Consider the following 72,089-nt stretch of genomic DNA (forward strand, 5'->3'; position numbering starts at 1 on the left):
ATGTAGTTAGAAGACTAGGAATATAAAGCTGAACCTGCCGGCATGTCCATGGAAGTTAAGATAAACCTTGAATTATTTGCCACATTTTACTTGATAAATTTCATTACTTCAATGGAAGCTACCAATTTAATTGCAGTTTATTGGTAGCACGGTGGTGTAGTGGTTAGCACGGTCGCCTCACAGCAAGAAGGTCCGGGTTCGAGCCCCGTGGCCGGCGAGGGCCTTTCTGTGTGGAGTTTGCATGTTCTCCCCATGTCTGCGTGGGTTTCCTCCGGGTGCTCCGGTTTCCCCCACAGTCCAAAGACATGCAGTTAGGTTGACATGGGGCGGCCTTGGTCTGGAGTGCCCTTGAGCAAGGTACCGAACCCCTGACTGCTCCCCGGGTGCTCTGGTGTAGCTGCCCACTGCTCTGGGTGTGTGTGCGTGTGTTCACTGTTTCAGATGGGTTAAATGCAGAGGATGAATTTCACTGTGCTTGAAGTGTGCATGTGACAAATAAAGGTTTCTTCTTCTAACTAGAGGCATTTCTGACTTAAACATGTTCTGCAAATGAAGAGAGGGCATTACTTTTGTAACACATATAAAAGGAACAGAACTGTTACTTTGAAATTAGACTATGACTGGCAAAAACAACTAATTGATTCCAGTTATCGTGTAACACAAAGGCAGAAGAACATTATGTCCTCAGAACACCCTGGCAGCTAACCTCCACGGCTGCTACATTTCTTTCTAGTGCTGACGAATATCACACGTCAATTAAGGTATACAAAGGATTCCTAAACCGTCTAAAGTTGCCATACCATGTGTTGATGGAAATAAAGTGGCATGATGACCTACTGTACCACCAGCAATAGCCCACCCATTGTTTAAGATGTACAAATGGTTGTGTTGGCAGCCTTGCACATTGTGTGTGGGGGTGGGAGTGGGGGGGTGGGTGCTGACTACTTGAGGGGCCTGCACAGCTGAGAATGGACCTCTTAATGTGGTACTACTGTGTTCAAAATGGAATGTTCCAGGAAGTCAGGAGCTGCGGTAAATAGTTTGAAGGTGTTAGTCCTCAGCATCTTCAAGAAGTCACAGGTCCTTACAATAATACGTGAACACCTTCTAGGGGATCTCAATATGTATATGATATCTTAGCAGCTTTCTTGACCTCTGACTTTGAGAAGCATGACTTGATTTACAAATATACCGGCACACTATTTTCTGCTTCACAGTGAGCCAAGTTTTTCTCTGTACTAAGTGTTTAATTGCAGCTGGGTTTGTTTGTTTAATCCATTATCAAAAATAACTAAGTTTATGCAAATTAAAAGATACATACTTGATCTAAGAATACAGCTGTTTAAAATGATAATCAGACATTACCAATAATACACCTTTTACCTCCCTTACAGAAAAAAAAAAACACATGAACTTCACATATGTGATTCCTCACATGTGAAATATGTGGAAAATGTGCTTTGCAAGGACTCCCTAAAGTGAATGACGCATGAAATGGAATGACAGGTAGTAAATTTGAACAATAAATGGTCCCTTGTCATTCAGATTCTTACAAATGGAATAATGATTGAAATCTTTAGTTTTAGACCTCCCTAGGATAAGATAAGTGGGTGCTTGGTGGGATATCAGCTTTTACAAATGGAATGACAGGGTTTCTATATGTATTGACTTACTTTGAGCTAATGTTGTCAGTGATATCACCTTTTACAAATGGAATGATAAGGTTTCTAGGTGGAATGACATACTTTGAGGCAATGTTATCAGTGATATCAAATTAACAAATGGAATGACATTGTTTCTAGGGTTAGGGTTAGGTTATAGGTGATATCACTGATAACATTGCCTCAAAGTATGTCATTCCACCTAAAAACACTGTCATTCCATTTGTAAAAGGGGATATCACTGATAACATTAGCTTAAAGTATGTCATTCCACCTGGAAACGCTGTCATTCCATTTGTAAAAGGGGATATCACTGATAACATAACCTAAAAGTATGTCATTCCACTTAGAAACAATGTCATTCCATTTCATGAGCTGAAAGCATGTCATTCCACCTACATTTCAATCGTTATTCCATTTATAAGAATCTGAATGGTGGCGGCACGGTGGTGTAGTGGTTAGCGCTGTCGCCTCACAGCAAGAAGGTCCTGGGTTCGAGCCCTGGGGCCGGCGAGGGCCTTTCTGTGCGGAGTTTGCATGTTCTCCCCGTGTCCACGTGGGTTTCCTCCGGGTGCTCCGGTTTCCCCCAAAGACATGCAGGTTAGGTTAACTGGTGACTCTAAATTGAGCGTAGGTGTGAATGTGAGTGTGAATGGTTGTCTGTGTCTATGTGTCAGCCCTGTGATGACCTGGCGACTTGTCCAGGGTGTACCCCGCCTTTCGCCCGTAGTCAGCTGGGATAGGCTCCAGCTTGCCTGCGACCCTGTAGAAGGATAAAGCGGCTAGAGAGAGATAATGAGATGAGAATCTGAATGACAAGGGACCATTTATTGTTCAAATCACTAGCTGTCATTCGTCATTCCATTTCATGCATCATTCACTTTAGGGAGTCCCGTTTTGCACATGGGAAACGTGGGAATGTTTTACACATGTGGTAACATGTTTTCCACATGTGATCTACATGGTAACACATATTACAAAATCTGATACCATGTATTCCACATGTTACCACATGTGGTAACATGTGATCACATGTGAAGTACATGGGAAATTCATGTGTTTTTTCTGTAAGAGCTGTAACATGTTTCCCTTATTGATATATCTGACTTACAGAAAGAGCAGGATGAGTGAAGCCCGTATGCTAATCTTTCTTAAAAGCTTGTGACCATGATTGTGACCCATGATTTGTATGCCTGGAGGTAAAAAATAATAATAAACCCAATGTACAATTGAATTCTCTATTATTGAGTCCATTACACATTGGACTCATTATTCCAAATTGGGGGGGCATCAACTCACAAGCACATTGTTACATGATTATGGCCTGAAATGAAATGAAATATAAATTCTAATAGCTTAATTCAGATAAAGCCACTGAATAGAAAAAAAAAATTCAGTTCGGGTATTTTTTTTTTCATCTGACACACTATTCATATAATAATTCACTTGTTTGTCACACACATTAAATCATACAGGAAAAAAATAATAAATAGGAGTTTATTCCAAAACATAAGGTTGTGTCTAAAGCGTAACTAAAAGGCAACCCATCCTTAATGGGCATCTTTTACTTTCAACCCAACTACACCCTGTGCTCCAAGAAGTAACAGCTCACAATGAATGTGTTATAGGTACTATAGTGTGAATACCCTGATACAGCTTATTTCACACCTAAATCAAATGCCTGCAACATAATTGTCACTTCTAAGCAGAATCACCCTGAACAATAACTTAATGATTCAGTTCACGAACAGGCCTAGAAAACAATATTACAAAGTTACTGATAATAGTTATATCTAATCATGATGATTAAAAGTGCAAAGTGATGTACTTGGTAACAAGATCACACAGGCCTAAGGTCACACAGGCTGCTGTCTTCTACTATAGAATTAACATTTATACCATGATGTCCACTGTCATTTTAATGTGTAAGATCTAAAATAAAATACTAACATAACTATGCACGTACACATTATGGATAAGTTTAAACATTACTAAACTAATTAATAACAGAGAAAAATAAGCATTTTGACAGTTAACTTTTACAGTTTTACCATGGTTCTATTCTGAGAAACTTACAAAGAAACATGTCAGGGTTATTCCACCAAATATTGATTTCTGAACTCATCCCAAGTTCAAACATAGTACTGTGTTGGCTAAAACTAAATATGATCTTAATTTCTGTGCATTATTCAAGGTCTGAGAACACTTCATCTTTTTTTGTTATTTTGACCAGTTGTCACTGTCTGCAATTAAATGCTCCAAGTGACAATATTTTTTATATGGAATTTGGGGGAAATGTTGTCAGTAGTTTATGGAATAAAACAAAAATGTTTATGGGGTCAGACCATGACTCGTGGCCCAACTGGGCACTTTGGTGTTGGGAAAATGAACGGAAACGGTTAAAGGCTTTTAGAACTCTGTTCATACCATGATCTTTGTATAAGCAACACATTCTTCTCTCTTAAGCCATGCCACAAGGCGTCTTGGAAACAACCCAGATCTGGACCTCATTGTAATGAGAAATGCCTGACTGAGCTAATTCTGATCGCTCCCTTGTGAGTAGTAAAGTTCAGATCCAGCCAGTGTGTGCATCATTCAAGAAAGAAAGGGCAGCCATGTATCAATACTTACCAGAACATCAGCCCCTGATTTGTGCATCTGTTTTGGAGAACTTATCAACCAAGCCCTCCGGCACTGCCCGAACGAAAATGCTGAAATAAGATGGAACCACATTTGGAATGTTATCTACAAGTCTGCCATGGCCACCTTTGGGAAGAGACAGAAGCATAACCCTGACTGGTTTGAGGCTGGACTTCCAGAACTGGAATATGTCATTGAGGCCAAGAGAGTGGTCCTTCTAAATCACCAGAAAGACCCATCAGAGAAGACCCTTGAAGCACTGAAAAACACAAGGGACAATGCCCGAAGAACTGGCAGGCGCTGTGCCAATGAGTACTGGCTGAAGCTTTGCATGAACATCCAAGCAGCAGCTGATTCTAGCAACATCCATGCTATGTATGATGGATTAAAAAAGGCCCTTGGTCTTACCATTGTTAAGACTGCACCTTTCAAGTCATCCAGCAGATAGGTCATCACAGACTGAAGCAAACAGATGGAACGATGGGTTGAGTTCTATGAATAACTCTACTCTCACAAGAACATTGTCACTAACACTGCCTTGGAGAGCATGGGGAGTTTGACAGTCATGGAAGAACTAGATGTTTTGCCTTCAGTGGATGAACTCACCAAAACGATCAACTCCCTTTCCAATCATAAAGCACTATGGAAAGATGGCATACCAAGTGAGATCATCAAAGTTGGAAAGAAAACAGTTCTCCTCCACCATCTCTGTCAACTCCTATGTCAGTGCTGGAAGGAAGGAACCATACCTCAAGACGTGGGATGCCAACATCATCACCCTATATAAGAATAAGGGTGACTGCAGTGACTGCAATAATTACCAAGGTATCTCCCTCCTAAGCACTGTCGGGAAGGTTTTTGCCCGGGTGGGCCTTAACAGATTGCAGGCCCTTGCTGCTTGCATTTATCCTGAGCCACACTGTGGTTTCACGTCTGGCAGGTCTACAATCAATATGATTTTCTCTTTGCGCCAACTACAAGAGAAATGATGAGAACAGAGATAGCCGTTGTACATCGCCTTCATTGATCTTATGAAGGCCTTTGACTCGGTGAGCAGAAGTGGACTCTTTGCACTACTTCAAAAGATTGGCTGGCCACCAAAGCTCCTCAAAATTATCATATCCTTTCACAAGGATATGAAAGGCACTATTCAGTTTGATGGAACATTGTCTGAGTCTTTTACCATAAAATGTGGAGTTAAGCAAGGATGTGTACTGGCACCTATTGTATTTGGCATCTTATTTTCTATGCTCCTTACCCATGCCTTTAACTCTGAAGAGCATGGCATATTCCTCTATTCACACAGCGATGGTAGGCTCTTCAATGCTGCTTGCCTATGATTGAAAACCAAGATCCGGCATGTGTTAATAAAAGAATTGCTGTTTGAAGATGCTGCTGCCATCGTATCACACACGAGGCTCTTCAAAAGACACTGCATTGACTTTTCTGTAGTCCACATGGAACCGGACCATCCCATCAGTCTTAGAGATATTTTTTGGGGGCTTTTTTTTTTCACCTTTATTGGATAGGACAGTGTAGAGGCAGGAAATAAGCTGGAGAGAGAGACGGGGAGAGATCGGGAAATGACCTTGGGTTGGAATCAAACCCAGGCCCCCAGATTTATGGTACGGCACCTTATCCACCTGAGCCATGACGCCCCCTCCCATCAGGCTTAGGAACCAAGACCACCGGGCTACTTCATTCACTGTGTGACTCCTCAATTACCCTCTTGTCAAGCATTGTCTTGAGTTCATCCCGAACTACATTTTTCTTGCGCTCAGGGAGCCGATATGGGTGGCTGCGCACAACCACCCCTGGGGGAGTCTCTATGTGATGCTCTATGAGGTCATTGCGGCCAGGTATGGGCAAAAACACATCACAGAACTCCTCTTGCAACCTGATAACCTGTGGTCTGTGGGATGGTGAGAGGTGGTCTCCACAGGTGACTGGGGTGAATTGGGTTGCACCTTTTACACTTACCTCTGGTCCCAGCTCCACCCTCTTGGGAGCTACCATCACCAGAGCCACATGAACCGCTTCTCTCCACAGTTTCAGGAGGCTGAGGTGGTAAATTTGACATGCATTATCCCTACGGTATATGTGTGCCTGACCTCACAGTCAACTTTCACATTTAACAGACGTGTAAGAAGAGTTGCTAGCTAACGTACTAGTTCTGTCTGATTGCTTATGGTTAATGTTAGCTATCTAGCTTCTAGCTACCATCTGCAGATGAATCTAGCTGATTGCTAGCAACTAATAGTTAATGTGCTTCATCATTGTAATAAAAGTGAGAACTGTTCAACAGTCTTTCACAATATAGCTGTATGAATTCAATCTTTAAGGTAGCAAGCTAATCTCTCTAGCTTGTGTAATTCTATAAACAGTCTTGATATTGTCAAATAGTTGCAGCCTAATGTTACTTAAGGACTTTGATATCAGTGGCGGCTGGTAGTCTTTCAAACAGGGGAGGCTGGTCGGTTACGATATTTCCAGATTTTAAAAGAAAAAACATCAATTTTGCCCATACTCTTGCCTCTGATCTGGCTGATTGTTCACAGGGTCACAAACTGTGAAATAACAGGTTCTTTTGGCCCATTAGCCTACTGTCCAATATACATGATGGTGGTGTTGGGGGGGGTATATTTTAACATTTTATATTTTAAAATTGTAGCATGTTGTTTAAAAATTGCTCATTATTGAAAGCAGCTCTTTGTCAGGAACCTCAGCAGTAGAGCTGGGTGCCACACATTTCATTCAATGACACTTTCCCTATATTTTACTTATTTTGACTGAGAAATGTTTTATTGACAATTTTGATAACCCTTCACTTTTAATCCAGGTCTGTAGTGTGAAATATTCTCGGCTGTGTTTTTGTTTAAACATTTTTCCAAATTGTAGCTGTGTTTAATTCATATCCAGAAAAATATATATTCCAATATAATATACTCAGCATAAACATTTTAAATAGATTCTATATTTTTGGTCCATCCATGACATATTACTAAAGTAGCCTATTTACTGTTGTTGATGTGGGTCACTTGCTGTTAGCCAATTCACTTTCTCGTACCAGGAGAGCTGAAAGGAACGAGTATTATTCCCTACCTTTTTCACCAAGTCAGTTTGAGGCGTTGGTCTACCCTGCTCTTTAATTTTAATTTTTTCCTCGAAAGGAAGACTGGCAAATGGCTTCGCCAAAATTAAATCAGCAATACTTGGCATCCGTGCGCAGCTTTCTTGCTAGCTGACTAGCCCCCTCAAGTTCAACTTCAGTCACTCAAATAAACGAAATTTCTGGAACTAAGATAGCAAACTTGACAAAACTATATCTACACTTTATTTACAATGAAAATATATACAAACTAAAAAAGCTGGTAGAAACCGTATGTAATGAATGAAATCGAAATGTAAGCTGATCTCTTACAATACACCACAGCACTCGCGAATCCACATGGGATTGAACTGAAATTCACCGCTGCCTGTCTATATTTGAAACGAGCTGTCAATCAAAGAAAATATCCGGCCGCTTTCACCAATCACCAGTCTCCTCGCGGAAACTGCCATGTCCCTCCCATGTGAGGCTCAGAGTCCGTAGGCGGGCATTTTTGCAGTATTTGTCCAATAACCATCTTGCATTTTGAGATTGAAAAGCGCATAGCTCCCAAATGCCATTGAAGCTCACTGAGGCTGGGAGTCCGTGGGCGGGCGTTTTCGCAGTGTTTGTCCAATAATCATCTTGCATTTTGAGATTGAAAGCGCAGAGCTACCAAATGCCATTGAAGCCCACTGAGGCTGGGCTGCATCGCGCTGTCACGAGGGGGAAAAACTCACGCACACATTAAAGTTATAAGGGCATTTTTAGAGACTGAGCCTCCCTCGTTGTCTTAGAGCAATCGCCCGTGCTATCAAGCAACATGTGAACTGGTGCCTTTTGCTATTTTGGATTTTTGGGAAAAAAAAAATCAAATTTTTACATAGAAAATAGATTTTGACTTGGTTTCTAAGAGCAATGTTCGTTTCCAGAGCATATATCCAAAACTATTCATGATACGGATTTGAAACTTGGTATACATGTTAACAAGGTGATGTAGATGTGTCTTTTCATACTAAGAAATTTGAGAAATTTTAATTTTTCATGCTTCCATGGAAACAATTTCAGACTTAGTCTCTCAGGTTAGTCTTGCGGTAGGTTTTGTTTCCAGAGCAGAACTTGAAAACTATGAGCGGTATGGTCTTGAAAGTTGGTATATGTGCTGATTAAGTAATGTATATGTGCCTTTTGATACTAAGAAATGTGAGAAATTTAAATTTTTAGCTCACCTGGACCAAAGGTCCCATGGGTTTATGCCATGGGCTGCTGAGGTCAGTGTAAAGAGGTAGGGTTGGTTTCCTGCAGCAGAACTTAAAAAATGTGACAAATAATATCTTGAAACTTGGTATATAGTTGGTATATAGGGTGGAGGATATAGATGACTCTGTCTTCTTGTTATTTTAACTATACACAGTATGTGTGTATGGTGTCATCAAAGGTGACTGGAATCTGTGAGGTTATGTAAAAAGCATTTGCAGGTTAATTGATGGAAAACTTACCTGTTTCTATGGATGTTTCTTAAATGGCTTCCAACACCCTAAATAGGTGCACAATAAAATGTGCCGTATAAGATTTTACACCCATTTGAGGTTCAACATATGGCTTGTGATTTCAGCTACTCTTTCTTTATGCTTCACTAGCATTAAATTCCTAAACATAGGACTCCATACTAGACTGGAATATTTTGAACAAAGATTGACCTTCCGTAGTCTAAGATATGCATGGTGGGGGTCCAAGATCCTTCAATAAGATAAGTCTTTATTGTCACTGTCACTTTTCCAAAGGTACAATGAAATTGAAGGTGCTGTTGACTCATTATGAGTTATAGAAAAAATAAGAACAAATAAAGTATAAAAATAAAGTATACAGAATTGCACTGGTAAAATAGTATAAACAGAATATAAACAGAATTGTATTGGTTCTGTATGTACACAGATTGCACTGATAAGAAAAAAAATCATATATATATATATATATATATATATATATATATATATATATATATATATATATATATATATATGAAACTGTCTTCATGTTAAAACTGTTAATGTTATACAACCCTGATTCCAAAAAAGTTGGGACAAAGTACAAATTGTAAATAAAAATGGAATGCAATAATTTACAAATCTCAAAAACTGATATTGTATTCACAATAGAACATAGACAACATATCAAATGTCGAAAGTGAGACATTTTGAAATTTCATGCCAAATATTGGCTCATTTGAAATTTCATGACAGCAACACATCTCAAAAAAGTTGGGACAGGGGCAATAAGAGGCTGGAAAAGTTAAAGGTACAAAAAAGGAACAGCTGGAGGACCAAACTGCAACTCATTAGGTCAACTGGCAATAGGTCATTAACATAACTGGGTATAAAAAGAGCATCTTGGAGTGGCAGCGGCTGTCAGAAGTAAAGATGGGAAGAGGATCACCAATCCCCCTAATTCTGCGCCAACAAATAGTGGAGCAATATCAGAAAGGAGTTTGACAGTGTAAAATTGCAAAGAGTTTGAACATATCATCATCTACAGTGCATAATATCATCAAAAGATTCAGAGAATCTGGAAGAATCTCTGTGCGTAAGGGTCAAGGCCGGAAAACCATACTGGGTGCCCGTGATCTTCGGGCCCTTAGACGGCACTGCATCACATACAGGCATGCTTCTGTATTGGAAATCACAAAATGGGCTCAGGAATATTTCCAGAGAACATTATCTGTGAACACAATTCACCGTGCCATCTGCCGTTGCCAGCTAAAACTCTATAGTTCAAAGAAGAAGCCGTATCTAAACATGATCCAGAAGCGCAGACGTCTCCTCTGGGCCAAGGCTCGTTTAAAATGGACTGTGGCAAAGTGGAAAACTGTTCTGTAGTCAGACGAATCAAAATTTGAAGTTCTTTATGGAAATCAGGGACGCCGTGTCATTCGGACTAAAGAGGAGAAGGACGACCCAAGTTGTTATCAGCGCTCAGTTCAGAAGCCTGCATCTCTGATGGTATGGGGTTGCATTAGTGCATGTGGCATGGGCAGCTTACACATCTGGAAAGACACCATCAATGCTGAAAGGTATATCCAGGTTCTAGAGCAACATATGCTCCCATCCAGATGACGTCTCTTTCAGGGAAGACCTTGCATTTTCCAACATGACCATGCCAAACCACATACTGCATCAATTACAGTATCATGGCTGTGTAGAAGAAGGGTCCGGGTACTGAACTGGCCCCTGCAGTCCAGATCTTTCACCCATAGAAAACATTTGGCGCATCATAAAATGGAAGATATGACAAAAAAGACCTAAGACAGTTGAGCAACTAGAATCCTACATTAGACAAGAATGGGTTAACATTCCTATCCCTAAACTTGAGCAACTTGTCTCCTCAGTCCCCAGACGTTTACAGACTGTTGTAAAGAGAAAAGGGGATGTCTCACAGTGGTAAACATGGCCTTGTCCCAACTTTTTTGAGATGTGCTGTTGTCATGAAATTTAAAATCACCTAATTTTCCTCTTTAAATGATACATTTTCTCAGTTTAAACATTTGATATGTCATCTATGTTCTATTCTGAATAAAATATGGAATTTTGAAACTTCCACATCATTGCATTCCGTTTTTATTTACAATTTGTACTTTGTCCCAACTTTTTTGGAATCGGGGTTTTAGTCATTTTGTCTGTTGTTGCCCAAATGAGGATGGGTTCCCTTTTGAGTCTGGTTCCTCTCGAGGTTTCTTCCTCATGTCGTCTGAGGGAGTTTTCCCTTGCCACCGTTGCCACAGGCTTGCTCAGTGGGGATAGATTAGGGGTAAAATTAGCTCATGTTTTAAGTAGTTCAAATTCTGTTAAGCTGCTTTGCGACAATGTTTATTGTTAAAAGCGCTATACAAATAAACTTGACTATATATATATATATATATATATATATATATATATATATATATATATATATACATATACACACACACACACACACACAAATTGCACATTGGGGATAGGGCCAGGAATAGTTCTATTGCACATTTGAGTTTAAAGCCATGATTGCTTTGGGATAGAAACTGTTTTTTAGACGGTTTGTCCTGGTTTTCATTGCTCTGTATCTCTTGCCTGATGGCAAAAGCTGGAAGAGACAATGACCGAGGAGGTGTGAAAAGTCTTTTGAAATGTCCATTGCTTTCCTGCGGCATCTGGAGGTGTAAATCTGTTCCAGGGTAGGGAGGGGGCAGCCTATTGTTTTCTCTGCTGCCCTAACAACCATGTTTAATAAGTGTTCATCAAACTTATTAAACATTACAGGAAGAAGCTTTGTGCTGTTATTTGCTTCAGATCAGATTTCAGCAAATATTTAATCTAAGATTGCCAATAACCTTGAAACCCGTGCTGTACTGGGAGAAAAAACTTTCACTAGTTAAGAAAAGATTTTTGTTACTCATTTTATATAATACTTTTTTGCTTACTTGATATTGAAAAGTGCCAATAATTCTGGAGCTCGCTCTATATCGTCTTCGACAATGTGTGCATGTTGTCTATTTTGTTGCTCCATCACTGAATCCCTAATTGTTTCTTTCATAACATCTCATCTCATTATCTCTAGCCGCTTTATCCTGTTCTACAGGGTCGCAGGCAAGCTGGAGCCTATCCCAGCTGACTACGGGCGAAAGGCGGGGTACACCCTGGACAAGTCGCCAGGTCATCACAGGGCTGACACATAGACACAGACAACCATTCACACTCACATTCACACCTACGGTCAATTTAGAGTCACCAGTTAACCTAACCTGCATGTCTTTGGACTGTGGGGGAAACCGGAGCACCCGGAGGAAACCCACGCGGACACGGGGAGAACATGCAAACTCCACACAGAAAGGCCCTTGCCGGCCCCGGGGCTCGAACCCAGGACCTTCTTGCTGTGAGGCGACAGTGCTAACCACTACACCACCGTGCCGCCTCTTTCATAACATTCTACCAGATTTTCTACAGACTAATAAGGAGGGTCAACTAGAAAGACAGGGAAAAAAAAAAATCAATTCAGCTGCTACAAATGGTTTTATCAGGAGTAAAGATCAAAATATTGTAGCATAAAATCAGGGTGTTTCGAAAAATTTGATAACATTTTACAGTCTGATAACTTCCCTAATTCTTGTTCAACTGACCTCAAATTTTAACAGCATGTGTGGAAACAGGTCAAAATTTTATGTTTAATGTTTTTTGTTTTTATCTTTTTAGGTATAGAAATGCCATTCACTGGAAAAGAAAAGGGGTTGTGTGTGTTAGAGTACGCTCGAACACAGTCGAACAAGTCGCGAATATTGAAAATTTGTGAAATCGTTCATGGAATCCACATACCTTTTGAATTTCTCATTCAAATTTTGAGGAATAAATCTTACATTGCTCAACATTAAGCCTGTTCAGTTTCATTTGCAGAGACTATGTAGTTTCTGGGATATATACATCTCAAATCATATTTAATTTTTTTTGAAACACCCTGTATTTTACTGAGCTCCTGCTGTCACTGGTGTTCTGTGGTAAACCAAGTTTTTAAAACATTACTGTACTTCCTATATGTCTGTTTGCATGGGTGTGTGAGTCTCTCATTTTTTTTTCAAAACAGATGCAAGAACATCCTAATAATAGTGTAGTGTTTGACAAAAGGAGGCTCAGGTTACAGTTTTCAACACAGGAGGAGTACTCCTGTTTCTTCACTATCTGCACTTGTATGATGATAATCCAGGTCAATCAGACAGCTGTGAACGGGACACCAGAAAGAATGTCAAGAGCCTAGAATAGATTGTCCATGCGTTAAGACTAGAAAGGTGCTTGATGAGAGGGAGTGTGCCAACTGAGGGACAGGCCTGACCTTCAAAGGTTCATGAGTGATTGAGTGATGAATGATGGATCAATACGCAACATCTGATAATGGTGATAATTGTCAGATAATAGTCTAAAGCTAGAATAATCTGGTTTACATGTTTACACAATGGTCCTTTTCAGCATAACTGTCATGTTCCAGAATGCAGCTTAAAATAAGGTGGCATTTTCCAGTGTGATGATGCAAATTTGAGTATAGGTTTTATTTTGTGGTTTTGTTGTACATCCATTACCCTACAGTACATAATTTAAATAAGTAACATTATACAAGTGTGGAGGATTCTCTGTACTGAGTGTACAAACTCTCTCTCTATTTGGCATATCACTGCAGTGACGCGGCCGCTCTGACAGGTTCAGCCATCAAAGTTTCTAGGGAAGAATGACACTAGTGGTTTCCTGTTGCCTTCTACTGGATTATTATAGAGGTTTTCTCCTCTCAACCATTTACACACACCTATGGGCAATTTAGAGTACTGCATGTCTTTGGACTGTGGGGGAAACCGGAGCACCTGGAGGAAACCCATGCAGACACCTTCTGGCTCTCCCCTTTTAGTTATGCTGTCATAGTTAGTTGCCGGAGTCCCTGCTTGTACTCAGTGCAATATGTATACTGTTCCTACTTATTCAGGTGACATTGGGCATAACTAACAACCTGTGTTTTCTCTCCCCCCCCCAAATCTGTCCCTCTGAGTTACATGTCGGTCCTGGGATCGAGATGCTGACCTCTTCTGCTCCTCGGACCTGCCTGATCCATCCTGGTGCCCTGTGTCTGGTTGGAGTCTCATCGCATCGCTCCTGTGGAGCGCGGCCCCATGTGGACAGTTGGGGATCGCGCCTGGAGGACACTCTAGACTCTTGCAGTGGTCCTTTTGTGACTGGGGACTGCAGTTGACTTGCTGACTTTAGGACTGCAGTTGACTTGCTGACTTTAGGGCTGCAGTTGACTTGCTGACTTTAGGGCTGCAGGTGACTTGCTGACTTTAGGGCTGCAGTTGACTTGCTGACTTTAGGGCTGCAGTTGGCTTGCTGACTTTAGGGCTGCAGTTGGCTTGCTGACTTTGGGACTGCAGTTGACTTGCTGACTTTAGGACTGCAGTTGACTTGCTGACTTTAGGGCTGCAGGTGACTTGCTGACTTTAGGACTGCAGTTTGCTTGCAGACTTTGGGACTGCAGTTGGCTTGCTGACTTTGGGACTGCAGTTGGCTTGCTGACTTTGGGACTGCAGTTGGCTTGCTGACTTTGGGACTGCAGTTGGCTTGCTGACTTTGGGACTGCAGTTGGCTTGCTGACTTTAGGACTGCAGTTGGCTTGCGGACTTTGGGACTGCAGTTGGCTTGCAGACTTTGGGACTGCAGTTGGCTTGCTGACTTTGGGACTGTAGCTGGCTTGCTGACCTTGGGACTGCAGCTGGCTTGCTGACTTTGGGACTGCAGTTGGCTTGCTGACTTTGGGACTGCAGTTGGCTTGCTGACTTTAGGACTGCAGTTTGCTTGCAGACTTTGGGACTGCAGTTGGCTTGCTGACTTTAGGACTGCAGTTGGCTTGCTGACTTTAGGACTGCAGTTGGCTTGCTGACTTTGGGACTGCAGTTGGCTTGCTGACTTTGGGACTGCAGTTGGCTTGCTGACTTTGGGACTGCAGTTGGCTTGCTGACTTTGGGACTGCAGTTGGCTTGCTGACTTTGGGACTACGGTTGTTGTGAACGGTTTTGCGCTTGGGTTTCCGTCGGTGGAGGGTTTATAGCATCAACAAAGCTGACTTTATGTTCAGTCTGTTAATGTTATAGCCATGTTGTCTGTTGTTGCCCGGATGAGGATGGGTTCCCTTTTGAGTCTGGTTCCTCTCGAGGTTTCTTCCTCATGTCATCTGAGGGAGTTTTTCCTTGCCACCGTCGCCACAGGCTTGCTCATTGGGGATAGATTAGGAATAAAATTAGCTCATATTTTAAGTCGTTCAAATTCTGTAAAGCTGCTTTGTGACAATGTTTATTGTTAAAAGCGCTATACAAATAAACTTGACAACATGCAAAATCCACACAGAACGGCCCCATCGACCGCTGGGCTCGAACCCAGAACCTTGTTGCTGCGAGATAACAGTGCTAACCACTACACCACCTGAGTGCACAAAATAAAGTCGTGATATACTGAGGTCTACTGAAATTGCTAGCATAATTTCAAAAGGAAGAAAATGTTTATCAATTAAACACCAGTTTACACCACGTAAGGTTTTATCAATATGTTCTTGTCACCAACAACTTTGTTCAGCTCTAGAAACAAAATCTTTTGCTGAAATGTACAGTACCAGTCAGAAGTTTGGGCACACCTTCAATGTTCATTTCAATGTTTTTTTCTTTATTTTTATTAATTAAAAGACACTTGATGTCTTAAAGTAATGATGGATGTCGTTTCTCTTTACTTAGTTGAGCGGTTCTTGACATACAGTAATATGGATTACTACAGTTGTGGAATAGAGATATTTACAACCCCGATTCCAAAAAAGTTGGGACAAAGTACAAATTGTAAATAAAAACGGAATGCAATGATGTGGAAGTTTCAAAATTCCATATTTTATTCAGAATAGAACATAGATGACATATCAAATGTTTAAACTGAGAAAATGTATCATTTAAAGAGAAAAATGAGGTGATTTTAAATTTCATGACAACAACACATCTCAAAAAAGTTGGGACAAGGCCATGTTTACCACTGTGAGACATCCCCTTTTCTCTTTACAACAGTCTGTAAACGTCTGGGGACTGAGGAGACAAGTTGCTCAAGTTTAGGGACAGGAATGTTAACCCATTCTTGTCTAATGTAGGATTCTAGTTGCTCAACTGTCTTAGGTCTTTTTTGCTGTATCTTCCGTTTTATGATGCGCCAAATGTTTTCTATGGGTGAAAGATCTGGACTGCAGGCTGGCCAGTTCAGTACCCAGACCCTTCTTCTACGCAGCCATGATGCTGTAATTGATGCAGTATGTGCTTTGGCATTGTCATGTTGGAAAATGCAAGGTCTTCCCTGAAAGAGATGTCGTCTGGATGGGAGCATATGTTGCTCTAGAACCTGGATATACCTTTCAGCATTGATGGTGTCTTTCCAGATGTGTAAGCTGCCCATGCCACACGCACTAATGCAACCCCATACCATTAGAGATGCAGGCTTCTGAACTGAGCACTGATAACAACTTGGGTCGTCCTTCTCCTCTTTAGTCTGAATGACACGGCGTCCCTGATTTCCATAAAGAACTTCAAATTTTGATTCGTCTGACCACAGAACAGTTTTCCACTTTGCCACAGTCCATTTTAAATGAGCCTTGGCCCAGAGAAGATGTCTGCGCTTCTGGATCATGTTTAGATACGGCTTCTTCTTTGAACTATAGAGTTTTAGCTGGCGACGGCGGATGGCACGGTGAATTGTGTTCACAGATAATGTTCTCTGGAAATATTCCTGAGCCCATTTTGTGATTTCCAATACAGAAGCATGCCTGTATGTGATGCAGTGCCGTCTAAGGGCCCAAAGATCACAGACACCCAGTATGGTTTTCCGGCCTTGACCCTTACGCACAGAGATTCTTCCAGATTCTCTGAATCTTTTGATGATATTATGCACTGTAGATGATGATATGTTCAAACTCTTTGCAATTTTACACTGTCGAACTCCTTTCTGATATTGCTCCCCTATTTGTCGGTGCAGAATTAGGGGGATTGGTCATCCTCTTCCCATCTTTACTTCTGAGAGCCGCTGCCACTCCAAGATGCTCTTTTTATACCCAGTCATGTTAATGACCTATTGCCAATTGACCTAATGAGTTGCAATTTGGTCCTCCAGCTGTTCCTTTTTTGTACCTTTAACTTTTCCAGCCTCTTATTGCCCCTGTCCCAACTTTTTTGAGATGTGTTGCTGTCATGAAATTTCAAATGAGCCAATATTTGGCATGAAATTTCAAAATGTCTCACTTTCGACATTTGATATGTTGTCTATGTTCTATTGTGAATACAATATCAGTTTTTGAGATTTGTAAATTATTGCATTCCGTTTTTATTTACAATTTGTACTTTGTCCCAACTTTTTTGGAATCGGGGTTGTACTGTATGTTTATTATTTACTATTTGCATTAGGTAAGAAGTTGCACTAATTAACTTTTGACGAGGCACAGCTGTTAATTGAAAAGCATTCCAGGTGACTACCTCATGAAGCTGGTTAAGATAATGCCAATAGTGTACAAAGCGTCATCAAGGTAAACGCTGGATACTTTGAAGAATCTAAAATAGGAAGCATGTTTTGTTTTTTAACACTTTTTTTGTTTCACACATAATTCATCTCATCTTATCTGAGCAGGGCGGCACGGTGGTGGTTAGAGACATCAATATTGATCCATATATCAATGATGATATCCATATCATCATTGATCCATATATTATTTCATAGTTTTGATGTCTTGATGTCTTTGGTGGTGGTTAGCACTGTGCTGCCGTCGCCTCACAGCAAGAAGGTTCTGGGTTCAAACCCAGTGGCTGACGAGGGCCTTTTTGTGTGGAGTTTGCATGTTGTCCGCGTGGGTTTCCTCCAGGTGCTCCGGTTTCCCCCACAGTCCAAAGACATGCAGGTTAGGCTAATTGGTGGCTCTAAATTGACCGTAGGTGTGAATGGTTGTTTGTCTCTATGTGTCAGCCCTGCGATGACCTGGCGACTTGTCCAGGGTGTACCCCGCCTCTCACCCATAGTCAGCTGGGATAGGCTCCAGCTTGCCTGCGACCCTGTAGAACAGGATAAGTGGCTACAGATAATGGATGGATGGATAATTCCAGATATGATCCATATATTATTTCATAGTTTTGATGTCTTCAGTACTGTTCTACAATGGAGAGAATACTCACAATACAGAAAAACCTATGAATGAGTAGGGGTGTCCAAACTTTTGACTGGTACTGTATTTATAGTTACTAATCTAATATTTATGCATCATGCCTACAACAATAAAATGTAGTATTAAATTATGAGTATGTGAATCTGGTTGTTTATCATTAGTCCATGTAGGAACTGACTAGGTCACTGCATAGTCACAAAAATGACTTCTTTCAAGGACATAATAGGCATTGCTGAGGATTACAAAAACCGGTTCCCCTTTAGTTATTTGCTTTCCTGATTTGAACAGAGTATGTCCATCAGGCATTTAATTTTGAGCAGGTTAATAGGCAAAGATAATGGTTGTAAATTTTTTTTGTTAAAAAAAAAGGATGTTAAACAACAATGAAAATTACATGAAAATCATGAAAAGGAGGAAAATATTCTATAATTCAGTAAAAGTATGCTTATTTGTGTGTAGTTTAAAAAAAAATAGCTGTTCGTCAGAACAGCTGACAGGCTGCATGCAAACACAAGCAACACTTGCCTGAACCTTGGAAGACAAATGTTGTTCTTGTTTGCATGCAACCTGTCAGCATGCAATCAAAGGTCATGGTTGTTCGAGTCCCATTTTTATCTTTAGTACAGTTCTATAGTATTCACATCTCAAGCTTGCTCTGCATTGTTTCCTTGGACACAAAGATAACCTGTGAAATTCCTCGTGGGTGTGATACTCTGATTGAGAAGGACAGCTTGTGATGGAAGTTCAGATATACATATCCATTGTCCATATTGACACGTATCTCAAATCATGTGAGGGGTAACAGAAAAGGAAATTTAAAAAAAAAAAAAAAAAGACCCTTTTCATTTTTTTTTCTGGTAACGCCTTCCAGCTGCTCTACTATGTCTTCCTTTAAACATACTTTCTGTGTTCCAAAAAGGGCTATGTGCCACATGGACCTAACCAAATAGAGGACGTCAACGTCACCATCATTAGCATTCTTGCCATACTGCTTCCATTGAGTCCCTATATAAAGAGAGACACAGACAGGCTCTAACCACACACTGTACATCACTACACTTCAAGGTAAGTCACGTGTAAAATCTTTAATGCTACTGATATATTAATGCAGCATAATAAAATAAGACTTGGACGATGACAATAAAATAAGATGCAAAGCCCATGATTGCTTGATTGAAATTTTTCTGGTAAAACACATACCTTTTCTATCTTTTCCAGGTCAAGCACAAAAATATTTTTCCAGTGTGTTTGCCATAAAATGTATGTATTGCATTTCTTTACATAAACAAAAAAGTTAAAATGTGTTTTGAATGCGGACAGATATTACAAATGATGCATGCAATTAGACATCCACATGCAAGGTTATCTGCAGACCTTTGGCAACACAATACTAAATACCAGAAAAATCTCATCTCATCTCATTATCTCTAGCCGCTTTATCCTGTTCTACAGGGTCGCAGGCAAGCTGGAGCCTATCCCAGCTGACTACGGGCGAAAGGCGGGGTACACCCTGGACAAGTCGCCAGGTCATCACAGGGCTGACACATAGACACAGACAACCATTCACACTCACATTCACTCCTACGGTCAATTTAGAGTCACCAGTTAACCTAACCTGCATGTCTTTGGACTGTGGGGGAAACCGGAGCACCCGGAGGAAACCCACGCGGACACGGGGAGAACATGCAAACTCCGCACAGAAAGGCCCTCGCCGGCCACGGGGCTCGAACCCGGACATTCTTGCTGTGAGGCGACAGCGCTAACCACTACACCACCGTGCCGCCCCTACCAGAAAAATATTATGCAAATTATAAAATAAAGACAGCGGCACGGTGGTGTAGTGGTTAGCGCTGTCGCCTCACAGCAAGAAGGTCCGGGTTCGAGCCCCGTGGCCGGCGAGGGCCTTTCTGTGTGGAGTTTGCATGTTCTCCCCGTGTCCGCGTGGGTTTCCTCCGGGTGCTCCGGTTTCCCCCACAGTCCAAAGACATGCAGGTTAGGTTAACTGGTGACTCTAAATTGAGCGTAGGTGTGAATGTGAGTGTGAATGGTTGTCTGTGTCTATGTGTCGGCCCTGCGATGACCTGGCGACTTGTCCAGGGTGTACTCCGTCTTTCGCCCGTAGTCAGCCGGGATAGGCTCCAGCTTGCCTGCGACCCTGTAGAACAGGATAAAGCGGCTAGAGATAATGAGATGAATGAGATAAAATAAAGACCCAAATCTATAAAAATTTCTCCCCTTCTACATTACTAATTATATATGTGTCAATTATTGAATAAGTTCTCTAGAAAGATGGGAGACGCAATAATGGAGGAGTTTGGTCCTGCAGCATCTTTTCTGCGCAAGTCAGACAAGGAGCGATTGGAGGCCCAGACTCGTCCTTTTGACATGAAACGAGAATGCTTTGTGCCAGATCCTGAAGTCGAGTATGTCAAGGCCAGCATCACCAGTCGAGATGGTGACAAAGTCACTGCTGAAACTGAGTTTGGGAAGGTAGAGATCTTAGTCGAACTAAAACTAATGAACCATCATTTTGGCAGTTGTTCAATGTTCTAAGCTAATGCTTCTCCATTTCACAGACTGTGACCGTGAAGGAGTGTGATGTCCATCCTCAGAACCCGCCAAAGTTTGATAAAATCGAGGACATGGCGATGTTCACCTTCCTGCACGAACCTGCTGTGCTGTTTAACCTCAAAGAGCGTTACGCAGCCTGGATGATCTACGTGAGTGAAAAGGATGTGTTATCTGTGCTACACAACAATAATAACACAGGTGTCATATGTTAATTCCACCCTTACATTTCTCTTTCAGACCTACTCAGGACTTTTCTGTGTCACTGTCAATCCCTACAAGTGGCTGCCAGTGTACAACCAAGAAGTTGTTATTGCTTACAGAGGCAAGAAGAGGAGTGAAGCTCCTCCTCACATCTTCTCCATTTCTGATAACGCCTACCAGTACATGCTTTCAGGTAACTTAATCTACTGAAATACCATTCAGATCACAGGTACGTTACAACTGTGCCGTCAACATGTCTAACTTTTTTTGGACATTTTAACATGCAGACAGAGAGAACCAGTCAATCCTTATCACGTAAGTAAAAAAAAAACCTTACCCTGATTTTCAAAGACATGCATTATGGTGTATATTAATGATGAACATGTGACTATCAATTCTCATCACTAGTGGAGAATCAGGTGCAGGAAAGACTGTCAACACCAAGAGAGTCATTCAGTACTTTGCTAGCATTGCAGCAGCACCTGGAAAAAAAGATCCGTCATTAGAGAAAAAGGTTACTGAGTAATTTTATCAAGAAGAGGATTTACCCAAAATTGTCTGAAATACAAGCTATTTAATGCATATGATAAACTTTCAGGGTACCCTGGAGGATCAAATCATCCAGTGTAATCCTGCCCTGGAGGCCTTTGGTAATGCCAAGACCATCAGAAATGATAACTCATCTCGTTTTGTAAGTTTAACTCAAATATGATTATATTTATCTGTCAGAACAAAAGAAGTGTGTACCGTAAAACTTACATGGTCTTATTTACACACAGGGTAAATTCATTCGTATCCACTTTGGTGTCAGTGGAAAATTGGCTTCCGCTGACATCGAGACTTGTAAGTACAAATCAAATTCATATAAATCTTTTTTAAAAAATGCTTATAAAGGACACTTTTTAATGCATACATTTTTTAAAATCCAGATCTTCTGGAAAAGTCTCGTGTGACCTTTCAGCTCAAGGCTGAGAGAGACTACCACATCTTTTACCAGATCCTGTCTCAAAGGAAACCAGAGCTGCTGGGTGGGTGTAGTCTTCCGCCTACACTACAGAGTGCTGTGTTTAATATATGCATAACACATCACTCTTATTGATTTTGCTGTGTTATCCTTTATTTTCATAGTTAGGCAAAACAAAAGAGACGGTATTTCTCTCACGTATCCCCTACTATAACTCACATAATTGCATAAGTGCTAATTAAAAGCAGAAGTTGAAAAGTAAAGCAGATGTACTGCAAATGGGTCTTAATGACATGCTGATATATACATATGATACATGCAGATGAAGATGGGAATGTGTATTTTGTTTATCTTACAGAAATGTTGCTCATCACCAACAACCCCTATGACTATGCTTACATCTCCCAAGGAGAGACACAAGTGGCCTCTATTAATGATGCTGACGAGCTTTTAGCTACTGATGTACGTGTAACTCTTATGATACTATACATTTTTCTATCCATGATACAATATATAATACAATATATTTGGTCAACAGGAAGCTTTTGATGTGCTGGGCTTTACCCAAGAAGAAAAAAATGGTATCTATAAACTGATCGGTGCCGTCATGCACTTTGGTAACATGAAGTTCAAGCAAAAGCAGAGAGAGGAGCAGGCTGAAGCTGACGGCACTGAGGGTCAGTGTTAATTGCCTTATCCTTTAGACACTTTAATTGGGGTGGGGGATCGGCGAGCACTACATATTTAAATAATATTGGCTGGCATTGGGGCGGCACAGTGGTGTAGTGGTTAGCACTGTCGCCTCACAGCAAGAAGGTTCTGGGTTCGAGCCCAGTGGCTGGCGAGGGCCTTTCTGTGCAGAGTTTGCATGTTCTCCCCGTGGGTTTCCTCCGGGTGCTCCGGTTTCCCTCACAGTCCAAAGACATGCAGGTTAGGTTAACTGGTGACTCTAAATTGACCGTAGGTGTGAATGTGAGCGTGAATGGTTGTTTGTCTCTATGTGTCGGCCCTGCGATAACCTGGCGACTTGTCCAGGGTGTACCCCGCCTTTCGCCCGTAGTCAGCTGGGATAGGCTCCAGCTTGCCTGCGACCCTGTAGAACAGGATAAGTGGCTACAGATAATGGATGGATGGATGGATGGTATTGAGTGATAGACAAGTTGAAGATGAGTTCAATATCATGTTAGCTGAATGGAATATATCTGATATACCATGAAAAAAAGCCAGCCAATATTATTATTATTATTATAATATATACACATTCCTTTTGGGCATTCAACACGTGTTTCTCTTTCAAAATTCTCTCAAAATCTTTCGTATTTAACAAAGCAAACCTGGCAGCCATGTTTGTTTACAGATTGTCACAGTCACTCGCTAGTGCAGAAGTTTTACATCTCCGACGTGTGACATGTTGTCTTGACAACCATGCAATATCGTAAACCATATTGCACGATCATTCTTCATTGGGAAGAGTGATGTAATACACATAGTATAAGCGATATGCGAACAATATCGCATGCTATCAAACCAAATGAATGTAACTTGCTAGAAGGGAATGGAATACATGTTTTTATTCCGTCAAAAAGTGTCTTGTATGTATAACAATAAATACCATTCAATACATCAATTCACAATATCTTTATTATCTAAACAGATGCTGACAAAGTCGCATACCTGATGGGCCTAAATTCAGCCGATCTGCTTAAGGGTTTGTGCCACCCAAGAGTCAAAGTCGGAAATGAGTGGGTCACCAAGGGACAGAATGTCCAACAGGTAACAAAATGGAGTTTTTTCTTTTAAATAATTTACCTCTTCTAAAGATGTAGCCTTTACCACTTTGAATATTTCTATTTTTCAGGTGTACTATGCAATTGGTGCTCTTTCAAAATCAGTATATGAGAAGATGTTCCTTTGGATGGTTGTGAGAATTAACCAATCTCTGGACACCAAGCAGCCTCGCCAGTACTTCATTGGTGTGCTGGATATCGCTGGCTTTGAGATCTTTGATGTAAGTGTTAATCAACATCCCTTTAGTTTTTCATTCATATTGCTGGTATTTTTTTTTTGTACTTTTTGGTCTTCATGAATGTTAATGATGCTGTATTTCTACTGCAGTTCAACACCTTTGAGCAGCTGTGCATCAACTTCACTAATGAGAAGTTGCAGCAGTTTTTCAACCATCACATGTTTGTGCTAGAGCAAGAAGAATACAAGAAAGAGGGTATTGAGTGGACTTTCATTGACTTTGGTATGGACTTGCAGGCTTGTATTGAGCTCATTGAAAAGGTAAGCAGATGATAAGTGTAATTTGAAAAAAAAACCCTTTATTTTCTAATAAATAAATCACTAAACACTTATTCTTTGAATTTCAGCCTATGGGTATCATGTCCATCCTTGAAGAGGAGTGCATGTTCCCCAAAGCCAGTGATACCACATTTAAAGCTAAGCTTTATGACAATCACTTGGGCAAATCTGCTAACTTCCAGAAGCCCAGGATTGTGAAGGGTAAACCAGAGGCTCACTTTGCCCTGGTTCATTATGCAGGCACTGTTGATTACAACATTGTCAACTGGCTGGTGAAGAACAAGGATCCCCTGAATGAAACTGTCGTGGGGCTGTACCAGAAGTCTACTCTGAAGCTGCTAGCCACTTTGTTTGCTGGTTATGCTGGAGCTGACTCAGGTAAGGGTATTTAGACAATTGGAGACTAATGGCACAAAACTGTGGACTAATGGAAAGCTATTCTGGCTGTATCAGGAGCATTCTTTAATGAGAATACATGTCTGGTTAAGTGTACAATTAAATTTGACTGAAGGATGGGTCGAAACTTTGTAATGAACAAGCTCGCTTTTAAACTTCTAAGCCGGTTTCCACCTTGTAAGGGTGAAACTTAAAGTAAGGGTTACGGCTGACGACAAAAATATGGTTAGGAAAATATATTCTTAAATAAAATGCATTTAAATATGTATCATGAATCATGGGTGCAGAGAACAGATTAAATGCAGTTAAAAAAAGATAAAAACAAACAAACATGTATTTTGCAAAACAATAATAGTTCAGTAAAAGATCCAGTTTGAAGACTTAGCATGCTTGGCACGTTGCTAGACCTGCAAATGTTAAAATACAGATAAGTATAGCGTTGTTTTCACTTGTTCTCAACAAAAATTAACAACGGAAATACTCTCACCAGACACGTATTCGGATTAAAGACCACATCTGTCTCCAGGAAAGTAATATAAAGCAGTCTTAAATTGCTGATAATGTTACAACTGTTTCATTTTAAACAGCTACGGAATCCGGCGGAAAGGGCAAAGGTGGTGGAAAAAAGAAGGGTTCTTCATTCCAGACTGTGTCTGCTCTCCATCGTGTGAGTTGGTAGCCACTTCTGAATCCACAGTGCAGTAAAATCTGTTATAATTCAACAAACGCTATATGGCCAAAGGTTTGTGGACACCTGGTCATCCCACCCAAGCACAATATGTACTTGTTGAACATCCCATTCTAAAACCATGGGCGCTAATATGGATTTGTTCCCCCCTTCTGCTATAACAGCCTCAACTCTTTCTCTTCTTTCCACTAAATTTTGGAACTTGGCTGTGGCCCACGTGAATGTGCGCCCTTTCAGCCACAAAAGCACTGGTGAGGTCGGACACTTGATGTCGGGCCAGAAGGCCTGGCACGTAGTCAGAATCTCAATTAATTCCAAAGGTGTTAATTGGGGTTGAGGTCAGGACTCTGTGAAGGCCAGTCACTTTCTTCCAGATCAACCTTGCAAACTATCTTAGCACATTTTTGCACTTTAGTTCAAGTGAAGGGAAATTGTAATTCTACAGCATACAAAAACATTTTAGACACTTGTGTGCTTTGGAATTTGTGGGACACTTTGGGGAAGTCTCACATATGGGTGTCATAGCCAGGTGTCCACATTTTTTTTTTTTTGCCAGATAATATAACACTTGTTTGATGCAATCTGCAGGAGAACCTGAACAAGTTGATGACAAATTTGAGGTCTACACACCCACACTTTGTCCGCTGCATCATCCCCAATGAGACCAAGACTCCTGGGGCAATGGAGAATCCTCTTGTGATGCACCAGTTGCGCTGTAACGGTGTGCTGGAGGGCATCAGAATCTGCAGAAAGGGCTTCCCTAACAGGATCCTGTATGGTGACTTTAAACAACGGTGAGTTTGTTATTAGACTTAATTACTTTACATCTGAATGAAAAAAAAAACCCTGTACATATGTAAGATCCCTGTTCTTTTTAAATTCCTATTTAGTTACCGTATCCTGAATCCTGCTGCTATTCCTGAGGGGCAGTTTATTGACAACAAGAAAGGTGCAGAGAAACTGCTGGGCTCTCTGGACATTGACCATAACCAGTATAAACTGGGACACACAAAGGTATAAGGCTTCTACAGGTTAAATTTCAAACTAGCGACTTCCTCTGTCCTTCTCTGACACACAAGCTCTCATATACTCATCTTTGTGTAGGTGTTCTTCAAGGCTGGTCTTCTGGGTCAACTTGAGGAGATGCGAGATGACCGCCTTGCTCTCATCCTTACTCGTATTCAGGCCAGGGCTCGTGGTCTTCTTTCAAGAATTGAATTTCAGAAGATTGTTGAGAGGAGGTAGGTTACACCTGCTGTCAAATACTCATCTCATCTCATTATCTGTAGCCGCTTTATCCTGTTCTACAGGGTCGCAGGCAAGCTGGAGCCTATCCCAGCTGACTACGGGTGAAAGGCGGGGTACACTCTGGACAAGTCGCCAGGTCATCACAGGGCTGACACATAGACACAGACGACCATTCACACTCACACCTACGGTCAATTTTAGAGTCACCAGTTAACCTAACCTGCATGTCTTTGGACTGTGGGGGAAACCGGAGCACCCGGAGGAAACCCACGCGGACACGGGGAGAACATGCAAACTCTGCCCCTGTCAAATACTGTTTAATAAATTATCTGAAGAACAAATATATCTATTGGAATTTAATCTTTGCAGGGATGCCTTATTGGTAATCCAGTGGAATGTCCGTGCTTTCATGGGTGTGAAGAATTGGCCTTGGATGAAGCTGTACTTCAAGATCAAACCTCTGTTAAGATCAGCTGAGGCTGAGAAAGAAATGGCCAACATGAAGGAAGAATTCTTGAAGCTGAAAGAAGCCTACGCCAAATCTGAAGCCCGAAAGAAAGAATTGGAAGAGAAAATGGTCACTCTTCTCCAAGAGAAGAATGACCTACAGCTCCAAGTCCAGTCAGTAAGTTCTGTAACAAAAACTAGAAAAGCACTCGGAGAGCGCAGACCTCCACCAAGCAGCTCATTTCACCACATATTGAGACTTGCACCTAAAATGAGATACTAATTCTCACATACGAGATATTGTGTCATACGTGTGAAACACTCTGGTCATTTTTTTGTTTGTTTATTATGGAGTTATATGCACAAATTCCAAAAATGGACCTATCTCGCAATGATAAAGAATCCTTTAAAAAAATCCGGGACCCAGAAGGTGATCCGGATCACCGCCAAAATTTAATGGATTGCTACTTGTGCCCAGTCACACCTCTGGAAAAAATTTCAGAGCAATCCATTCATAACTTTTTCCGTAATGTTGCTAACAGACAAACCAACAAACAAACAAACAAACAAACAAACAAACTAATGCTACCGAAAACATAACCTCCTTGGCGGAGGTAATAATCAACTATTACAAATATAAGCATTACTGTTGTTGCAATTTCTAGATAGTTTTTCATCACAATATTTATTTCACTGGCACAATAATTCCTTTTCATGCAAACTATTAAAACTTGACTTATACTTGTAGGAACAAGACAACCTTGCTGATGCTGAGGAGCGATGTGAAGGTCTAATTAAGAACAAGATCCAGTTTGAAGCTAAATGCAAAGAGTTGACTGAGAGACTGGAGGACGAAGAGGAAATGAATGCTGAGTTGGTTGCAAAGAAGAGAAAGCTTGAGGATGAATGCTCTGAGCTGAAGAAAGACATTGATGACCTGGAGCTTACTCTGGCCAAAGTGGAGAAAGAAAAGCATGCCACTGAGAACAAGGTAATTTACATTAGTTAAATTCAGCATGGTCAATGGTAGGAGCATGCATTGTTTCAAGGTACTGAAGTATGGCTATAAATTTTAGGTTAAAAACCTGACTGAGGAAATGGCAGCTCTTGATGAAATCATTGCCAAGCTGACCAAGGAGAAAAAAGCTCTCCAGGAAGCGCATCAGCAAACACTGGATGATCTGCAGAGTGAGGAGGACAAAGTCAACACTTTGACCAAAGCAAAAGCTAAACTGGAGCAGCAAGTTGATGACGTGGGTAACTTGGATGTTACAAAAACTTAATTTTGCAGATGATTAAACATTATACTTAATATGCTGAATTTTCCTTTCCTTCCCTTGTCATTCTCTAGCTTGAAGGTTCTCTTGAGCAAGAAAAGAAAATCCGAATGGATCTTGAGCGAGCCAAGAGAAAACTCGAGGGTGACTTGAAATTGACTCAAGAGAATATCATGGATCTGGAAAATGACAAGCAGCAATTGGAGGAGAGGCTAAAAAAGTAAGAATTCAAATATATTTTGTGAAATGATTTATTTTGGCATAGAAACCGGAAATATCCATTTGCTTCTGCAGAAAGGACTTTGAGATCAGCCAGCTTAACAGTAAGATTGAGGATGAACAAGCATTGGGAGCACAACTCCAGAAAAAATTGAAGGAGTTGCAGGTAATGAGAGGAAACTAAAGAAAAGTGAATGTGTGAATTGTTAAAATTTGAAATTTCAAAATGCCAATGTTCTGGAAATAGGCTCGTATTGAGGAACTAGAAGAAGAGTTGGAGGCTGAGAGAGCTGCCCGTGCCAAGGTTGAGAAACAAAGGGCAGATTTGGCAAGAGAACTGGAGGAGATCAGTGAGAGACTGGAGGAGGCTGGTGGTGCCACTGCTGCCCAGATTGAAATGAACAAGAAGAGAGAGGCTGAGTTCCAGAAAGTCCGCAGAGACCTTGAAGAGGCCACTCTGCAACATGAGGCCACTGCTGCAACTTTAAGAAAGAAACAAGCTGACAGTGTAGCAGACCTGGGAGAGCAGATCGACAACCTTCAGAGAGTGAAGCAGAAGCTTGAGAAGGAGAAGAGTGAGCTGAGACTGGAGCTAGATGATGTGGTCTCCAACATGGAGCAGATTGTTAAATCCAAGGTAGCAATGAATGATTATGTACGGTGTATACAGATATGTACATATAGTTTAAGAGGAGCACATCAAAATATGTTGATTATTCAAGGCGAAGCAAGGCCAACGTAAACATTTTGCTGTCAAGTATTATAAGTTGGGGGGGGGGGGGGGGGGGGGGGTTTGCCTTTTTTGTTTCCATAAGATTGATTTTCTTTATTCTTTGGTCCAGGCAAATCTTGAAAAGATGTGCCGGACTCTCGAGGACCAGATGACGGAGTATCGGACTAAATTTGAGGAAGGACAACGCACCATCAATGACTTTAGCATGCAAAAAGCTAAATTGCAGACGGAGAATGGTAAGGACTAAGCTAAAGGATGAGGGCGTACTGTATGTTCCAGGTGTAATGTATAACACACAAATGTAAATGAAATCAATTTGTAATCCAGGTGAACTCATAAGACAACTGGAAGAGAAGGATTCCTTGGTCTCTCAGCTGACCAGAAGCAAGCAGTCGTATACTCAACAGATTGAAGATCTAAAGAGACAACTTGAAGAGGAAATCAAGGTATTTCTACAACTGGTGCTTCAAAACCTTTCACACAGTGCAAAATTAAATAAAAACAAAAAAACAAATACTTCTTTTTTTCAGGCTAAGAATGCCCTGGCTCATGCAGTGCAGTCAGCTCGTCATGACTCTGACCTACTAAGAGAGCAGTACGAGGAGGAGCAGGAGGCTAAAGCTGAGCTACAGCGCAGTCTTTCCAAAGCAAACTCTGAGGTAGCTCAGTGGAGAACCAAGTATGAAACTGATGCTATCCAAAGAACAGAAGAGCTGGAGGATGCGAAGTAAGACCCTTGTACAGTGGTGCTTGAAAGTTTGTGAACCCTTTAGAATTTTCTATATTTCTGCATAAATATGACCTAAAACATCATCAGATTTTCACACAAGACCTAAAAGTAGATAAAGAGAACCCAGTTAAACAAATGAGACAAAAATATTATACTTGGTCATTTATTTATTGAGGAAAATGATCCAATATTACATATCTGTGAGTGGGAAAAGTATGTGAACCTTTGCTTTCAGTATCTGGTGTGACCCCCTTGTGCAGCAATAACTGCAACTAAATGTTTCTGGTAACTGTTGATCAGTCCTGCACACCGGCTTGGAGGAATTTTAGCCCATTCCTCCGTACAGAACAGCTTCAACTCTGGGATGTTGGTGGGTTTCCTCACATGAACTGCTCATTTCAGGTCCTTCTACAACATTTTGATTGATTAACTTTATTCTTCTTTAACCATTCTTTGGTAGAACGACTTGTGTGCTTAGGGTCGTTGTCTTGCTGCATGACCCACCTTCTTTTGAGATTCAGTTCATGGGCAGATGTCCTGACATTTTCCTTTAGAATTCACTGGTATAATTCAGAATTCATTGTTCCATCAATGATGGCAAGCCGTCCTGGCCCAGATGCAGCAAAACAGGCCCAAACCATAATACTACCACCACCATGTTTCACAGATGGGATAAGGTTCTTATGCTGGAATGCAGTGTTTTCCTTTCTCCAAACATAACGCTTCTCGTTTCAACCAAAAAGTTCTATTTTGGTCTCATCTGTCTACAAAACATTTTTCCAATAGCCTTCTGACTTGTCTACGTGATCTTTAGCAAACTGCAGATGAGCAGTAATGTTCTTTTTGGAGAGCAGTGGCTTTCTCCTTGCAACCCTGCCATGCACACCATTGTTGTTCAGTGTTCTCCTGATGGTGGACTTATGAATATTAACAATGTGTGAGAGGCCTTCAGTTGCTTAGAAGTTACCCCGGGGTCCTTTGTGATCTCGCCGACTATTACATGCCTTGTTCTTGGAGTGATCTTTGTTGGTCGACCACTCCTGGGGAGGGTAACAATGGTCTTAAATTTCCTCCACTTGTACACAATCTGTCTGGACTGTGGATTGGTGGAGTCCAAACTCTTTAGAGATGGTTTTGTAACCTTTTCCAGCCTGATGAGCATCAACAACGCTTTTTCTGAGGTCCTCAGAAATCTCCTTTGTTTGTGCCATGACCAAACACGTGTTGTGAAGATCAGACTTTGATAGATCCCTGTTCTTTAAATAAAACAGGGTGCCCACTCACACCTGATTGTCATCCCATTGATTGAAAACACCTGACTCTAATTTCACCTTCAAATTAACTGCTAATCCTAGAGGTTCACATACTTTTGCCACTCACAGATATGTAATATTGGATCATTTTCCTCAATAAATAAATGACCAAGTATAATATTTTTGTCTCATTTGTTTAACTGGGTTCTCTTTATCTACTTTTAGGACTTGTGTGAAAATCTGATGTTGTTGTTTTAGGTCATATTTATGCAGAAATATAGAAAATTCTAAAGGGTTCACAAACTTTCAAGCACCACTGTCCAGAATAACTTACTGTTTATATAATCACAACTTACTAATTTTAATTATCTTAGAAATAAAATTTCGTTATCAAAGTAAAAGATCATTCCTACACAATCAGTGCGAGCAAGCTATCCTCTTTGAACAGTTTAATATAATATATACAGTCCTTATTTAACATGTTTACTTAAATCAGGAAGAAACTTGCTCAGCGTCTGCAAGATGCAGAAGAAGCTGTGGAAGCTGTAAATGCCAAATGTTCCTCTCTGGAGAAAACTAAACACAGACTGCAGAATGAGATTGAAGATCTCATGGTTGACGTGGAAAGGTCCAATGCTGCTGCTGCTGCTCTGGACAAGAAGCAAAGAAACTTTGACAAGGTACTGTAGGTACTAAATGAGTGCATACACTAATATTTGCTTGGTCGTTGCAGAATTCCTTCAAACTTGGTAGATATATTCTTGTCAAATAGTCCGCAAGACCTGATATCAGACCTTTTTAATATAAATCCAATTCAATGACATATAAAGGACTGCATTACATAGTAATTAAAATAATCAAAACCGCTTTCTGTCTATAAACTTCAACTTGCATATTATGCATGCTAAAATGTTCGTTAGGTCCACCAGCGCAGTCCAAACATGGTTGTTCACATTGGAACAATTAACCTGCAGATAAGAGGAGATATTCTTGATGTCTACCTGAGTGATAAATGCAATCGTGCTGAGGCACTGCAAGTATATCTGTGCTCATTTGCATCAGGTCTTGGCTGAGTGGAAGCAAAAGTATGAGGAATCCCAGTCTGAGTTGGAAAGCTCTCAGAAAGATGCCAGATCTCTAAGTACCGAGCTCTTCAAACTGAAGAATTCCTATGAGGAATCTTTGGACCATTTGGAGACCATTAAGAGGGAGAACAAGAACCTGCAAGGTTCACATTATTGGTACATTGTTCAAATTAACAGCATTTACTTTTCAGATGGTGTGTGTTAATCACTTGTTTTCTATTAAACAGAGGAGATTTCTGATCTCACTGAACAACTTGGCGAAAGTGGAAAGAGTATTCATGAGCTGGAAAAAACAAGGAAACAGTTGGAGCAGGAGAAGGCTGAGATCCAAGCTGCTCTTGAAGAAGCAGAGGTGAATTTAGAAAAGCTGTCACATTCCGTTATTATACTATACTGTACTTTGATAATGAAACATAAATTGGGCGAATTAAATGCAGAAGGATTTGGTCAGAATTAAAACGCATTTTGAATAAATGTCAATAAAACCATTACTTCTTGATATTTGTTACTAACAGGGATCTCTTGAGCATGAAGAGGGCAAAATACTTAGAGCTCAGCTGGAGTTCAACCAAGTGAAGGCTGACATTGAACGTAAACTGTCTGAAAAGGATGAGGAGATGGAGCAGGCCAAGAGAAACCAACAAAGAGTGGTGGATACGCTGCAAAGCTCTCTAGAGTCTGAGACTCGCAGCAGAAATGAAGCCCTGAGGCTGAAGAAGAAGATGGAGGGAGACTTAAACGAGATGGAGATCCAGCTTAGCCAGGCTAACAGGCAGGCTGCAGAGGCCCAGAAACAGTTGAAGAGTATTCATGGCCATATGAAGGCATGCCCAAGTAGTCTTTGCATATTAATGATTAATCCCTGTTTATTAGTGGGATGTTATGCAATTAAATTTAAAAGTAATAATGTGACATGAATGAATTGAAAAATCTGTACTTTACAGGATTGTCAACTGCAGCTGGATGATGCTCTCCGTGCTAACGATGATCTCAAAGAGAACATTGCTATTGTGGAGAGACGCAACAATCTGCTGCAGGCTGAACTGGATGAACTGAGATCCCTGGTAGAGCAGACCGAGAGAGGACGCAAACTGGCTGAGCAAGAATTGCTGGATGTCAGTGAGAGGGTTCAGTTACTGCACTCTCAGGTATACAATCTGAATCCATGGAATGTTCATACAGAGAAATCTAAAGCGCTATTTTATTTTATTTTTTTATTCTGACATCTTTATATACGAACAACGTGCGTTTGTATTATCATGGAGAACTTTAACACCACCTATGGAAAGCTTGCAAAACTGATTTACCAACAGAGTATACAGAGATTTGCCAGTTGAAGACAAAATGATACCATTTACTAGACATCAATAACAATAAGGTTTATCAAGATTGTCTCAGTGTACCAAAATGATCAAAAGGTTTCTTGAAATAATAAAAAGCTGGTTTCAGATTCAATATTCACACCTCCAATGTCAATAACATTTCAATACAGACTAAAAACATGTTTTAATTCACATGGACCTTCAGAACAAACCCACATTCTTTTATTTTTGACACATTTCACGTGGGGTGGCACGGTGGTGTAGTGGTTAGCGCTGTCGCCTCACAGCAAGAAGGTCCGGGTTCGAGCCCCGTGGCCGGCGAGGGCCTTTCTGTGCGGAGTTTGCATGTTCTCCCCGTGTCTGCGTGGGTTCCCTCTGGGTGCTCCGGTTTCCCCCACAGTCCAAAGACATGCAGGTTAGGTTAACTGGTGACTCTAAATTGACCATAGGTGTGAATGTGAGTGTGAATGGTTGTCTGTGTCTATGTGTCAGCCCTGTGATGACCTGGCGACTTGTCCAGGGTGTACCCCGCCTTTCGCCCGTAGTCAGCTGGGATAGGCTCCAGCTTGCCTGCGACCCTGTAGAACAGGATAAAGCGGCTAGAGATAATGAGATGAGATGAGACGTCTCACGTGCTTAGGTACAGTTTAACTCTTCTGCGAGCTTCTTTGAAATTTAAACTTGGTGCAACCACCATAAACAAACCTTTATGTGTCATTCTGTTCTATAACATGCACACTTTTTATGGTGAGCTTGTTATTTGGGATCAGGGTCTCAATGTCAAAAAAATTAAAATTAAAACCTCTTACATTTCAGAACACCAGCTTGCTAAACCAGAAAAAGAAGCTGGAGAGTGACATTTCCCAGCTTCAAACTGAAGCAGAGGAGTCTATCCAAGAGTGCAGGAACGCTGAGGAAAAAGCCAAAAAAGCCATCACTGATGCTGCCATGATGGCAGAAGAGCTGAAGAAGGAGCAGGACACCAGTGCTCACCTGGAGCGCATGAAGAAGAACATGGAGCAGACCATTAAGGACCTCCAGCACCGTCTGGATGAAGCTGAGCAAATTGCCATGAAAGGTGGCAAGAAGCAGGTCCAGAAACTGGAAGCTCGGGTAAATATCTTTTCATTTAACATATCCAGCATCAAGCATACATCTTCTATACTGATAGACTGATACCAAAATTCAAAAAAGTGCTATTTAAGGAGTTAAAGGCATTTTTGAGACAAAGTCGGCAAACAGTCTTATTTTGTCAATTTGGGTGTGCCGAATTCAAATCTGCAATATGCCGAGCTCTATCTGACCTCTGTTGACCTCTAGAGGTCATTGAACTTTGGGCCTGTAAACGTCTCAGCTGAACCCAGTTTCTCAGCTTTCTAAGGAATGAAATGTACTAAAATGATTAATGAAGTTAGCAAATGGCCTTGTTTGTTAAATGTTTGGGTGCTGAATTCATTTTTCATTTGTAAAACGACATATGACCTCTGATAACCTCAAGGTCATTAAACTTGGCCTATAGGTCTACGCATTTAACGGCATTTTTAAACTGACTTTACTCCCCCAAAAAGAATATGAACAGACAAAAAACAAATAGAAAGGAACAAATACAACATTAAATGCCAGTCCATGTACGTGACTTACTTTTCACAATGAGAATGCCTAGGCGATCACCTTACATAACATTGCATTACATTTAGCGGTTATTGTTTATACAAAGCTACTGAAAAAAGGACAGATTCAGCAGCATACAAAATGTGGGGGCATACAGGGTATACAGGTTAATCAGGGTTAGGATATATGAGAGTTTTTTTCTTTGTTGTTTGTTTTTTGTTTTAAACGGGGTAAAGCCTTTACAAAAAACAAACAAAGAAAAAAACTCTCCTATATACTAACCCTGATTAGCCTGTATACCCTGTATGCCCCCACATTTTGTATGCTGCTGAATCTGTCCTTTTTTCAGTAGCTTTGTATAAACAATAACCGCTAAATGTAATGCAATGTTATGTAAGGTGATCGCCTAGGCATTCTCATTGTGAAAAGTACGTCACATGTACATGGACTGGCATTTAATGTTGTATTTGTTCCTTTCTATTTGTTTTTTGTCTGTTCATATTCTTTTTGGGGGAGTAAAGTCAGTTTAAAAATGCTGTTAAATGCATAGGCCTATAGGCCAAGTTTAATGACCTTGAGGTTATCAGAGGTCATATGTCGTTTTACAAATGAAAAATGAATTCAGCACGCAAACATTTAACAAACGAGGCCATTTGCTAACTTCATTAATCATTTTAGTACATTTCATTCCTTAGAAAGCTGAGAAACTGGGTTCAGCTGAGACGTTTACAGGCCCAAAGTTCAATGACCTCTAGAGGTCAACAGAGGTCAGACAGAGCTCGACATATTGCAGATTTGAATTCGGCACACCCAAATTGACAAAATAAGACTGTTTGCCGACTTTGTCTCAAAAATGCCTTTGGGTGTCACAATTCTGGATTTTGGTACCAGTCTATGATTACATTTTTTCTTCAAAATATTTTTTTAGGTCAGAGATCTGGAAAGTGAAGTGGAGTTGGAACAGAGGAAAGCCAGTGATTCTATTAAGGGTATCCGCAAATATGAGCGTCGCATTAAGGAGCTAACTTATCAGGTTCTATTTCTTTTCAGTGAAGTTGCAAATCTAACATCATTTTAACATGCAAGACCATGAAAATCAATGCATTTTCCCAATGTTCCTGTAGACTGAAGAGGATCGTAAGAATCTGGCCCGTTTACAGGATCTAGTAGACAAACTCCAGCTAAAGGTTAAATCCTACAAGAGAACTGCAGAGGAGGCAGTAAGTTAATTACAGACTAGCTTTCTGAATCTTTATTGGTTGATGTGTTTCTATTCTCAATTAACCATGTTGTTATTTTTAGGAGGAGCAGGCCAATGCTAATTTGACCAAGTTCCGCAAGCTGCAGCATGAGCTGGATGAGGCAGAGGAAAGAGCTGATATTGCAGAGTCTCAGGTTAACAAGCTGAGGGCCAAGAGCCGTGACACAGGCCCAAAGGTAAGTTGTCAATTTATTTTATAAACAAAAGCCATACGCATAAAATATTGATCTGCAAGAGTTTCCCTTCGGAGAATTTTCACGGTAACATCTTTTATCTCTTGCTACAGAAAGGACATGATGAAGAGTAAAGCTTCCTACAAAAGTCTCTGGAAAGCTATCGTGCTCAGATTGTTAAATGCATAAACAATAAATAGTTACAATATTAAACATGTATACTGTGCTTTTGTGTGTGTGTGTGTGTTTCAGGCATCAAATTCTAACTTTATCTTTACAAAATGCAATTAAGTTGGCCAGTAAAACTATTAAAAATCTTTTCTTTGTATGTTTGTCAGTTAAATAAAGGTTCACGTGAATTATCAAATCATAGATCATTGGGTTTGGTTTTTCTTTTGCATTTTGGAAAATATCCCGTCTCTTCTGGAAATGGGGTTAGTAACAACCCTTCTGCATTGCAGTGTAATACTTTCATGCCTTCCTTTTTTAGTTTCAACTTGTGCTGCATTCGACTAGATGCCGTAGCTTGTAATTCCCAACCTCCAAACAGGAAAAATAGCAGTGAGTTGAATGCAGCAATGAAATTACAAAGACCAAAGTGTCCACGATGCATTTAAAACCATCATTACAATGCACAAGCTGTGTCCTGCCTTAACATTTTAAACAGTGAAACTATAAAGTCCTAAATGTCCACTTTGAGTATTTCACTGCCAGGACAGGAAGTGTGTCGAAGCACTGACTCAGTAATATAGCATCACCTGCTGGACAAAAATCCAAATGCACTTTAAAAGACAATTTCAGAGTTTGGTCCCCCCCAACTTACTGCATCACTCACTTTGATATTCTGAATGATAACCATTATCCCATACTGAAAATTATCCATACTATCTCTAGCAATTTTCATTTAATGCATTTAAGTGAAACTATCAAACAAACATTCTATCGAACATTTTTCTCATTGCTTTTGATGAAGTGTCTATTGATGGTACATACAGTGGTGATTGAAAGTTTGTGAGCCTTTTAGAATTTTCTATATTTCTGCATAAATATGACCTAAAACATCATCAGAGTTTCACACAAGTCCTAAAAGTAGATAAAGAGAACCCAGTTAAACAAATGAGACAAAAATATTATACTTGGTCATTTATTTATTGAGGAAAATGATCCAATATTACATATCTGTGAGTGGCAAAAGTATGTGAACCTCGAGGATTAGCAGTTAATTTGAAGGTGAAATTAGAGTCAGGTGTTTTCAATCAATGGGACGACAATCAGGTGTGAGTGGGCACCCTGTTTTATTTAAAGAACAGGGATCTATCAAAGTCTGATCTTCACAACACATGTTTGTGGAAGTGTATCATGGCACGAACAAAGGAGATTTCTGAGGACCTCAGAAAAAGCATTGTTGATGCTCATCAGGCTGGAAAAGGTTACAAAACCATCTCTAAAGAGTTTGGACTCCACCAATCCACAGTCAGACAGATTGTGTACAAGTGGAGGAAATTCAAGACCATTGTTACCCTCCCCAGGAGTGGTCGACCAACAACGATCACTCCAAGAGCAAGGCGTGTAATAGTCAGTGAGATCACAAAAGACCCCAGGGTAACTTCTAAGCAACTGAAGGCCTCTCTCACATTGGCTAATGTTAATGTTCATGAGTTCACCATCAGGAGAACGCTGAACAACAATGGTGTGCATGGCAGGGTTGCAAGGAGAAAGCCACTGCTCTCCAAAAAGTACATTCCTGCTCATCTGCAGTTTGCTAAAGATCATGTGGACAAGCCAGAAGGCTATTGGAAAAAATGTTTTGTGGATGGATTAGAGCAAAATAGAACTTTTTGGTTTAAATGAGAAGCGTTATGTTTGGAGAAAGGAAAACACTGCATTCCAGCATAAGAATCTTATCCCATCTGTGAAACATGATGGTGGTCCTATCATGGTTTGGGCCTGTTTTGCTGCATCTGGGCCAGGAGGGCTTGCCATCATTGATAGAACAATGAATTCTGAATTATACCAGCGAATTCTAAAGGAAAATGTCAGGACATCTGTTCATGAACTGAATCTCAAGAGAAGGTGGGTCATGCAGCAAGACAACGACCCTAAGCACACAAGTCATTCTACCAAAGAATGGTTAAAGAAGAATAGAGTTAATGTTTTGGAATGGCCAAGTCAAAGTCCTGACCTTAATCCAATCGAAATGTTGTGGAAGGACCTGAAGTGAGCAGTTCACATGAAGAAACCCACCAACATCCCAGAGTTGAAGCTGTTCTGTACGGAGGAATGGGCTAAAATTCCTCCAAGCCGGTGTGCAGGACTGATCAACAGTTACTGCAAACGTTTAGTTGCAGTTATTGCTGCACAAGGGGGTCACACCAGATACTGAAAGCAAAGGTTCACATACTTTTGCCACTCACAGATATGTAATATTGGATCATTTTCCTCAATAAATAAATGACCAAGTAGAATATTTTTGTCTCATTTGTTTAACTGGGTTCTCTTTATCTACTTTTAGGACTTGTGTGAAAATCTGATGATGTTTTAGGTCATTTATGCAGAAATATAGAAAATTCTAAAGGGTTCACAAACTTTATATTTAGGCAGACTCTAAAGCGCATCAATGGTCCTTAGACAATAATTAAAAAGCGATGGCTTCAACTGTATTCTTGACTAACCTTTGCTTTTTGTTGTCCAACAAAAAGTTGCTGCTTTTCCTCCTGAGCCTGCCTCCTTGCCTTGTCCTCTGCCCTTCCTGAGATTCTCTGATCCTTTCTTCAGTTAACATATACATCATTTTAAAATCACATTTACCTAAAAAACCCTAAAAATCTTCAATGTCAAGAAAATAAACACATTGTGTAAGACACGTTTGCAACATTTTTAAACACATTATTTTATTTAATGTTTAATTATCACATCACTAGTTAACAATTGACCACAATTAACACTTCTTTCAAACCAGAAAATAAACTCAATTTTAAAATTAATGGAAGGGGAGGAAAAAAAAAAGAAGAAAACCTGCAAAAGACACTGTATGCACATGACAAGGCTACCAAATACATCCCAATTGTTCTGCATGCTCTTACTATTTATTTGTTTTAAATTAGTACAATACTTTTATGTCAAGCATGTTTATGGGGCTTCTTACACTTTCATAAGGGCAATTTGAACAAAGTCCGTTTTAATCAAGATTGTGGTTGTATGCTGAAGCCTCAAAATAACTCGAATAAGGGTAGTATGCTTCATGCTTATGGCTTTGTGATAAAGTATTCTAGTGGGCCGAGGTGGTACAGCCAAATTCACACTGCATAGCCGATTTCAATCTCTGCTCGCATTGCCTTATTAGGGCAGCTAGCTTCGTTAAAACAGTGCGAATCAAAAAAACATTCTCAGACATTTTTGACGCGGTACATATGAACATCACACCTGCATATTTGTATGCAATGCACTTTTCATGTTTTAAGATGATGGGAAACTACTACAGGGGTTTCATTGGCTTCGTTAACAGTTTAAAGATATCAGCTGTTTACAGGAGTAACCAACTATCCACAGCCGCAACCAGAATACCAAAGCAATGGCAGTAAGCGAGAAACGCAAATACAAAACATTCTTTCATGTCAGCCCTTTTCTCAGAAAAAGGCGGTTAAATGTCAATAATAATAATAATAATAATAATAATGGTTAATAAAAATAATGACAAGCGCACTGCTTAACAACACACCAAAGCGTTACTTGGCATCCTTTTAAAACTTTTAACTTCCAACTTTTTCTTCCAGCGCCAATATTGAATGTATAAATATATATTTACATATAGCAGTGTGCTAGTAGCTCATGAGAAACAATAGCTGTTAAATGAGAAAGCAGAGTACACTGCATTTAAAAACAAACAAACAAACAAACAAAAAAAGGAACTGCATTCAGGAAAGTGAGTGTAAAATAACCTCAACATTTTATTTACCTAGCTGAAGGTTACAAAATAAAAAGTCAGACCTCAATGAGAACCATACTCAGAGCATTTAAAAGCTGCACATCATAGTTCAAATACAAATATCTACAAACCTCTCCTTGTTCAAAATCACTATTACATAAATAACAACAGTTATTGCCCATGAACCAAAATAGTCTTTGCCCCCCTCAGTTTATAGTTCGTATCGAGCACATGATTTTCTCATCGGTGGCACTTTCATCTATGAAATATTACTGCGCTAAAGCTCGGTGTGGATTCGAGTGATTTATTGTGATTCGATAATAGGGTAGTTCTATTTAATAATATGTGAATTCACTTGATTGTAGTGTTTTTGAGCTCACTTGACTGCTTAAATATAAGGCAAAAACTAATGCAGTGCATTTAACACCGTGATGTTTTCTTGGAGAATTAATTTCCTTTCTTAGCTGGAAGAGAGCAAAGAACTATGTGACATGTAAGGTTTTAAGTGAGAGATGTGATTATGGACACATTAAAAAGGCTATTAAGAGGTGATTAAGATTAAATGCTACAAGAGAAATCAGCTACAACATAATTGCTGTCTCCAACATGCTTTTAGAACATACATGTGACTGTCAAATAATTCTTCAGTGCCTCTTTAATAAACGTTATGCTGGAAAGCTTTGCTTTTGTGCACTAAAACCACATGGAGTGGATGGAACTAAGTACATGTACAGGTCAACCAAATCCCATTATAAGCAAAAACTGATCTAGCCGAACAAAATGCTTTGTGTCAGACTGACGTTCTAAGTGCCTCTGTTGCCCCTTTTCCACCAAAGCAGTTCCAGGGCTGGTTCGGGGCCAGTGCTTAGTTTGGAACCGGGTTTTCTGTTTCCACTGACAAAGAACTGGCTCTGGGGCCAGAAAAACCGGTTCCAGGCTAGCACCAACTCTCTGCTGGGCCAGAGGAAAGAACCGCTTACGTCAGCGGGGGGGGTTGTTAAGACCAACAACAAGACTGCGAAAGATCACCATTTTTAAGCGACGAGAAGCAGCAGCTGTACAAATGCGAAGTCAGCCATTATTATTATTATTATTATTATTATTATTGTTGCTGCTTCTTCCGTGTTGTTTTTGCTTCGATATTCGCGCCAAGGTTTATGCAAACGTAGCGACATAACTGACGTATACAGCGACGTAATGACGTGGTTTCCCTTAGCACCGCGAGCTATGGAAAAGCAAACTGGTTCTCAGCTGGCTCGCAAGTTGAACGAGTTGTGAACCAGCACTGGCCCCGAACCAGCCCTGGAACTGATTTGGTGGAAAAGGGGTATGTATCTTCCCGAAAGGAGCTATCGATTCAGGCTCTCTCCGAAAAATTAGGACAAACTTGAGTGACACTTGTCTTTTTTGTCGCTCCCTTTCCATCTCAAACCGACCTTGACGCACAATGCCAGGTTGACACACTGAGACATACTCAATAGCTTCCCTTCAACTGCACTTAATTCACACTTCACTGAACATCCTCCACATTCATGAACTCATAATAACAACTGTGCTGGCCTCATCATCTGCCAAGTGTGAACACTTTCTGAGATATGTGTATAGCTATGTTTGAGACTCGAAGCGGTACCTTTTGTGTATGTTTCAAGACGTGCTTAATGTCCTATCGGTATTGCTTTACTAGAAGAAAACACGTGACACAGTCAAACACCCAAGCATACAGGAAATGAAAAATCAAACACACATACAGCTCATAGCCACAGGATTCACTCAAAAACATCACAAAACACAGTTTAGTTGAAACAACAGATTAGTTGAAACCTACAGCGGAGACCGACTACATATGTTAAATGTGAGTTTGTTTGAGACGGCGAAGGATGAGAGTGAGTGAGTTATGAGATTTGAAGATACTGACGCAGGGTAGTCAATGCTTTTTAGGATCACATGACAGCCCCGCATGCTGACAAAGAGGCACAACACGACACTGTGGTCCAACGTTTCTAAAGGGAGGTGTGTAAACACAAAAATCAAGGTCCAGGTAACTACAAGATGGGAACTCAGATAAATTCTAAGACCGCAGCACTGAATAAGACCAAACTTTGCAGAGTAAAATCAGAAGAGAGCCTACTAGGGAAGATGCTGAATAAACCGAATATGAATAGTAGTTACGCAGCTAAGGAAGGGCTGGTGAATAGATTCCACCAAATTCGTTTTCACCTACTAATCGCCGGACTGAATACTCAGACAGAAACAGTGTACCCACGGGGCGAGGTTATGAGAGTTAACAGATGAGTGGTGGAAGTCACGTGCGTAGTGTGTTGAGTGAGTCAGCATCACCCTCTTGCTCTTGAGAGGCTGAGAGGAGGGCGGGGGTGGTGGAGGAGCGAGGCAAGCGGGCTGACACCAACGAGTCGTTGAATGAGACACTGCTGCGGAGTGGATGAGGGTGGGCGGGGCTGTCACCCACGACGGGCCAGGTGATTATGTCAGCACCGTGGTCCGTGCGAGAGCGGGCGTTCTCGCGGAAGTTGAGCTTGAAAGATTCAATCTGCAGCAGGGAGTATTAGGGGAAAACCAGAAAGACAGAAGAAGAAAAAGAAAAGATTTGGATATAAACCAAGAGGAAAGCAGGAAGAGGAAGTGGACAGGAGATGTTTCGGAAATGAAATAAGGCGATAGCAAAAAGCAGAATTAGATGCCTGAAAAATAAGAAATCAAGATGATTTTGTGGTCAGGGAAAAGAGATTATAGAGAGACAATCCTTCCCCCCACCCCCACAGAAGAAAAAAATATATATCAACACAAACACATGAAGTATAACAAAATATATTTACAAAATGAAAATGAATGTGAATTATGAAATTTGTATTAAAAGGTAACACATTTTACTCAGTTTTCTCTCCAATGCAAAAAAAATGTAGGAATAGAATTTGTCATGTGCTTAATTCTGTTCTTGTTCCTTCATACCACAGCAACTCTGCTGTGGAGTCAAACAAATCATTTATAAAATAGCTATAAAAGGCACAAATTCACTGATCTAAACACCTGTGTGTCTGGCAGCATGGGAAGACTTTTTCGAATGTGTACTCGTGCATCTCAAACAATTAGAATATTGTGAAAAAGTTATTTTTCGTAATTTAATTCAAAAAGGTAAACTTTCATACAGTATAATCGATATTCATTACACAAAGTGAAATATTTCAGGACTTTTTTGTTTTAAATTTTTCATGATTATGGTTTATAGCTCATGAAAATCAGAAATTGAGTATCTCAGATTATTAGAACATTTCCTAAGATCAATCAAAAAAGGATTTACAATCAAGAAATGTCCAACTTCTGAAAAGTATGTTCATTTACACACTCAGTACTTGGTTGGGGCTCCTTTACCACGAATTACTGCATCAATGCGGTGTGGCATGGAGGCGATCAGCCTGTGGCACTGGTGAAGTGTTATTGAAGCCCAGGTTGCTTTGATAGCAGCCTTCATCTCGTCTTTTTTTTGGGGTCAGGTGTTTCTCGTCTTCCTCTTGAAAATACCCCAGAGATTCTCTCTGGGTTCCGTTCAGGCGAGTTGGCTGGCCAATCAAGAAGAGTAATATCACTGTCAGCAATCCATTTGGTAGTAGTTTTGGCACTGTGGGCAGGTGCTAAGTCCTGCTGGAAAAGGAAATCGGCATCTCCATAAAGCTTGTCAGCAGACAGAAGCATGAAGTGCTCTAAAATCTCCCAGTAGACAGCTGTGTTGACTTTGGACTTGATAAAACACAGTGGACCAACACCAGCAGATGACCTGGCACCCCAAATCATCATAGACCGTGGGAACTTCACACTGGGCTTCAAACACCTTGGATTCTGTGCCTCTCCACTCTTCCTCCAGACTCTAGGACCCTGATTTCCAAATGAAATGTAAAATTTACTTTTATCTGAAAAGAGGACTTTGGACCACTGATCAACAGCCCAGTTCTTTCTCTCCTTAGCCCAAGTAAGAGGCTTTTGACATTGTCTCTGGTACACGAGGGGCTTGATATTAGGAATGTGACAGTTGTAGCCCCTTTCCTGACAATGTCTGTGTGTGGTGGCTCTTGATGCACTGACACCAGCCTCAGTCCACTCCTTTGTGAAACTCTCCCAAATTCTTGAATCAACTTTTCTTGACAATCCTCTCAAGACTGGGGTTATCCCTACTGCTTGTGCACCTTTTCCAGCCAGCCTTTTCAGCAATGACCTTCTGTGGCTTACCCTCCTTGTGGAGGGAGTCGATGATTGTCTTCTGGACAACAGTCAAGTCAGCAGTCTTCCCCACGACTGCGGTTGCGTGTACTGAACTAGACTGAGAGATACACAGTATTTATACTGTTTTACTCAAAATGAAATATTCTCATATTTTGAGATTTTTTTTTTTTGCACTGTAGGTCATAATTATCAAAATTAAAATAGAAAAATGTTTGAAAGATTTTGGTTTATATGTAATTAGTCTAGAACATATTAAATGTTCACTTTCTTAAATAACTGATGGAAAATATTGAACTTTTTCATGATATTCTAATTGTTTGAGATATAATAGTAGTACTGAAAACTAAAAGGTTTCATGGACTATGTTTCTTTTTTCGCATCTCAACCACAAGAATAGTTACAGCATTTTAAAATCTAGTTACCCCAAAAGTGTAAAGGGTTTCCACACACTGCAACAAAATTTATCTGAGAATACTGTACTCAGCTATTCTAACCTATATGTCATCAGAAGACTTGCCTTCTGCCTAGGATTAGATACAATATGTACCGTACTAATGATCAGTTATCTAGTCCAAAATAACTATAAAATATTTTAGACAGAAGCTCCTTTTACCAGATTATTTCAAGTTCTTTGGCCAAAGGGCAAATGAAAAGAAATGCCACTAGAGCGGCAGCTACAATTATCGACAGTCCATAGTTATCGACACCTTTTCAGATTTACCAATAAAAAACAATTTTACAAAGGTGAGTTTCAGTTACAACAGTTATTATTGGTTAATTAATCAACCGGAAGACCCTCCTCGCACTTTGATCTTGTTGTCTGATGACACAGCTTGTTACCAGAGATGGAATTTTTTCAGCACGATCAGCAATTTGAGAAAAACCTGGACATTATCATCGCAGGTAAGCATGGTGGAAAGATCATGGACATGTTTTTACTTATCAAATTCACCGATATTTCATGATCTCCTTGTCAAAACCTACCTTGTTTCTTACACTTTCATTTGACAGGTGCCATTTTGCATCTAAACGCACATTTGAGAAGTGATGTTTCGATAATAGTGATCACTTTCACCAGTGTCCACCATTATCCACACCCTGTGGAATTAAGTGACATTTACAACTGTTATGTACTGATCTTTGTGTAACATCATGGGTGCAAGTATAAAATTTTCAAAAACCTGAAAAGTCTGACAAAGTCAGACGTGCATGGCGCAGCCATGCGGGGGGGGGGGGGGGGGGGGGGGGGGTTACAAAGGGGGGTGAGCCCCCCTTAGGGCTCGAAAAAAAATTTAAATTACAAGTTAAAATGGTTGTCTCTCATGCAATCTCATGCAAACATTTATAATATTAATAGTTATATGATTTGCATATTCACATCAAATGTTTAATACATTTCATCAATTCATCTGAAATATCAATATTTCAAGTACAAGGCTTGATATTTCAAAACATCTAGCAACTACTAATTTAAATGTTGAAACAACCATTTTTCATATGCTTTTGCTGTGATACCTTTTTTACAATATATACACAGCTTGAGTTAAAATAAGGAGCCACATGTCTTGATGTCCTCAGAAACTCCCGGATTTTAGCAAATAACAAGATTCAGCTTTTTCCATATACAAAAATATCTATATTTTATAATCCATTACTGACTACAAATGAGTTTTCAACCTAACAACCACATTAGAAAAGATGATAAAAAAGCTAACAAACTTATTTCAAGACCTACCTTACTTTTATTTAATAATTGAAAGGTAATCAAATGTCAAAAAAAAAAAACCCACAATGTTTATAAAAGCAGATACGTGCGTGAAACATGATATCACACATGTATAACACCGTGAAACAACGGGCTAGTCAGGACCGCTCGTCGGTGAGCAGCATACAGTATAAACTGAATGAGGTTTGTGGTGAAAACGAGATGAAAAGATTTGTCTCGTCCAGAGACTGTACCGCGGTAACCCGGTAATATGCCGAGAGTGAGACAGTGAGAGGGCCACCCCATACCCCCCCGAAAATCTCAATGGATTTACACAATTTGGAAAAATGACTCTTTCAGAACCGAAAAAAACGGAGCTTGCACCCATGTAACATTGAAGTAGATAAATAATCATCTGGGTGTCGATAATTGTGGAACGGTGTCGATAACTGTGGACAAAGGTGTCAATACTTGTGGAACGGTGTCACGTGATCTGATAGGCTAAGTAATCGGGAATCAACTCATTTTTTTTCCAGTGGAAGTTTGAGTAATTATTCATGCACAATTTACGTACTGAAAGTCTTTTCTACTTTTGCAATGGCCAAAAGATTGTTACGGTGTCGATAATTGTAGCTGCTGCTCTAGTTTTTATTGCCTGTAGCAAACCAGGCATTTGAACATAAATGGAAAAGCCACAATAAATAAAAGTATAAAATAGAATGTTAATTTTGTAGTATAAAGTCATCTCTGAAAGTCACCCCTAGTACGCAAACCAAGAGCATCAGAGAGGCAAACTCCCTACAATGGATGTACAAGAAGAAAGAACCCTTGGAACAAGACTGAGCAGCCCTTTGGGTACTATAAATAATGGTGTATAATAATAGCCTAAACATGTGATGATTTTAGCAATGAATGCAGCAATAAGTTAGTTTTCACTACGGTACAATCAAGTCAGCAGTGAATTCATTTCTAAACTCCTGACTGAGACCAAAACAAAACATTTGAGTCAGGCTTCTAGATGCACCTGAGTGGAAGTTCGAATGGGGTTTGAGCCTGACGTATGACAGGTACTTCGGAGGGGGAGGGCTGGAGCAGGTCTTGTGACTGGAGTGGGATGACACACAAACTTACTTGTTTCAGGGATGAGAGAATCCAGGCCCTGGGGGTCCCGGAGTGCCTCGCCCCCACATGCAGTACCCTCCTTCAGCCCATTCTCCTGGGCTGGGTCGGCTGAGCCACTAGAGGTAGCCCCAGTGCCCTCAACTGTCTCCTGTTGCCCCTCAGCCTAGAAACACACAGCAGCGTGTCAATAGGACAGATGGAGATGGTATGGGCATGGACTTGTGATCCCTTCTGAGAAAGACTAAAGGTGTGTGTTGGTATTTGGGATGGTGCATGGATTCGCAGCATACTACAAAAGTGATAACAAAAAATAACTGCCCATAAATATGAACAAAATATTAAAGACAAAAATTGATAAAGCAAAACTCACACTTATAATAGAACGCAAGATCTTAAAATAAGTACTATGAATACAAGCTGTGCTGTATCACAAAATAATAGACATGATTCATGCACATGCAGCCAACCAATTCTAAGGGAAATAAAATCCTCAGATCTTTATTTGTATAATTGCGGGGAAATGCATAATTTGATTCAAAATTTCACGAGTCCTTTATGAGATAATATCCTTCTTCCTTTATACACATTTTCTTTCCTATCAGTATACACACTATTTAACAGTTATTCCACGAAATCGAGTCGTACATGAGCTGATAGCTGACGAGGTGCATAGCGCCGAGTTGACTATAAGCCATGTACGACGAGATTGAGTGGAATAACTGTTTTATTCTATCCACATTCACTGGATTTTGAGAAACAGAGCATTTTTATTTTCTGCAAATTCGAAAAATAAAAACTTTATACAAAACGTCCGACAAAATCATTTCAGCTTAGAATGTAAATAAACCGGCAAAATGACAGTAGCGATTTGTGAAAAATGCTATAATAATAATTCTTGAAAAAAAGATACGTTCTGACTATCAAATACTTTCTTTCCAGATTTTGTTGCTTTTTTGGTGTTTTGTTTTCGAGTAGTTTTTCATTTCGTCCTTGGTTGGTTCAGCAACATGCTCCGCCATTTTGTTTTTCTCTACTTACCAGGGCCGTGCAAAGACCTTTGGCGGGGCAGGGGCTCAACATTCAAAAAAGGGCACTTGGAACAAATTTTTCACACAAGTTAACTTTATTCAAAACTAAATTTCAATTGCAACTGAACATTCTGTGTGTCTTGATAGAATATGTTGTGGACGTCGTCATTCAGCCTTAAGTTTTCGAAGCTGCTAGAATATGTTATTAACGCCGTCGTTCAAACTAAAGTTTCCGAATCTGCCACGTTAATGAAATGGATGGAGCAAACGGTTTAAATATAGCCTAGGCGGCTTCATTAAATGATAAACAACCCTACGCATTTACTGTTGTGTTCTAAGCTGCACAATATTGCATGTTCAGATAAGAAATGAAAGGAGACTTTCAGTGTGACCTTACCATGCCGTTCCTCGCACTGTCTCCCACTGCCAACCGCCTGCATGCGCTTTCTGCACGGAGGCTCACTGAATGCATGACGTCACGGATTGATGCCCGCATTTACATAGAAAAGCGTTATTTTATAAATCTATAATTTCATATATTATTGTCAAATTGTAGAGAATATTGATGTTGGAGCTAACTTATCTTTTACAAATATTAAAAAAAAAAAAAAAACAGTCCCTATGAAAAGGGCACTTTGGACAGCAAACAGAAAAGGGGCAGGGGCTAGAACACCTGTAGCACCAGTTCATTGCACGTGGGTGCTACTTACGGTATATGAGCTGATAGCCTAGTAGTAGAGTAGCTAATCGGAGTGTGCGATTGTGCATAGCCAGTGAATATGGATAGAATAAAGTTATATACAGCACTCTAAATTATTTACAAAAAAAGAATGCACTCTAGTCACAGTTCAGCATTTCCATGCTAGTATTGGTAACTGTTGTAATGTCTTAGACAACTGTAATTTTTGTTTGCTTTTTAAGTTCTAGTAAAAGTGCTGTATACTATGCAAATGCGTTTGGAAGGATGAAGACGTACAGTATAAATGATGAGTACAGCCATGGAGATTTTCATGCAGAGATGGGTGACCATAGGCTGAGGGGTAAGGTGACATCATGACCAATAAATAAGCTTGTTAGTTGGAGGCTTTTTTTTTTTTTTTAAACCCACCTTTGTTACTAAAAACCTTGGTACAGAAATTCAGTCAGTTCAATAAGGGTGTTGCCTTGCACAGTTCAGTGTTTTCCCTGCCCCATCACACGTGATTCAACTCATTAAGGCTTTTATCATCAGCCTGTGTGTTGAGTCAGGTGGGCTGAATCAAGCAAAGCACAAAACTGACCACGTCAAAGTAAGTGATAGCGTCTGAAAAGAAGAATACTTCATGACACCCTGCCTTCACCTTCTACAAAAAAAACAAAACATATACTGCTTTTAATTTGTTTCTCAGCTTCTCTGGAACAGACTCTAAGAAGGTCACTCTTTCAGGCCCGTTAGGCTTTAATGATGATGAGAATGTATTAAGTGAACTGATTATCCATTAAACAGACAAACCCACCAGAATGCACAACTTAAAATGAGTACTGAGTAATGGGGGTAGTAAAACATAAAAATATATATATGTTCAAAACAAAACAAAACAAGAAATCAATGAAACATCACAATTTACATATCATGAATGTGACTTCATATTATAAATTGCTAAAGAGAATAAATGCAATGCGATTAAATTTTAAAATACAGTATAAGACAATATAGCACCACTTACATTATGCACATATTTTGGAGATGATAACAACAACAACAACAATAATAATAATAATTAAAAAAAAATAGCAGTTTAACACCTTTCTCATACTCAAATCACCTTGTGAGCTTTGTGGCCAACATACCAAAATGTAGCCTTTTTAAAACCTGAATTGGGTGGCACGGTGGTGTAGTGGTTAGCACTGTTGCCTCACTGGGTTCGAGCCCAGTGGCCGGCGAGGGCCTTTCTGTGTGGAGTTTGCATGTTCTCCCCGTGTCTGTGTGGGTTTCCTCCGGGTGCTCTGGTTTCCCCCACAGTCCAAAGACATGCAGGTTAGGCTAACTGGTGACTCTAAATTGACCGTAGGTGTGAATGAGAGTGTGAATGGCCATTTGTCTGTATATGTCAGCCCTGCAATGTCCTGGCGATTTGTCCAGGTTGTACCCCACCTCTCGCCCATAGTCAGCTGGGATAGGCTACAGCTTGCCTGTGATTCTGCACAGGATAAGCGGCTACAGATAATGGATTGATGGATGGAAAATCTAAATTGTTAGAGCTGCTTCTCTTATAGATCTGACAAATAATTCATAACCAAATGTCTCTGAGCCTCCCTTTGTGTGAAAAGGCTTGTGTACTTCAGGGCTATGTCACAGATACCCAGGGCCGGTTAAGAGCCGGTGCCTAACCTCAAACCAGTTCATCACGTTTCAACAGCCAAAGAACTGGCTCTTGACCAGGAATACTGATTCCAGAACAGCGACTAACACTTTGCTGGCCTAGAACCAACAATCACTTTCATCAGGGGCTAGGGGACCAACAAGACCACCATGCATGCATGCAAGCAAATAAGAAAGAAAGAAAGAAAGAAAGAAAGAAAGAAAGAAAGAAAGAAAGAAAGAAAGAAAGAAAGAAAGAAAGAAAGAAAGAAAGAAAGAAAGAAAGAAAGAAAGAAAGAAAGAAAGAAAGAAAGAAAGAAAGAAAGAAAGAAAGAGGAACTAACACTTTGCTGGCCTAGAACCAACAATCGCTTTCATCAGGGGCTAGGGGACCAACAAGACCACCATGCATGCATGTAAGTAAGTAAGTAAGAAAGATAAAGAAAGAGAAAGAAAGAAAGGAGCTAGTGTAGTGTCTAGTCTGACTAATCCAAAGAAGAGGAGATAATGTAGTTTGCCATGGTTACTGTGGCAGCAGGGCTAGTGCTGCCAGCAGTGGGGCTAGCGGCAGGGAAAGGAGACACGTATAAAGTGACACAATGATGTGGCTCTACGGTTGTGCTCTAGCCCATGGAAAAGCAAAACTGGTTCTTGGAAGGTTCACAAGTTGATCCAGCTCTGAACCAGCATGAGGACCAGAACTAGCACCTGGTTCACTTTGGTAGAAAGGGGGTAAGAGAGAGCATAATGCTCCCACTAGGGTGACCATTGGTGAACAAATCTTAGGGGGAGGTCAGATAAAAAACATAATGACTCCCACAGAACGTACAAAAAAGACTGCAGCTTGTCCAGATCAGGGTTAACAGGATCCCCTCCTGGAGCCAGGCCTGGAGGTAGTGTCGGCAGATGTGCATCCAGTGACCAGGCCACCCACATAACCCAGTTGGGCTCAGTGCAGCATGGTGATGTGCAGCCATCTTGGAGGTTAACATGCAAAAATCAGGGGTTGGGATCAGCTGCCATGCCTGTTGGGCAGCAGGCATATGACAAACCTTAGACAAACCAGACCCTAGAAAAAGAAACTGGCTTTGGGAATGAGGACTGTCACTTTGCTGGTGAAGGGATAGCCTGAGTTAAGCCATGGAATAGACCTAGTTGGCTTTACATCCACACACAGCAAGGGCTCCAGTACCAAAGTTCTTGATCAGGGTGGTCTCATCTACTCTAGAGTACCCACAGGAGGCCTCAGATGGCTGTCAGGATACTCACCAGTACCAGGCTGAGGGCCTCACAGTTGCAGTTGTTCCGAGTGAACAAAGAGGGTTGCATCTATGAGATTTCCAATATCAGTAAGGAAAACTGACTGTTTGTGCTTATACACCAAATACAAGTTCAGAGTACGCAGCCTTCTTTGAGAAGGTGATAATCCTAACATGCTGGTGGACACCAATGGTGAGAGAATGTAATCAAGTTGAAGGTGGTCTTCCAAGAAATGATCACTGAGGGCTCACTTATCTTAACTGAGGTATAGGAAAGTTGGAAGGACTCCAGAAAAGACAGTTGCATAAATGGGTGTGGGAGGAGTTTGGAGAAGTCATGGAAAAAGACATTTTTCATGTGGCCCCAAAGATGCTCTGGCAAACTATTTGGCACCTACAGTGAAGAGCTGGACAATTAACAATTATTCCATGAAATCAAGTTGTACATGAGCTGACAGCCGATGAGGCACGCAGCACCAAGTTGGCTATAAGCCATGTACGACGAGATTAAGTGGAATAACTGTTTTATTATATCCACATTCACTGGATTTTGAGAAACAGAGCATTTCTGACAAGCGTCCGACAAAATAATTTCCATTTAGTGGACGTGTGACAAATCGCATATATGCGTAATTTTAATGCTTAAAGATGAAGAACGTAAACAAACCGGTGAAATGACAGTAGCAATTTGTGAAAAATGCAATAATAATAATTCTTGAAAAAAAAAAAGATACGTTCTTACCATCAAATACGTTCATTCCACATTTTTTTGCCTTTTTTTTTCCATTTTTGGGGTTTTGTTTTCGAGTAGAGTTTTTATTTCATCCTCGACTGGTTCAGCAACACGCTCTGCCATTTTGTTTTTCTTGACTCACAGCATATGAGCTGATAGCCTTGTAGTAGAGTAGCCAATCAGAGCGCGCGATTGCTCATATCCAGTGAATGTGGATAGAACAATATAGGATATGCTTGGAGTAGAGATGCTGCTCCGGCCAACTGAGAGGACCCAAATTAAGTTTGAGCATCTTACAAGAATACGCCCTGGTCAGCTCCTGCTAGAGCTTCATCAGGCACATCCCACTAGATGGAGGCCCTAAGGAAGACCCAGGACCTGCAGGAGAGATCAGATCTCACAGTTGGCTTATGGGGCTTTTCCACTACCAACGCGGCTGAGTCGGGCTGAGCCGTGCGGTGCTGAGTTGGGCTGAGTCGAGCTGAGTGGGGCTGTTGGAGTTGCATTTCGACTACAACCGCGCTGAACCGTGCTGGCTGGAAGTGGGTGGACACATTGGGTGGAGTTAGCGAAAGTGGGTGGACGTCACGTGATGTCGTTAGGCGGCGCAAACAGTGACATCAGTGACCTTTTAAGCGGTAGTCTCACGACCCGGATAGTAAACAATAAACATGGAGGACATGGAGTCGTTAGTGTTGCTGGTCTTGGTGCTGTAGCTTGTTGTCACCGACAACGCCAACAGATACTGGCAAGAGCGTATAGATGAGGCGAGGCGCATAATTTGTCGTAATTCTTCTTCCGGGTTTACGGTGTTTACAGATGGTAGTTCCCAGCGTGCTCGCGGGGCGTGTGGGCATGTGAGGACACTCCTCCTCACCAATCAGTGCACAGGGGAGTGTCTCCTCATGCCCCCAGCCCCACTCGGCTCGGTTTGGCTCGCTTCAGCCCCACTCCAAAACCGTGCGAGTTTTGGGTGCTGAGTAAGGCTGAAGTGAGCTCAGTCGTGCTGCTCTGAGGTAGTCGAAACGCGAGCCGTGTCGGGCTGAAGTGAGCTGAAAAAGGGTAGTGGAAAAGGCCCATTAGGAACATCTGGGGAACCAATGAATAGGGATAGAGAAGTCTGGGCTGACCTCTTCAGCCCATTGCCATCGTGACCCCATCAGGAAAAATTAGAATGAATCCGACCCTGCTGTTACCTCCCTGTGTAACTGTGATCAAGTTCTTTCATATGGTGTGTCTATTATATTGTCCAGTCAATCCCATGCAAAATTTTTAAACTCTTAAATAATTTGCATGCAGAACAGGTGCAGAATATTAACATATAGGTTTCTATAAAAGAGTCTAATAAAAATAATCATGCTACAAGGGAATGAGTAAAATAGCACTACATCACACTTATTTCCCTTTCCTCAACCTTACCTTAACATTCCCCCCTCCTGGTGCATGGCTGACGTTGTCCAAGGAGCCAACCTTAGAATGGGCTTTGTCTTTGAAGTTCACTTTATGAGACTCAATCTTTATCTCTCCACCTCCTATGAGAAACATTAACATCCACGGTAACTCAGAATTGCTATTTACGAGTGTTTGGCTCCAACCCAGAACCTTTTAGTAACATTTAATCAGGTCCACAGTATTACCTGGCTTATGCTTGATATTGACCCTTGAACCACACTTGGAAGTCACTTTACTCACATCAACCTTCTTACTGAGAATCTGGACCTGTGAACACATCAAAAGCAGCATACACAAGCTTTACTGTTCTGTTTTAGTGATACAAGCTACCATCAGCCTTTTGTTGCCTTGTTTACGATGTGCAAAAGCCACATGCAGTACAGTTAAATCAACACAGGCTGGCATGCCACTCACTACAAAAGTACAAAAGATGTATAAAAAGTAGGACTGTCGAAGTTAACGTGATAATGCATAAACGCAAATTCTTTTTGATGCGCGATTAACGCATGCACGTTCTGCGCCCCTCCCCCGTAGTTTGGGAAATCAGGACATGACGTAACACGAGTGAGCAAAGTAGCGAGTGGCTGGTCAGTGTAAGTTGTGATAAAGTGCACTTACAGTCAAGCCGGAAAGTCTGCACACCTCTTTCACCTTCTCCATGTTTTATTACGTTACAGACTTATTCTACAATAGATTGAGTTCATTTTTTGTCACAAAATTCTACACAAAAAAGCCCATAATGACAAAGTGAAAGCAGGTTTTTAGAAAACATGCAATTTTATTTTACTGACAAAAATAGGTTATTTAGGGCTTACATATCTGTACACACCCTTTGCCTAATACTTGGTTGATGCACCTTTGACAGCAATTACAGCTTCTAAGCATCTTGGGAAAGAAGCTATGAGCTTGGCACACTTGTTTCTGGACATTTTTGCCCATTCCTCTTGGTATATCCTTGCAAGCTCTGTGAGGTTGGATGGGGAGCATTGGTCCACAGATGTTCAATTGGATTCAGGTCTGGGCTCTGTCTGGGTAACTCAAGGACATTCAAAGACTTTCCCTGAAGCCACTCCTTTGTTCTCTTGGCTGTGTGCTTCAGGTCATTGTCATGTTGGAAGGTAAACCTTCACCCCAGTCTGAGGTCCTGAGCGCTCTGGAGCAGGTTTTGTTCAAGAATTTCAGTATACTTAGCTGCATTCATCTTTCCTTCTATCAGGACTAGTTGCCCCGTTCCCGCTGCTGAAAAACATCCCTACATCATGTTGCTGCCACCGCCATGCTTCACTGTAGAGATGGCATTAGTCAGGCGATGAGTGGTGCCTGGTTTCCTCCAAACGTGACGCTTGGTATTCAGGCCAAAAAGTTCAATTTTGGTTTCATCAGACCAGAGAATCTTGTTTATCATAGTTTGAGAGTTCTCTAGGTGCCTTTGGCAAACTCCAAGTGGGCAGTCATGTGCCTTTTACTAAGGAGTGGCTTCCATCTGGCCACTCTACCATAAAGGCCTGATTTGTGAAGTGTTGCCTGGATGGTTGATCTTCTGAAAGGTTCTCCCATCTCCACAAGGATACACTGGAGCTCTGTCAGAGTGACCCTCGGGTTCCTGCTCACCTCCCCAGCCAAGGCCCGTCTTCCCCAATTGCTCAGTTTGGGTGGGCGGCAAGGTCTAGGAAGATTCTTGGTGGTTCCAAACTTCTTCCATTTACGAATGATGGTGGCCACTGTGCCCTTTGGGACCTGTAAGCTGCAGCAATTTTTCTGTACCCTTGTCCAGATCTATGCCTTGACACAATCCTGTTTCTGAGGTTTGCAGATAATTCCTTTGACCCCATAGCTGACATATAAGGTCAACACTGTCAACTGTGGGACCTTATATAGGCAGGTGTTGGCAATCCCCAATCATGTCCAATCAATTGAATTTACCACAGGTGGACTCCAATTAAGTTGTAGAAACATCTCAAGCAATATCAGTGGAAACAAACTGCACCTCAACTCACTTTTGGGTGTCATATCAAAGGGTGTACACACTTGCGTACATATGATATCTTACATTTTGATTTTTAATAAATTAGCACAAATGTCTAAAAAAACCTGCTTTCATTTTGTCATTATGGGCTTTTTTGTGTCGAATTTTGCGACAAAAAAATGAACTCAATCTATTGTAGAATAAGTCTGTAAAGTAATAAAACGTGGAGAAGGTGAAAGGGGTGTGCAGACTTTCCGGATTGACTGTATGTACAGAGTCAACTGATATTGTTGCATTCTGACTGTTTACATAAAATTTACATTTTTTTTAATGCTTTTGATGGTCCAGAGGGGAGAAAAGAAGACGTGTGTCTGTGTGTGTGTGTGTGTGTGTGTGTGTGTGTGTGTGTGTGTGTGTGTGTGTGTGTGTAAGCGCATGCTGGAGTGAGACCGAGTGTGTTTGTTTTATTCTGAGAAAGGTGTGAGTGATGTAAAAGTGTTTATAAATGCAGTTTTTGCTCCTGAATGTTCTGTACATTTCCCAGTGAGTTTTTGCATTTCACTGGAAAACATCTTTACGAGCTGTGTGGCTCAACAAATGTATTGATCTGGTTTGGTATTTTTAGTTTCTTTATTTAAACACAGCCACTACTGTTGTCCAGAGTCCACATCACCGAGTGTGTTTAGTTCTATTTATCGCATAGTTTGAGGCTGGAAGTTCAGGACAGAACTAGAGGAAAGTACTAGATTGTTTTGTTCACACTGAACAAACCCTAAAACCCTCAAAATATAAAGTTAACACTGCTTTATTTTTTAAATGCAGTGAGGGAATAAAATACCCACAAAAATCATTTTTGCCGTGTCCAGCCTTATCCTTCCTGACCGGTCCACATACATTTGCATAAAGCCCACTCCCACTCACCAAAAACATGAAAAGTATCCCTTTAAGGCACATTTAGAACAGATAAAAAAATGTGCGATTAATCACAAGTTAACTATGGACGATAATGTGATTAATCATGGTTAAATATTTTAATTGATAGACAGCCTTAATGAAACGTAATCAAAATCATTAATAACTGATCTAAGCTTATGTGCCTGTATCTCTATGTCCACTGATGATTTCAACATCAGTCACTACTAGAGGCAGTAAAACCTGAAGAGCTAAAGTGGAAGAAAGCTGCAACCAGAGATAGTACGAGAAGTATAAAAGAGCAGGGAAAATCATTTGCCCTATGATTAACAATAAAATAATTTCAGACAAAGGAAGTAACCATGGGGAGGAAATGCAAATCAATTTCTGCCGTGACTGAGAACTGGCTTAAAAGGTAGCAGTTCAGCAAAAATGCGTTTTAGCATGTGCATAAAAACAAAAACAAACACTTTTCAGGATCAGAAAAACACATATTTATTCTCATGTCACTTGTCCATGTTCTAACTGAAAGCCCAGCACTGTTTTGTTGAATACAGCTTCACCGCATGCAGGCAGTACTTACATTCCCACCACCAGGGACATGCTTGATATTGTCCTTGGAACCCAAGCGAGACGTAACATGGCTGTAGTCCACTTTTTTGGAGACTATCTGAACCTACAACACAGCACGGCAGGGATAGGGCAGAAGGACATAAAGGATTACCAGATAAGAGAAGGACAGGAAAAGAGAGAAAGCTGAAGCACCTACAAGCGTGAAAGGATTCATTGGGAAAGTGCTACACAAGTTGATGAAGACAGTCATCAGACTAGCAACTACAGTTAACTAGAGTTTCCATGCCATGCTGTGTTTAAAGTAGCACCACCAGACGACACCCATACAATTACACCTTTTGTACCGTAAATCAGTGTTGTGGCACTAGAGATGAGACGAAATGCTTGAAAATGTCCATATGACATAAATTACAGTGCATAGTAATGCAAGTCACCTAAAAATAACCATCATATCAAAGAGGATATATTTGACTATATGTGGACGTTAGGGTGCATCAGTTGCCCCCTAAAAATGAAAAGTTCCTCTGATCATGATGCATTTTTGTTTTTATGTTCCTTTTGGTAAGAAAACACACTGGGTGAAATCTCATCTCATCTCATTATCTGTAGCCGCTTTATCCTTCTACAGGGTCGCAGGCGAGCTGGAGCCTATCCCAGCTGACTACGGGCGAAAGGCGGGGTACACCCTGGACAAGTCGCCAGGTCATCACAGGGCTGACACATAGACACAGACAACCATTCACACTCACGGTCAATTTAGAGTCACCAGTTAACCTAACCTGCATGTCTTTGGACTGTGGGGGAAACCAGAGCACCCGGAGGAAACCCCACGCGGACACGGGGAGAACACCTCGAACCCAGGACCTTCTTGCTGTGAGGCGACAGCGCTAACCACTACACCACCGTGCCGTCCACTGGGTGAAATATTTTGACAAAATTCAAAAGTTTAATGGTGGCACCAGGAGCTCAAAGTTATGGAAAAAGCTGCTATTTTATGACTTTTATGACAAAATTTCGATCACTTTTCATGAAACATTATGGCACCTTATAGAGTATACTGAATATCTTAGATACTGTAGACAGTATGTCTAGAATGTCTAAAAATATTTGGAGGTTTATTTAGGGTGTCACTAGCATTATCTATCAATGTTATAACCCTGGTTTTAAGCTTGCCGCCTATGCACATGCTAGCCCCTATTAAATGCCAAGGTTCTTAACATGATCTCTGGGTCACAAGAAATCAATAAATGGAGTCCAACATTGTGATTCAAACCTTACGCGAAAACATAAAATAAGCGTTTTTTTGGCAAAAAATGAACCTCATGGTGCCACCATTAGACTTCTGAATATTGTCAAAACATTTTACAGGATGTCTTTATTGGTGAAAAGGAACACCCAAACAAAAATGCATCAGATTTTATGAAAGTGAGGGCAACTGATGCAGCCTAGTGGACGTAACACTACGTTCAGACTGCAACCTGAAACGACCCATATCCGATTTGTTGTGAAATCCGATTTTTTTGTTAGGCCGTTCACATTACCAATTATATGAGACTTGTATGCGATCTCCAATATGAACGGAAAACGACCCAAAAGTGTCCCGCATGCGCAAATTGACACGTAATAAGCACACCTACGTAATACGTAAACAAAAAAAAGCGCACTCTTCAAGTTTCCACCAAAGAGGCGGGATTAGCCAACGCAGAATAGTGACGTTTGTCTCTTGTTGAGGACGTGTAGGTCGCATGAATGCGACCTGTCCGGTCAGACTGCAGTCGCATGTGAAAATATCGGATATGCATCGGAATTAGGACCACATATCCAAGCGGCCTGGGTCGCATGTGAAAAAATCAGATCTGTGTCGTTCAGATTGTCAATAACAAATCGGATACAGGTCGCATATGGGCAAAAAAATCAGATATGGGTCGTTTCAGGGTGCAGTCTGAACGTATAGTCTTAGTCAAAGCATTTAGACCAGGGGTTTTCAAAGTGTGGGAGAGTCAGCCCCCCCTCAGAGAGCAAATAACAGCGCCCCCCAACAATTTTTTGTTGCTATACTTAATGTTCCATTTGTATTTAAAAAAAAATGGTTGTTGTACACATTTTTTTTTCTTTTACACATTTTAAACGTCTGTGCTTTAAAAAAAAAAAAAAAAACATCTTGTTTTACACATTTTAAACATCTCATAGCAATCGTTAGCTAGCACCTCTTGGCAGACAACACACCGTGGCAGTGGAGCATCTTCAGATCCAGTCCATGAAAATCCAAACTTTAAATAATCGTGGTCATACTTCCTTCTTTTTTTGCTTGGCCCAGACTCTGTCTCCTCACTCACTGTAGCTTTTAGGTACTAAAAATCGATCCATTTTGTCTCTGGTAAAGGCTAGCTGAAGTTCGCTAAATGTCCGCAATAGTAACTTATTCTGGTTTATTTTTCCTCACGTTGCGCCCCCCCCCCGAAGAACTCTGGCGCCCCCTAGGGGAGGCGCGCCCCACACTTTGAAAAGCCCTGATTTAGACTATTTATGTTGTGACACACAAACAGGAAACAAAATGTAAAAGGATCATCCCCATCATATCAATTGCCAACAGTTCATTTCGACAGAGCAGAAAGAAAATTTCAGGAAGAGGGTTTCTCCTTAGTGTGGATTTACCGATTATGTCCCACAGATCTCCCGATGATCTACGGTGAATGTGTTTTAATTCCAGCGAAATATCTGCTCCATCTTAATCAGTTTCATACACATTTTATGAATAAGTTCACAGGATTCTCGCTCATCTTTTCATGACTTTAATATAACCTGTTAACATTTTTCTTTAAAACAGCTAAAATATACTATATACACTATATTGGACAAACAATAAAAACCTCCATAAATCTTGTGTAGAATCAATGAAACTTGCTGAGATTACTGATGTTGACTGATACCAAATGTACAAAAATGAGTAAATTTAGACTATCTGGGAAAAAAGCTGAAACGACTGCGCTAGTATCTTAGAAAGATTTAAATGAACAATGTAAAACACTTCTGCAACACTCACCTTTACAGATCTGTAAAATGCAATTTCAAAAATTTTAAATTTCACAGGATTTTCATGACCAAATGAACCCTGTTTAGATCGCTGAAGAATGATCCCGTCAATTCCAGGCGATTTTTAAAGACAACTAAACATGATAATAAAAGGGCAATTAAATGACTTAGATCAATCAGTGAATATGTTCATTTATTATATGGCACGAGATAGTTCCGGTAAAATCGTGCGTTCTGATTGGTTCCTTGGTGGACAGTATTTTCCCGTCATGCCTGTGGACGATTACGGACTTTCTTTCCAAGGTGCCGGCTTTCAATGTTGCAAAAAACAAAAACAAAACGGCAAAAAAGATTAATTGGAAATCAAAACGGAATCAAAAACGGCCGAAACGCAAAAGACAAACGAGCCACCGAGTTATTCAAGAAATGAGCAACGAAGAGAGTTCAGAAACCGCGAACAGAAATTCAGTTTTGAAACCGATAGCCGTTTATTCTGCGTGCGTGACTCTACTACGTTACAAATAGGACGTGACTGAAAGCATCATCACGCTTCATTATAACGACCGTCTATTTTAATCTTAGAAATTACAAAAAAAGCCATATAATAAACTCCTGATTAACCTCGCTTGCTCGGTCTTTTTGGAAAAATATCAGACTTCGGTCTTTTTGTACGGCTCGATCCGTACTGTCAAGACCTCGTTCTGAGATTTTCCTATAAACACCTCGTGCTCAGTTAACAAGTGGTTAATATGAGCCAAACACAATATCAATTATGCCATTAAAGAATCATTGGGAAAATTGTGGAGTCATGGAATAAATTGGCTGTATGAAAGATAAAAAGGATGAGTGTACCTGGTGGCATTACAGTCTCCAACATAACCATCATACAGACAGAAAATTAGCAAATTTCCATGTGACTTTCTAAAGCTGATGAAACGGGTGAAATTGTACTTTTCATATTGTCCAGCACAACTAATAGTTCGGTTCCGGTTCTCAATAAGCAGCAGAATGTGTCACTACGCATAAATCTCCATTTTAAAAAACCTACCAGGCTTCTTGTGGACATATTTTATTAATATATTTGATGTATCGTGACTCACTTAAAGTGCCATTGTATTTTTTTGGCATAAAATACAATATATTTTATGACAACATGACTAGACAGAGAAATCTTTTAGCTTCAAAATGATATATCAAACATAATTTTTTGACAACGGCAAGTATATTAATTTTGCGACCAAAGTCACCTACCCTTTTAATTTCCGCGCGGTAGTGAAACGTGATGTCATCGGCAGGTTCCCCTTCTTGTGTACCACGTCACGTGTGACGTGGCACAGATTATCAGCAATGGCGGATAGAACGCGATTGTCAGCTTCGGAAAAGAAGCGAAGGAAAATAGCAAGTGATGCCCAAGGAGACGGTCGATGGTGAATATCGGCACAGCAATCGACAAGTGGAAATCGTGTTCTATCCGCCATTGCTGATAATCTGTGCCACGTCACACGTGACGTGGTACACAAGAAGGGGAACCTGCCGATGACATCACGTTTCACTACCGCGCGGAAATTAAAAGGGTAGGTGACTTTGGTCGCAAAATTAATATACTTGTCGTTGTCAAAACATTATGTTTGATATATCACTTTGACGCTAAAAGATTTCTCTGTCTAGTCATGTTGTCATAAAATATATTGTATTTTATGCCAAAGAATACATCCAATGGTGGAATGGCACTTTAAGATTCTGGGCAGTATTCAAAATGACAAGGATTTACGTTGCTTAGCTTCAAGCTCTTTGGGACTGAGTTACCAATTCGTAATTCAGCAGCAACAACTGCCCACTCAACAAGCATTTATAAAAGACACGCACACACAACAAAAAACTTAGAACAGAAACCTGGTGAGTATTGGGAGAATTATAGTGAGTATATACCCCAATGAGAGCTTCTTCATTTCAGAAGGTTTGCAGAAGCATGTAACATTATTATTTTATTCTATCCACATTCACTGGACATGAACAATCGCGTGCTCTGATTGGCTACTCAACTACTAGGCTATCAGCTCATATACCGTGAGTAGAGAAAAACAAAATGGCGGAGCGTGTTTCTGAACCAACTGAGGACGAAATAAAAACTCTACTCATAAACAAAACCCCAGAAAACTGTTAGCAAGCATTTAAAAGAAACAGAAATATAGAAAATATCTAAAATAAAACAACATAGATACAGAAAATACCTCCTCCCAAAAATACAAAACAACAAAATATGGAATAAAAGTATTTGATGGTAAGAACATATCCCTTTTTTTATTTTTCAAGAATTATTATTATAGCAATGGGCGGCACGGTGGTGTAGTGGTTAGCGCTGTCGCCTCACAGCAAGAAGGTCCGGGTTCGAGCCCCAGGGCCGGCGAGGGCCTTTCTGTGTGGAGTTTGCATGTTCTCCCCGTGGGTTTCCTCCGGGTGCTCCGGTTTCCCCCACAGTCCAAAGACATGCAGGTTAGGTTAACTGGTGACTCTAAATTGACCGTAGGTGTGAATGTGAGTGTGAATGGTTGTCTGTGTCTATGTGTCAGCCCTGTGATGACCTGGCGACTTGTCCAGGGTGTACCCCGTCTTTCGCCCGTAGTCAGCTGGGATAGGCTCCAGCTTGCCTGCGACCCTGTAGGACAGGATAAAGCGGCTAGAGATAATGAGATGAGATTATTATAGCATTTCCAGAAATTGCTCCTGTCATTTCACCAGTTTGTTTACATTCTAAGCGGAAATAATTTTGTTGGATGTTTTGCATCAAGTTTTTATTTATCGAATTTGCAAAAAATAAAAATAAAAATGCTCTGTTTCTCAAAATCCAGTGAATGTGGATAGAATAAAACAGTTATTCCACTCAATCTCGTTGTACCTGGCTGATAGCCAACTCAATGCTCTGCACTCCATCAGCTATTAGCTCATGTACAACTTGATTTCATGGAATAACTGTTAAATATATTACAGTGGCAGCCTGGAAAAAACAAACCTGTCAGATCATAAAATTTGACATTTTCTACAGGAACACTATATGCTTTCCTGAACTGAAATGTTTCTCTTTAAACATTCACTGTGGCACTCAACTGTCCAAAAAAGATAGAGCTAATTTTTTTAGTCACACTGACACTCATCATTAAAATATGATTTCTGAAGAAAGCCTAGACAAAGTAAATACAAGAGTGCTCTGAGAGCACAATATCCCCCGCTGGCAACTTTGCTATAACTCTGGTAAAATACAACTGAATTGAATGAAATTGCACTCGGCGTATTACCGACATATAACAAAGAATCCTGCCAAATTTCATGAAATTCCTCCAAAAACTGAGAGGAGTTGATTTCAGAAGGTGAGTACCCTTCCCGGGACGGACGGACGGACATCACCACAACCTAATCCCCCTACAGGCCTTTCGGTCAGCGGGGGATAAAATTCGTGAGGGAAGTTGATTTCAGAAAGCAAGCACACCTTGATGAAATTGCCAAAGTACAAGTTTGTTAATAATCAAGGGCATAACTCTGGTAAAATTTGCCCAAATTAAACGAAATTTCAATATGCATATAACTGTCATATAACAAAGCCTTCTGACAAGTTTGGTGAAATTCCTCCACAAACTGTGAGAGGAGTTGATTTCAGAAGAACGTACACCCTCATGAAATTGTCAAAGTACAAGTTATTTAATCAAGGGTCAAAACTCTGGTAAAATTTTCACAAATGAAATTAAATCGCAATATGCGTATTACCGTCATATAACAAGGCCTTTTGCCAAGCTTTGAGAAATTCGTCCAGAAATTGAGAGAGGAGTTGATGTCAGAAGGCGAGCACACCTTCATGAAATTGTGAAAGTACAAGGTTGTTAATCAAGGGCTGTAACTCTGGTAAAATTTGATCGAATTTAACGAAATAACAATATGCGTACTACCGACATATAACAAGGCTTTTTGCCAAGTTTGGTGAAATTCCTCCACAAATTGTGAGAAGAGTTGGTTTCAGAAGGAAAACAATCTCATGAAATTGTCAAAGTATAATTTTGTTAATCAAGGGCTGTAACTCTGGTAAAATGTGACCCAACTGACCGAAATTACAATATGCGTATTACAGACATATGACAAAGAATCCTGCCAAGTTTCATGAAATTCCTCCAAAAATTGAGAGGAGTTGATTTCAGAAGGTCAGCACCATTCCCAGGACGGACGGGTGGACGGACGGGCGGACATCGCCATGACATAATCCCCCGTTGCGCCTTTCGGCCAGCGGGGGATAATAAACTTTTCCAAGATATTTTGGTGAAACACGTTAACAGTTGAGATATCAAGGTATACTGTAGGCAGAAAATTCCAATTTGGGCCAAAATTCCAGTTTTTCTTTTGACCAGAATTCAGTCACAGTGATATCTAATGGATTTCCCCAGACCACCACACATATACTAACTCGGCTATATGGCCCATTTTTTCAACATAAGATATCAGCATTACACTACCGTTCAAAAGTTTGGGGTCACCCAGACAATTTTGTGTTTTCCATGAAAAGTCACACTTTTATTTCCCACCATAAGTTGTAAAATGAATAGAAAATATAGTCAAGACATTTTTCTGGCCATTTTGAGCATTTAATCGACCCCACAAATGTGATGCTCCAGAAACTCAATCTGCTCAAAGGAAGGTCAGTTTTATAGCTTCTCTAAAGAGCTCAACTGTTTTCAGCTGTGCTAACATGATTGTACAAGGGTTTTCTAATCATCCATTAGCCTTCTGAGGCAATGAGCAAACACATTGTACCATTAGAACACTGGAGTGAGAGTTGCTGGAAATGGGCCTCTATACACCTATGGAGATATTGCACCAAAAACCAGACATTTGCAGCTAGAATAGTCATTTAGCACATTAGCAATGTATAGAGTGCATTTCTGATTAGTTTAAAGTGATCTGCATTGAAAAGAACAGTGCTTTTCTTTCAAAAATAAGCACATTTCAAAGTGACCCCAAACTTTTGAACGGTAGTGTATATATCAGCACTGATTCTGCAGAACATTTCTGCCATTACCAGAGATAAGTACTGTACTTAAATATAAACATCTCTCATGAAAACAAAGGGTTTTTCTTAAATTACAAATAAACAGACATTTTTATTTATGAGTAACAGAAGACAGAAGTATGTGAATAATTACAGGATATGGAGAGAAGATAAAGTGTGGACACCATAAAAGAGAAAAGAATGCTGGAGAAAGGACAGAAAAACAGAACAAATAATAATAATAATAATAATAATAATAATAATAATAATAATAAAAAACACCAAACAAGCTCAAAGATTATGCAGCATGCTGGTGGGAAGTGTGGGTTTTGGGAAGTATGGAAGATGGCATGAACTCACTTTGCCCTGGCTGGTCTCTTTGGAGAGGGAGCCCTGAGCCAGAGCATCCATCTTGCTTTGAGAAACTGTGACCTGGGGAGACAACCCCAAATCCCCTACAGGTCAGTCACCCACACCACAACAATTATCCCTTTGATTCTGATCTTTGAAACAATAAATCACAGATCTGTGCAAAACAACAACTTTAACCACATGAGAATAAAATGTGAAGATCAAGAATGGGAAATGTAAATCAGTACATCAAGGTTTTATCATGCATGCCTTATAGTTTAACTCGACATGCTGTGAAATAAGATCACACGATAGTAGATTGTACAGTGGTGCTGATATTATAATGAAGCATGCACTATATTGCTGCTACCAGTGACAGAAGTTAATTGCTTGGCAAGTATTAAAGGTGTAGCAGTGACAGGCACTGTTTCAGAAAGTCCAAGGAGAAATCTCAGCCGGGAAAAAGTATTAAATGGGGTGAAAAATAAGGAACAGAGAAATGGCATTCCAGATGGAGAAAATGGATAAATTAAATTGTGATTATTTTCAGGTTGTAACGAGGCGTCCAGTGAAAAAGATAAAATAAGAACAATTTAGCACTGTAACAAATAGATGCCAGGTACAAAATAATATTTTTAAAGTGAAGAAAGTAAGGCCATCCAGCACAGGATTTCTTTTGCATAAATTCAAATATGTCATTAAAAGAATAAATGACAGGATTTCGAAAAGCCTAAATCTGTTTTAAAAAATGGAAAAAGAAAACCAACCAACCAAAAAAAAATATACATACATACATATACACACACACACAACCCCGATTCCAAAAAAAGTTGGGACAAAGTACAAATTGTAAATAAAAACGGAATGCAATAATTTACAAATCTCAAAAACTGATATTGTATTCACAATAGAACATAGACAACATATCAAATGTCGAAAGTGAGACATTTTGAAATTTCATGCCAAATATTGGCTCATTTGAAATTTCATGACAGCAACACATCTCAAAAAAGTTGGGACAGGGGCAATAAGAGGCTGGAAAAGTTAAAGGTACAAAAAAGGAACAGCTGGAGGACCAAATTGCAACTCATTAGGTCAATTGGCAATAGGTCATTAACATGACTGGGTATAAAAAGAGCATCTTGGAGTGGCAGCGGCTCTCAGAAGTAAAGATGGGAAGAGGATCACCAATCCCCCCAATTCTGCGCCGACAAATAGTGGAGCAATATCAGAAAGGAGTTCGACAGTGTAAAATTGCAAAGAGTTTGAACATATCATCATCTACAGTGCATAATATCATCAAAAGATTCAGAGAATCTGGAAGAATCTCTGTGCGTAAGGGTCAAGGCCGGAAAACCATACTGGGTGGCCGTGATCTTCGGGCCCTTAGACGGCACTGCATCACATACAGGCATGCTTCTGTATTGGAAATCACAAAATGGGCTCAGGAATATTTCCAGAGAACATTATCTGTGAACACAATTCACCGTGCCATCCGCCGTTGCCAGCTAAAACTCTATAGTTCAAAGAAGAAGCCGTATCTAAACATGATCCAGAAGCGCAGACGTCTTCTCTGGGCCAAGGCTCATTTAAAATGGACTGTGGCAAAGTGGAAAACTGTTCTGTGGTCAGACGAATCAAAATTTGAAGTTCTTTATGGAAATCAGGGACGCCGTGTCATTCGGACTAAAGAGGAGAAGGACGACCCAAGTTGTTATCAGCGCTCAGTTCAGAAGCCTGCATCTCTGATGGTATGGGGTTGCATTAGTGCATGTGGCATGGGCAGCTTACACATCTGGAAAGACACCATCAATGCTGAAAGGTATATCCAGGTTCTAGAGCAACATATGCTCCCATCCAGACGACGTCTCTTTCAGGGAAGACCTTGCATTTTCCAACATGACAATGCCAAACCACATACTGCATCAATTACAGCATCATGGCTGCGTAGAAGAAGGGTCCGGGTACTGAACTGGCCAGCCTGCAGTCCAGATCTTTCACCCATAGAAAACATTTGGCGCATCATAAAACGGAAGATACGACAAAAAAGACCTAAGACAGTTGAGCAACTAGAATCCTACATTAGACAAGAATGGGTTAACATTCCTATCCCTAAACTTGAGCAACTTGTCTCCTCAGTCCCCAGACGTTTACAGACTGTTGTAAAGAGAAAAGGGGATGTCTCACAGTCGTAAACATGGCCTTGTCCCAACTTTTTTGAGATGTGTTGTTGTCATGAAATTTAAAATCACCTCATTTTTCTCTTTAAATGATATATTTTCTCAGTTTAAACATTTGATATGTCATCTATGTTCTATTCTGAATGAAATATGGAATTTTGAAACTTCCACATCATTGCATTCCATTTTTATTTACAATTTGTACTTTGTCCCAACTTTTTTGGAATCGGGGTTGTGTATAACAGTTATTCCACGAAATCAAGCTGTCCATAGCTGACCGCCGACGAGGCGCGTAGCACCGAGTTGACTATAAGCCATGTACGATGAGATTGAGTGGAATAACTGTTTTATTCTATCCACATTTACTGGATTTTGAGAAACAGAGCATTTTTTGTTTTGAGCAAATTCGATAAATAAAAACTTCATACAAAACGTCCGACAAAATCATTTCCGCGAAGAATGTAAACAAATCGGCGAAATGACAGGAGCAATTTGTGAAAAATGCGATAATAATTCTTGTAAAAAAAAAAGATACGTTCTTACCATCAAATACTTTTATTCCATATTTGGTTGCTTTTGTTTGTATTTTTTGGCGGTTGGCAAACCAAATTAAAGGTGCATTACTGCCACTGATTGGGCTAGAATGTGGAACAGAAGATATTGAGGGGGGAAAAAAACCCAATATTCTTTTAGGTATTTCTGTTTCTTTTAAATACTTGGGGGTTTTGTTTTCGAGGAGAGTTTTTATTTCGTCCTTGGTTGTTTCAGCAACACACTCCGCCATTTTGTTTTTCTCTACTCATGGTATATGAGCTGATAGCCTTGTAGTAGAGCAGCCAATCAGAGCGCGCAATTGCTCATATCCAGTGAATGTGGATAGAATTATATATATATATATATATATATATATATATATATATATATATATATATATATATATGAGTGATTCCACGCTTATGGGTACTGAAATGGGGACATGAACTTATTTTTAAAAATTCACCTAAAACCATTTCTTTTTTTACCATCAGGTCACAAAACATGTAATCTTTAATGAATGATATGTTAAAAGATAACTTTAATTTTCTGAGATGTAATAAAAACATATTTATATGCCAAAGTCAGAACGTAACAGAAGTGTTGTGGACATATATATTCTCAATTTTAACAATGTAGAATTACTTTTTGAAACATAGGAAGGTGATGTTTTAGCAAATATAATTAATAAACATGTGTAGTAGAATAAACATACACATTCTTTCAATAAGATTAACATGGTATATAGCTAGATTGTAATTAATTTGTAACAGACGCGAGATGGACAATCGTAACAGAAGTAATGTAACAGACATCATTTTGGAACTCATAGGCCTGACTTTGGCATATAAATATGTTTTTATTACATCTCAGAAAATTAAAGTTATCTTTTAACATATCATTCATTAAAGATTACATGTTTTGTGACCTGATGGTAAAAAAAGAAATGGTTTTAGGTGAATTTTTAAAAATAAGTTCATGTCCCCATTTCAGTACCCATAACCCATAAGCGTGGAATCACTCATATATATATATATATATATATATATATATATATATATATATATATATAAAATGGTCATAATTAAAAAGAAGCACAAATCTATGAATTCCTACAACTCAAATTTGGTCCTTTGTATTCTGTAACCAAATGGACTACAGCACTGTTCCTAACTGGTATCTGAGAGAGCTACAATTTTCAAAGAACCAGGCTCAAAGCCAACCCCTGTGTGGCATAGTTCTAAAGAAAAGGTGTACATTTCAGTAGTTTCCCCTCACCTTGCCTCCTCCGGGCTGGTGTTTCAAGTTGTCTGTCGAGCCAACCTTGGGGCGGATATTTTTAACATCAACGGCTGGAGCTGTTGCTGGGCGGCTACTGGTTCTGGTGGTGGTGGTAGTAGTTGTGGTAGTAGAGCTAGCTCGAGGGGCACGGGGTACAGGAGGCTTCCTCTCTGGCACTGTGCCGGTGCTGTTAGTGGTCGTGGTAGGTTTAGTGGTACGGGTGCGGGTTGTGGTACTACTGGTAATGGTGGATGGTCTGGTAGTTGTAGATTTGGGCTTGGTGGAGTCTATGGTGGTGAACAAATAAAGGGTGGGTAATATTAGGAAAAGGGGAGTAAGAGACCAAGGACATAAACAAACACAATGCAGCTTACTAGATAGGCTATACTGCAAAAAACGATATATTAGCAAGTGAAACTATCGTGAATATAGATAAATGTATCTCATAGTTTATATTATGCGATTATTATCAAGTAGATATAATACTGTTTGGCCTGTTTGTGATGCGTTGACATAGTTTAATCTTTAAATGTTCTTGTTCGATTAGCAGATCATTTTGCTTCTTCTGAGAAATAAATGCTTATAATCATATATTTGGTTTATTGCAATCTTCCATCCATCCATTATCCATACCTGCTTATCCTGTACAGGGTTGCACGCAAGCTGGAGCCTATCCCAGCTGACTATGGGTGAGAGGCGGGGTACACCCTGGACAAGTTGCAGGGTCATCGCAGGGCTGATACATAGAGATGAACAACCATTCACACTCACATTCACACCTACGGTCACTTTAGAGCCACCAATTAGCCGAAGCTGCATGTCTTTGGACTGTGGAGGAAACCCATGCAGACACGGGGAGAACATGCAAACTCCACACAGAAAGGCCCCCGTCAGCCGCTGGGCTCGAACCCAGAACCTTCTTGCTGTGAGGCAACAGCGCTAACCACTACACCACCGTGCCACCCTACTGCAATCTTATAAGAAGAAATACGAAATAAATTTGTATTTAAAAAAGATAAGCACTTCTCAAATGGTTCTCAAACTTTCTCATGACACAATGCTTGTAGCAAAACTGTGGTACTAAAAGCACCCCTTTTGATTTTTTTTTTAAATTTCTATTTATTAATTATTAACAGTTGCACAAATTACATTTCAACAAGTCACGTCCTGTGACTGTGACCTGTGGTATAAATCAGGCATATCAGTACCATAGCATGAGAATCACATGATCTTGAGGACTCTCCATACAGTATGGCACCCCATACACAACATTTACTAAGAACGAGACCGTCAATGACGGCGTAGCTCGCTTCGACCCCATCTAGTCCAGAAGGAACGATCTAAAGTGGGCCAATTTGCACAATAAAGGTTGCAAGCTATATACACTATATACAAGCGATACATAGAAGCTGTATACACCCTAGGAATACCGACCTATTTGCAAGAACGAATCCAAAACGGCGAGGAATTGACCAAGAAGAAGCGATTTTTGTTGAACTGCTCATTAAAGGTCTGATGACACGAACATGACTCTATGCAATTTCTTAAATAAACTATACAACATGGCAAACATGTTAGATTTCTGTTATAATTACATGAAAAAAAGCTGTTGTTACGCGAATATCCAACTTTTAATTGCACAGCGCAAGAAAACTGGGTCCGTGGCTCGCGGCCATGCTGTGACGTCAGCGGAAGAACACGCTGCGGTTCACTGGCTGTTCTACTCTGGTTCTACTCGATGGAAATGGCGCATGAAAACGCCGGTGAACTCTCTAGTGCTAGCTCTTCCTCTTCTGGGAGTCTAGAATTGTGTTGATCTCTTCCGAATA

The 72,089-nt window shown here is 40.4% G+C and overlaps 2 protein-coding genes across 11 annotated transcripts in view; one reads left to right on the forward strand and one right to left on the reverse strand.

Moving 5' to 3' along the window:
- The first annotated feature begins 19,130 nt into the window (after positions 1–19,130).
- LOC132887078 (myosin-7-like) lies at positions 19,131–36,816 on the forward strand. Its single transcript, XM_060922431.1, has 39 exons — positions 19,131–19,185; positions 19,339–19,380; positions 20,398–20,610; positions 20,697–20,840; positions 20,929–21,085; positions 21,180–21,207; positions 21,301–21,406; positions 21,491–21,583; positions 21,672–21,735; positions 21,822–21,920; positions 22,215–22,318; positions 22,395–22,533; positions 23,511–23,629; positions 23,715–23,864; positions 23,972–24,142; positions 24,229–24,538; positions 25,144–25,223; positions 25,833–26,038; positions 26,135–26,258; positions 26,349–26,485; positions 26,862–27,117; positions 27,688–27,930; positions 28,016–28,192; positions 28,291–28,436; positions 28,511–28,601; positions 28,683–29,072; positions 29,278–29,404; positions 29,496–29,614; positions 29,699–29,895; positions 31,648–31,831; positions 32,214–32,379; positions 32,464–32,588; positions 32,752–33,060; positions 33,181–33,384; positions 34,375–34,671; positions 36,098–36,202; positions 36,294–36,389; positions 36,472–36,606; positions 36,717–36,816. The coding sequence occupies exons 3-39, from the start codon at positions 20,410–20,412 to the stop codon at positions 36,735–36,737; spliced, it is 5,820 nt and encodes a 1,939-aa protein (XP_060778414.1). The 5' UTR covers positions 19,131–19,185; positions 19,339–19,380; positions 20,398–20,409; the 3' UTR covers positions 36,738–36,816.
- A 6,176-nt stretch (positions 36,817–42,992) lies between these two features.
- Positions 42,993–72,089, reverse strand: part of LOC132887083 (microtubule-associated protein 4) — a 271,926-nt gene continuing 242,829 nt past the window's right edge. For 8 of the 10 annotated variants that reach the window (XM_060922439.1, XM_060922446.1, XM_060922441.1 and 5 more), the window contains 7 exons: positions 70,258–70,547; positions 66,275–66,346; positions 57,863–57,955; positions 54,587–54,668; positions 54,369–54,481; positions 47,598–47,751; positions 43,000–43,227 (listed from right to left, as the gene is read on the reverse strand). In XM_060922439.1, coding sequence (XP_060778422.1) covers positions 43,220–43,227; positions 47,598–47,751; positions 54,369–54,481; positions 54,587–54,668; positions 57,863–57,955; positions 66,275–66,346; positions 70,258–70,547 — 812 coding nt within the window. In that variant the 3' untranslated portion in view covers positions 43,000–43,219. Of the gene's footprint in view, positions 43,228–47,597; positions 47,752–54,368; positions 54,482–54,586; positions 54,669–57,862; positions 57,956–66,274; positions 66,347–70,257; positions 70,548–72,089 lie in introns of all 10 variants that reach the window. The other 2 variants (XM_060922440.1, XM_060922444.1) reach the window with 2 other exon arrangements.

This window comes from Neoarius graeffei, chromosome 5 (assembly GCF_027579695.1).
Source record: "Neoarius graeffei isolate fNeoGra1 chromosome 5, fNeoGra1.pri, whole genome shotgun sequence".
Classification (NCBI taxonomy): domain Eukaryota; kingdom Metazoa; phylum Chordata; class Actinopteri; order Siluriformes; family Ariidae; genus Neoarius; species Neoarius graeffei.

Coding starts and splice junctions, on each gene's coding strand:
- LOC132887078 (XM_060922431.1), top strand. CDS start 20,410: ATGGGAGACGCAATAATGGAGGAGTTTGGTCCTGCAGCATCTTTTCTG. Junction 28,437..28,510: donor TTGGAGGAGAGGCTAAAAAA/GTAAGAATTCAA, acceptor TTGCTTCTGCAG/AAAGGACTTTGAGATCAGCC. Junction 32,380..32,463: donor GGAGAACAAGAACCTGCAAG/GTTCACATTATT, acceptor TCTATTAAACAG/AGGAGATTTCTGATCTCACT.